This window comes from Cynocephalus volans, chromosome 10, assembly GCF_027409185.1.
Source record: "Cynocephalus volans isolate mCynVol1 chromosome 10, mCynVol1.pri, whole genome shotgun sequence".
Lineage (NCBI taxonomy): Eukaryota > Metazoa > Chordata > Mammalia > Dermoptera > Cynocephalidae > Cynocephalus > Cynocephalus volans.
This window is the reverse complement of record NC_084469.1, coordinates 95,923,501-95,984,448: the sequence shown is the minus strand read 5'-3', so window position 1 is coordinate 95,984,448 and position 60,948 is coordinate 95,923,501. Positions and strand designations below refer to the sequence as shown.

Below are 60,948 nucleotides of genomic sequence, written 5' to 3'. Positions count from 1 at the left end.
GCCTACTGTTTAAATTAAACAAGACAGTCCACTAAGCCCTGCACTGTGGTCAAAGGAGACAGTACATCACCATTTCACAGAGTGGGAAACTGAGGCTCACAGAGGCAAAGTCAGTCGTTCACGATTGCTCAGCATCTTGGCAGCAGCAAAGCCAGGACTCAAACCAAGGCAAGGCGGATACCATATGCCCTAAAGTGGGTGGTATGGGGTGGGTGGGTGTCAAGGACCCGGCTCTTCTACTGGGGCATGGGGAAGCCCCCACTACTTGCCCAGGATCAGGGGGGTAGTGGCAGGAAGACTCCAGTCACTTGATTCGCCGTAGTCCATGAGGTCCTGAGCAGCCACCTGGATGCAGTACCTTGCATGTGGCCGCACAGCCCTGAGGGTGAAGTACGTAGCTTCAATGGGCCCCACCTAAGAGCAGAGAGAGGGTCAGGTCCTTAGAATGAGGAGCCTGGGAGACACCACTGTGCACAGAACCACAAACCTGAACTGTTAGTCCTCCCTGCTCCAGACTCTGCTCCCAGACTCTGTTCCCAGCTGCGCATCCTACACAGCATGCCCTGTACACATCCCTTCACAGCGTTGTCCTTTCCCAATCCTAAACTATCTGTATTGCAGTGCTTGGCCCCTGCTATGGTTTGAATGGGCCCCCCAAATTTTATGTGTTGGAAACTTAATCCCCAATGCGACAGTGTCGGGGGGGACTTTTAAGAGGTGATTAGGTCATGAGGGCTCTGCCTTCATGAATGGATTCATGTTGTTATCTCGGGAGTGGGCTCCTGATAAAAGGATGAGTTCAGCCCCCTTCCCAATCTTGCATGAGCTGTCTCGCCCACCCTTCCACCTCCGGCCATGGGATAACTCAGCAAGGAAACCTTCACCAGATGCAACACTGATCTTGAACTTCCCAGCCTCCAGAACTGTTAGCCAAATAAACTACTGTTTGTTATAAATTATCCAGTGTTATAGCAGCACAAGATGGACTAAGACGATCCCAAAGCCACCTCTTTCAGGAATCCTTCCTGGACACATCAACCTCTAGGGGGGTCTTACTTGTCAGAGTCCTCCCTCACCAGGACCCCCACGCATCCCCCCAAATCCTCCTCCTCTTCTCAGGGCCCAAACGAGGGCCTCTAGGATGGTCTCAATGCTTCCGTTCCCCCTGGCCCCATGCGTTTTTTTTTTTTTTTTTTTGGTGGCTGGCTGGTACGGGGATCGAACCCTGGACCTTGGTATTATCATTAAGCCCCATTGTTTTAATCATGGTTTTTCTTTTCTGTACCTCATGATGTTTTGACATCTTAAAAATCTTGCTTGCCAGGGAGAGGCTGCCCCTCCCAGGGCTGGCCAATTCTTGGAGATACCAAAGGGTTTGGCCAGGAGCTCACTGTTTGTATGCAAACCAACCAATCCTGAGTCTACACCCCTAACCACTGTCTTTTTCCTGCTGTCACACAGAAAGGCAATAATTCCCCTGCCCTAAATCATCCCAGGGCCAGGCAACCAGAGACCACCCCTATAGCCTAAAACCCCCCAGAATTATTCAAACTGGCCGATCCTACCCTGTTTGCCCTGTCTCAATGCTCTTTCCCATGGAAGCCCCAGTAAAGGCTGCTTCTGCCTCCTGCCATAACCTGGTGCTTCCCCGTGTGGCCCTGCGTGGTGCGTTCTCAGAAAGCGTCAGCCATAAATTCTTCTCTCCATGGCATTGGCCACTCAGTGTTGTGCCCCAGTCACCTTCATAAATTAAAATCCTATGGGGACAAATGAGACACTCTGTCATCTGCATCTTTTCTGTTCTCTCTCCTGCCCGTCCCTCCCTCTGTGCCTGATGCTCCACACCCTCTCTCCTACAATGTCCCATTCCAGCCACCACAGCCAACTTTAAGACCTCCAGCCTTGTCCATCTCCCTCCCTCGCTCCACCTGAGTTGTCCCATACACATGCTAGATGTGCTCTTTTGGTTTTAAATGGAGATTAATGAATGGTTGAACAACTTGGTGAATATAATCAAAAAACCAGACTGGTATGCTCTAAAAGGATGAGTTTTGTGGCCTGAGAATTCTATCTCATTTTTTGTTTGTTTTGTTTTGGGAGGCTCGTTGGTACAGGGATCTGAACCCATGACCTTGGTGTTATCAGCACCACGCTGTGACCAAGTGAGCTAACCTGCCAGTCCTTATTTTAAAAAAATTTTAAAACAATAGATTTGTTTTTCATCTAGGTGAAATTCATATAACATCAACCATTTTAAAGAGAAACAATTCAGTGGCATTTAGTGCATTCACAATGTTGTGCAACCTTCACCTATATCCAATTTCAGAACATTCTCATCACCCCCAAAAGAAACCCTGTCCCCATCAGCAGTCACTCCCCATCCCCTCCCCCAGCCCCCAGCACCAGAAATCCACTTCCTGTCTCTGTGGATCAGCCTGTTCTGGACATTTCATGTAAATGGAATCACACACTATGTGGCCTTTTGTGTCTGGCATCTGTCACTGAGCGTGACGTGTTCAAGGTCCACCCACGTGGTAGCGTGTGTCAGAGCTTCATTCATTTTCATGGCTGCATAATACTTCAGTACATGGATGGACCACATTGTGTTTGTCCATTCTCCAGTTGATGGACACGGGTTGTCTGCACCTTTTGGCTATTCTGAATAAGGCTGCTAAAAACATGGATGTACAAATACTTGTTTGAATTTCTGTTTTCAGTTCTTTTGGGTGGATACGCACGAGTGAAATGCTGGGCTGCTTTTATTTTACACACTAGTCACCCCAAACTATGTGCGAGACCCCAGCGCACCTGCTGGCTTTTGCACGAGCCATTTTACCACCCTTCCTAGATCCCCTTGTCCTCCTCACCTGGCGGAAGCGGGCAGCTCCGTGACGCTTGTAGCGGATCCTGTACTTGAGGGAGAAGATCTCCGGGAAGGGCCAGGACCGGGGGGGCTCCCACTGCACCTGCAGCCGCTGCCCAGGGAGGGGGCTCAGGTGCACACCTTCTGGAGGGTCAGGTTTAACTGATAGACATGCAGGAAGCAAGATCGGGGGCAATAATTCAAAGGGCAAATATTTACTGAGAGTCTACAGAGTGCCAGGCACTGTCCCATGCACGAGGGATACAGCAGGGACCTAGACTGACCCACCCTGTCCTCTTGGAGCTCACAATCCATCAGGAGAAGACAAGAAACAAGAAACAAATCAATAGGTCACACAGAGTAGGAAAGAAAGCTTAGGAGTACAAGGACAAGAGTGAGTTGCAATGTTTTTTGGAGACATGATTCACAAAGTGTAAAACACCATTTTAAAGTGCACAATTCACTGGCACTTAGTACATTCACAGAGTTGTGCAGCCATCACCACTATTTCCAGAACATTCCATCACCCCCCCAAAAAAACCCCTCCCCATCAACAGTCACTCCCCACCCCCTCTCGCAGCCCTTGGCAACCACGAATCCACTTTCTGTCTCTGTGGATTGGCCTGTTCTGGGCATTTTGTATAAATGGAATCACACACTGTGTGGCCTTTTGTGTCTGGCGTCTGTCACTGACCGTAAGGTGTTCAAGGTCCATCCACGTGGTAGCATGTGTCAGAGGCTCGTCCCTTTTCACAGCTGAGTGATGTTCCAGTGTGTGGATGGACCACATTGTGTTTATCCATTGATCTGTTGATGGACACTTGGGTTGTCTCTACCTTTTGGCCACCATGAATATTGTGCCATGAATATTCGTGTACAAGTTTTTGTGTGAATGTATGTTTTCATTTCCCTTGAGTAGATTCCTAGGAATGGTATTACTGGGTTATATGGTAGTTCCATGTTTAACCCTTTGAGGGATTGCTAGACTGTTTGCACTAACCACCAGCAATATATGAAGGTTTGCAATTTTTCACACTGTGCACGGGGGAGGCCTACTGAGGGAGTAACATTGGAGTAGTGACCTGAAGGAGGTAAAGGAAGAAATTGTGGGGACATCTGGGAGGTGTTCCAGGTGGAGGGAACAGCATGTGCAAAGGCCCTAGGGCAGGACTGTGCCTGGACAGTTGGAGGAACAGCGAGGAGGCCTGTGTAGCTGGAGCAGAGTGAGTGAGAGGGAGAGTGGGAGGGGGGCAGGGCAGGAAGGGGACGGGGCAGGTTGTGCAGGGCCTGCTGGGTCACGCTGAGGACTTGGGCTTTTCCCCCAAAGGGAGGTGGGAGCCATGGAAGGCTGTGGGCAGAGGAGGGACATGTCCTGACTCAGGTGCTCACTGGTGCCCTTGGATGGTTATTGCAGGGAGGACAGACTGTGGGGACCAGGGCAGAGGGGACTGTGCTGGTCCAGGTGGGTAATGATGGGGCTGGACCAGATGGAGACAGAAGAGGGGAGAGAAAGGTCAGATTTTTGATTAACTGTGAAGATGGAGTCACAGGACTGCATGACAGGTGAGCGAGGAGGAGGAGCAGAAACAAGAGGACAGCTCCCCCCACACTGCCCCCACTCACTGATGTGCTCTGGGATGAAGGGCATGAAGCTGCTGCTGCTGCCCCGGGAGTGGATGGCCGTCACGTTGAGCACATAGGGCACCATGGAGAACAGCTGGATGTCTGGGATGGCACAGCCGGTGGCCTCTGGTGTCAGCTGGAGGCAGGGTTGGCTCTCGCCCTGGGCAGCCATGCCAAGCCTGGACACAGGGTGGACAGTCTGAGGACCTCAGCATTTCCTGCTGGTCGGGCCTGTCCCTGGACCCTAAGCATGAGGAGGGGGCAGGCGGATGCAGTGGGCGAGCAGCCCAGGGGTGGGGGTCCTGCTGATGGCTCTACCACTAGCTGGCCATGTGGGCCCAGGGGTACTGTGCCACTACGTCACAGAGCCTGTGACGACCTAGGGTCAGGGGGAACAAACCACAAGGGTCCAGATTCTAAAGCTGCCTTCTGGAATGTCAACATGCCAATTTTATTTTTTATTTATTTATTTGTTATTTGCAGCTGGCCAGTACAGGGACCCGTGACCTTGGTGTTATTAAGTCTGCGCTCTAACCAACTGAGCTAACCAGCCAGCCCACAACATGCCAATTTTAGGATGCTGACATTGTGGAGGTCTATGGATTCATAGACCCTGGAATCTAAAATGATGAGATTCTCTCAATTTATTTATTTTTTCGGCACCTGGCCAGTATGGGGATCTGAACCCTTGAGGTTAGTGTTACAAGGTTGCTCTCTTACCAAATCATCGATCTAACCAGCCAGCCCCTAATATAATATTCCTTTTTTTTTTTGGCAGTTGGCCTGTCTGGAGATCTGAACTCTTGAAGCTGGTGTTACCAGCCCCATGCTCTACTGGGTGAACTAACTGGCCAGCCCCAATTCTCTCAATTTCTGAGAGCCCAGGATGTCAGACTTTAGGATGTCAAGACTCGAGCCCAGCACCATCCGATAGAACTTTCACAGACTTCACAGTGTTCTATGCCGCATCATCTCAGATGGCAGCCACCAGCCACACATGGCCATTGAGCACTTGAAATGTGGCTAGTGCAACAGAGTGAGACCTTTAAATTTAATTTACTCTGACTTATTGAATCTAAATGTATGAATTTAATCTAAAGTTTTCAGGAATTCTAAAAGTTGTTTAGTTCAACTTGGTTGTGTGAATCTACCAACTCCAAGTGCAAATTTTATAAAATCTACATACAGATCAAACACTGCCGAAGAAAATTTAGCATATGAGTTTAAATGCTGATGTGTAAAATACACATGGAATTTTGAAGACAGCACAAAAAAAGGAATTTAGGGCTGGCCAGTTAGCTCAGTTGGTTAGAGTGTAGTTTGGATCCATGTACTGGCCAGCCGCCAAAAACAAACAAAAAATTTCAGTCTCATTAATTTTTTAAAAATGACAACATGTGTAGGGGCCAGCCTGTGGCTCACTCGGGAGAGTGCGGTGCTGATAACGCCAAGGCCACGGGTTTGGATCCCATATAGAGATGGACAGTTTGCTCACTGGGTGAGCGTGGTGCTGACAACACCAAGTCAAGGGTTAAGATCCTCTTACCGGTCATTTAAAAAAAAAAAAAAAAATTGACAACATGTGGAAACAATAATGTTTTGAATATTTATATTCCATGATTCTTAAATTAATTATAAATATAAATTATAAATATAAACTTAAATATATAAATTAAATATAGAGATATAATTATTCAATTACATTAAATCATAATGTAGGCATTGGTAAGTTTTATTTGTTTATTTATTTTGGCAGCTGATCAGTATCTGAACCCATGGCCTTGGTCTTATAACACTGCTCTAACCAACTGAGCTAACCGGCCAACCAACCTATACTGGAAAGTTTTAAACTACCCATGTGGCTTGCCATAGGAATATATCACTTTAAGAAGTATATTTCCATTGGACAGGACTTCTCTAGAACTCCAAAGGCTTGGAGTTTGGGATGTCTGAGTCTCCAGTTTTCCTGATCTGAGGGCTATTTGGGCCAGTGTTCTGGACTCTCCGGGAAGCCCAGTGTCCCCAGGGTCCCTTCCAGGCTCTCTGACCTGTACGTGGCAATGAAGGATGTGGATTTGGTGGAGTTTGGAGCTGGCGGCAGGGACCAGGAGCAATCCACAGCGATCGGGTACCTAGAGGCTCGGCACTGCACCCTGGGCTGGGTTGGAGCTGCTGGGTCCCCCGAGGAAGAGAGAGGAACATGAATTCTGATTCACCCCAAGACTTACACAACTCTACTGTATGCTCAGCCCCTGCCATGTGGCCAGCCAGCACCAGGCACACAGTAGGTGCCTAATCAAGGCTTGTGGAATGAATGAATACACGAGAGGCACCAACATCACTTCTCACTACTATTACAAATCACCGAGGCAGGAATTATTAGCTTATGTTCCAGATGGGGAAAAACTAAGGTTTAAGGAGCCTCAGAGGGGCAGTAAGGAGAGGTTTTACTGTATCCCCTTGTTGCAACAGTTTTGTTTCAAAGCTCAGGAGTGTGTTTTCTATTCCAAAATCAATGCAAGCAGTTCACATGTATACGTCTATGTGTGTAGATCTGTAGATATCTCCAGGCCACGGCTGCCGCTCGCTGGCTGTCACCTTGGAGTAGGGAGGGGGTGTCTCTCTGTGCCTCAGTTTTCCCATTCATATGATCAGATGGTAACTCCACCAGTGGGCATACAGTAGGCATGTGAGTTCCCACCCCACTCCACTCACAATCCAAGGCAGAAGATTAAGGCCCAATCTCCAGAAAATGTCCCTCTGTCTAGACCCCCCCCCCCAAACTCTGTCCCCCAGGGATCCCAGGTACCTTTCCATCCACCGCAGGGTGAGCACCCCGCCCAGAGGGCAAGGGCCAGGAGAAGTGTCAGGGTCATGGCTGTGGAGGCTCTGCCTTCAGGAGCTGGGATGGGGACCGTCCTTGGAGACTCAGGCACACAGGGGGAGGCAGGGGACTTGGACCCACCCACGGGGAAGCCCAGCCTCGGGTCATGGCCCCCTCACCTCCCCTTCCTCCCCGACTGTGACTCACTGGCCGGGTTCCTGTGGCTACTGGAGAGACGAGGAAGGGCAGCAGAGAAGCCCCCAGCTCCCTTCAGCGGCCACCCCCGGGCACGGGGTGTGGAAGGCCCCGAGGCTGGGGGCAGGGAGAGGAGGCCACAAAAGGGAGAAGTGGAGACCGTGGCCTTTCCCAGCACGGCAGGTCCCGCAGTCAGCCCTTCCTTCCGCCACCACAGTGATAGGGGGAGCCCCGGGGATGGGGACGAGGACGTGGCGAAAGACAAGAGACAGGGACAGGGAGAGGAGAGACAGAGGCAGAAGCGAGACAGGAGGGAGACAGGGGACGAGAAACAGAGAAAGACACACGGAGAGGAGAGAGACACAGAGAGATAGAGACGGAGATGCAGGAAGAGACAGGAGGAAAGAGAGACAGAGAGACAGAGGGAGACAGGGGATTCCCAGCCACACTCCTGCCTCCCTCCCTTACCAGGAAAGTGCCCAGAAGCCTCTGGGGATTTTGGGGGACTTGCCAAGGGGCAGAGAGAGGCTGGGGACAGGGGGCTCCCACCAGGGACAAGTTGTAGGGTGGAAAAGTGAGGTTAATTAAGCAGCACAGGGCTGGCCAGGTGCCTCAGTTGGTCAGAGCACAGTGTTATGAGGCCAAGAGCCACAAAAAAAAAAAAAAAAAAAAAAGGAACACATAATTAAGAAGTGCAGGGTCGGTTCCTGTCTTTCTTTAACATTTTGATATTTTGTTTACTGCGGACTTTTCTGCACCCCTCTGCCTTTTTAAAATATTGTATTAAGATAGTATTTATCCTGGGCTGGCCAGTTAGCTCACTAGGTTAGTGATAACACCAAGCACTGATAACACCAAGGTCACATGGGTTCGGATCCCCACACAGGCAGGCCACCAAAAAAAAAAGCATTTATCCTGATGACTGAGGTTCTTGGTGCAGAAGGCAAGTGCTCCCTGCTCTGGGCCACCCCGTCCCTCTTTGTGGTGGGAACCCAGCAACCAGGCCACACACATCTGTCCTGTGCACAGTAGGTTTTTATTCCTGGGCTGGCATCTGGTGAGGACACAGGGTCTCACAGATTCTCCGGCGGTGGGGAGGGAGCAGTCAGGACCCGGGCCCAGACTGACCAGGGCGTGCAGGGGTCAAGTGGGGCGATGGAGCCACCTAGGGACAGTCGGAAAGGGACCCAGGCTGCTGTCCAAGTGTAGGAGCCCAGTCACCCCATGGGGCTAGGGGAAGCTGGTCCAGGAGGGGCCTGGAGGGGGCTCAGGCTCCGTGTGGGGGTGGTCCGTGCAGCTGTCCCGCCCAGCCTCAGCGGCCTTGAGCCTGGAGTCTCTGCATCTGCAGGATCTGGCTGAGGATCCGCTGCACATCTTCATCCATCTGGCCCTGGGGTGCAGAGAGAGACCCTGGGTGCACCCCCCGTGGCTTCCTCTTCACCCCAAAGACTGAGCAAGCCAATGAGGGAGATGCACACAGACAGGCTCCAACATGCCAGGAACCTCTCCCGAGGACAAGCCTCCCACTGTATAGAAGGGGAAACTGAGGCCCGGAGAGTGGCAGTGCCATGCCCAAAGCCAGGTAGGCACCCAGAGCTGGAGCTGGGAACCAGGGTGATTCACCTGAATGGCGTACAGCAGGTGGCTCCTGTACAAAGCCACCACGGCACAGTGGTCCCTGGCAGCCTCCTGTGGGTATGGGGGAGGGGTGCTCAGAAAAGCAGGACCTCTGCCCCCAGAGCAAGAAACACCAAAATACCCCCTCAGCACCCCGAGCCGGTATTTTGATGGCATGCACCAGGGTGATGGCCAATGGCCAAAATGTGGAAACGTTTTCTGCCTAAGCTTGGCACATGGGTCCCATCACCTCTGCCTTGTGCTGCACTGGTGGTGAAATATTTGGACACCCCTCCCCCCATCACAGCCAGCTTCCTGCCCAGTGCAGCCCTCACCTCCAGCAGCTGCTGCAAGGCTTTCACCTGGCCACGGAGGGCATCCACCTCGGGGGTGGCTGGGCTGGCCGGCTGCTCCTTCAGGGCCTCCTTAAGACTGAAGACTTCTTTGGAAAGTTCTGTGATCTGGAGGTAGGGGTGCTGTCAATGGTCACCCTGAGCCCAGGGCTGGGGGCTGGGGACCTCTCCAGGGCAGCAGGAAGAAGCAACACATAAGGTCTTGCAAGGGAAAGTCATTTCCCAGGGGTTAACAAACTCTGGCCCTCAGGCCAAGTCCGGCCCACAGCCTGTTTTGGGACTGCCCACAAACTAAGAATGGTTTTCACATTTTTTTTTTTTTTTTTTTTTAAAGATGACCGGTAAGGGGATCTGAACCCTTGACTTGGTGTTGTCAGCACCACGCTCACCCAAGTGAGCGAACCGGCCATCCCTATATGGGATCCGAACCCGCACTCTCCTGAGTGAGCCACGGGCCGGCCCAGGTTTTCACATTTTTAAAGGGATGGGGGAAAACGTCCAAAGGAGAATAGTATTTTCTGACATGTAAAAATTATATTGAATGTGCATTTCAGTGTTCATAAATAAAGTTTTATTGGCTCATAGCCACGCCCATTCATTTATGTGTTGACTTACACCTGTTTTCAGGCTACAAGGCACAATGGAATATTTACAACAAAGACCATCTGCCCTGCAGAGCAAAAAATATTAAGTCTCTGGCCTATTACAGAAAAAGATCCTGACATCCCCTCTTGGGGTCTCCATTGACCCATCTGGAAAACAGAGGCTGATAGAACAGGGGGGCCCAAGGCAGTCTGACCTGGTTGGGCTGGGTTGGACAGCCCTGGGTTTGGGTCCCTGCTCTACCCATTTCTTGTGGGAGACCTTGGGAAGATCATTTAATCCCTCCAAGCCTCAGTTTGCTCCTCTGTAAAATGGGGAGAATCATACTTCCTACCTTAGTAGGTTGCTGTGCTCCTACACTGAGATTAAGTTTAAACTGTGCCTGGTAAACAGTAGGCACTCAAGAAATACTGGACCTTATTATTACTATAGATCAGAAGTTGTCAATCAGGGGCCATTCTAACCCCCCACCAAGGGACACTGGAAAATATCTGGGGACATTTGTGGTTGTCACAACTGGGGGGTGCTCCTGGCATGGAGTGGGTGGAGGTCAGGGACACTGCTCAGCACTGGCAGTGCCCAGGGCGCCCCAACACAAAGAATGACCCAGCCCAAATGTCAACACTACTAAGGGGGAGAAACCATGCTATACATAAACCATAATCCCAATTGCAATTTTATCCTCATTTTACAGAGGAGGAGACGGGGACTCAGAGAGGTAAGGTGACTTGTCCAAGGTCACACAGTGAGTTGGGGCTGGGTAGTTCTTTGTGCTAAAGCGCCTGAGTCTCCTGGGGTCTCATCTACTGTCCGGTGACATGCTATATGACTTTGAGCCACTTGTTTACCACTTGGAATCTCAGTTTGCTCATCTGAAAAATGGGGATAAAAACGTTTTCTAGCTTTTAAGGTTGTGGGAAGATTAAAAGCAATAATGTGTGAAAAATGCCTGACCCAACAACCTGAGGCTGCTGTTATCATCATTATTAAATAGAAAAAAAAATTGGCAACTTGGGTTGAAACCCTGGCTGAACCACTTCATGGCTGTGTGACCCTGTGCAAGTGGCTTTGCCTCTCTGTGCCTAAATTTCTCCATCTCAAATGGGGATAATAAAAGCACCTGTCTTAAGGGAACTTGAGAGGATTAAATGCATTAATTCATGTTAAATCCATAGCATGGGGCTTGACATGCAGTAAGCACTCAATAAATGTTACTATGGTTATAACTGGTAGTTGGAACAGCAGCCTATGTGTCTGACTTATCTGTGGCCATAGCTGAGTCCCTTCCCTTCTCTGTGGCTCAGTCTCCCATCTGGAAAATGGGCTCATTTTCCAAGATTCTTTAAGCAGAGACCTTCTTAGATTCCCCCCAATCTGTGTAGACTGGGGGTCCCCCCAAGTGAGCATAGGAGAGGAGGCACCCACCTTCTTGTCCTTTTCCTTGGCCTTGTCCAGGGCCTCCTGGGCGCGGCTCTGGGCCTGGCGTGCCCTTTCAGCCTCGATGCGTAGCCCCCGTAGTTGCTGCTGTGCTGTGGCCAGCTGGGCCTCTGCTGCATGCCGCTCACTTTTCATGAACAGAGCCTCCCTCTGTACCTGCAGCCCAAGTCCCCATGGGATGCTCAGGACATGTGGGCCCTAAAGATGCTTGAATCCCAGGGTTCTCTGGCCCTTCTCCTTTGGCCTAAGGACATTCGAGCCTAATCTGACCTTGAGGGGTTTGATTCATGGAAATTCTGGATTCTCCCTGACCCTATCAACATTCTGACCCTGCCATGCACCTCTGGCCTATAAGCTGTGTGGCCTTGGACAAGTGACTTCACCTCTCTGTGCTTTAGTTTTGTCATATGTAAAATGAGGAAAATAATAGCCCCCACTTTATAGGGTGGTTGTGGGAATAAAATGAGCAGATATACGGAATATGCTTAAAACAGTCCCTGGCATACAGTAAGGGCTATATTCAAGTGGGTAATATTATTTTATCATTACTATTATTTGGCAGCTATTTTACATTATTTTTATTTTGGTGGCTGGTTGATACAGGGATACAAATATTATCATTTTTACTATTTATTGTTATCACTAATGTTCTTTTCTCTGCCAGCGGTGTGAAGGTTTGTAGGTTTCTTACAAAACAAAAGAAAAAAAGTAGTACTACATGAAAAGCAAACAAATGTCAAAAAGTCTATGACTGTGTTTTCACAAAAATACCAAGATCAGAGCAATGCTAGATTTGCAAAATTTGATCCTTGGGGGAACAGGGAGAGATTGACCTTGAAATAAATGGATAATAACTAGATGTTCCAATTAGTACAGATTGGCTACGCATTAACAATAAAAATAACCAGACTTGTAAAATTTACCCTAAAAAGAAGTTATCATGAGGAAGGTAAAATTTAGAAAATAAACACGAAGATGGGCTTATTTAGGTTGTACTGTGAACTCTAGCAAGTTGAATGAAGATTTATGGGGTTTAAAGGCATGTGTCCCTGGAAACATAATGATTCTGCTATTATTTATCACTTGTGCTAGTCACTGTCTTAAGTAGTTTTTGGAAATAAGCCCATTCAATTATTACATGAGGATTAGGAACTACTATCATCTCCACTGTACAGATGAGTAAACAGAGACACAGAGAAGAAAATCCTAAAAAAAAAAAAAAAGAAGAAGAAAATCCTTTCCTGATAACAATGAGTGAATGTGGCTTCTTATTCATATATTTGTTAAAATAGGTACCTATTTTCCCTTCCTTTCTTTTAAGAAAAGAGATCAAATCAAAAGGTCCACTCTCAGGGACACATACACACAAAAAAAATTCCCTGTTTTAAAACAAGACAAAACAAAACACTCAGCATTAGAGTCCACTGGGTTAAAAATAATGAGGAGCTGGCGGGTTAGCTCAGTTGGTGAGAGAGTGGTGCTGATGACACCAAGGTCCTGGGTTTGATCTCTGTACCCAACAGCCACAAAAAAAAAAAAAAAAAAAGATAAAAATAATGAGATCAAAAATCCCTGTTCATAACATTCTCCTTCTAGAATGGCCAAATGGCAAAAAACGATTATTATTAGAGCATTTTTACAAGATCAAACAGCCACCTGGAAAAACAAAACAAACAAACAAAACACAAGGTCAAGATGACCACCAGAAAAAAAAAAAAAAAAAAAAACCGCTAGGTAAAAATATTAGTGCAAAAACCCCAACTCACTGCTTACAAAATAAACTGCTGATCATTGACCCTTACCTGACCCATCACACATAAATTAGAGACGATTCCTAGACATAATTGTGAAACTGAAACAGTAAAGATACTAGAAGAAAACATGCGAGAACACCTCATGTCCTTGAGACGGACAAAGGTTGTATAAACAGACCCCCCCAAAGCAGTAGCCATTAAAAAACAAAAACCATGGGGTCCAAATGGCCAAACGGTGTTAAAAAAAAGACAGCACACATTGGAACATCAAGGAGGTCAGGATGGCTGCAGGGTCCAAAGTCCACCTGGAAACTGGCTGGGTCACACGTCTGTCTGTCCGACTGAAACCAGTGGGGTGGAAACATTCCCTGGCTGCAGGGTCCAAAACAGGCCACCAAGCGGCGGGTTGGCTCAGTGGGTGAGGGCACGTCAAGGTCAGGGGTTCGGATCCCCGCACCAACCAGCCACCAAAAAGAAACAGAAGCAGCGGCGGGATGAGCCGGGTGGGGGCCCGACCTGCTCACCTGGAAGACCTCGGCGCTGGTCTTCTCGTGCCTTCGACCCAGCTCGTGCAGCTGCTCCTCCAGCCGCGCCACGTCCGCCTGCAGCGCCCCCACCACGCGCTCGTGCTCGGAGCGCGCCACGCTGCCCCCGCGCTCCCGCTCCAGCTCCAGCCGCAGCCGGGCGGCCTCTTTGCCCGCGGCCACCACCTCCTGCTCCAGGCTGGCCGCGCGGCCGCGCAGCTCCAGGGCCTCCTCCTGCAGCCGGCGGTGCTCGGCGGCCGGCACCGAGGACTGCCGCAGGGCCTCGGAGGCCTCGCGCAGCTGTGCCAGGCCCCGCCGGGCCTCCTCGCAGGCCGCGCCCAGCTCCGCAGCCCGGGCCTCGGCCGCGTCCCGTGCCCGGCCCAGCTCGGCCGCCGCCGCCCGCTGCTGCTCCCCGGAGGCCGTGGCCGCGGCCAGCTGCTCCCGCAGCACCTGCAGCTCCCGGCTCTGCTCCAGCCGCCCCTCTTCCCGCCGGGCCAGCTCGGCGCGCAGGCCCCGGGCATCCTCCTCGGCCAGCAGCCGGCCCGCCCGGGCCTCGTCCAGCTCGGCCGTGGCCGCCTCCAGCGCCCGCAGGCGGGAGTCCCGGTCTCGCAGGTCCTCTCGGGCCTGCTCCAGGGCCGCGCGCAGCTGCACCGCGTCGCCGCCGCCCCCGCCGGCCCCGCCGGCCCCGCCGGCCCCGCCGCCCTCGGCCTCGCGCACCCGCTCCCGCAGCCGGCCCGCCTCGGCCTCCGCGGCCTCGCGCTGGCCACGGGCCTCCTCCAGCTCAGCCGCCGCTTCTCGCTCCCGCTGCCGGAGCACCTCCTCCAAGCCGCGAATCCTGGTCTCCAGCTCGGCTTGCAGCTTCTCCGAGGCCTCAGCAGCACCGGGGTGGAGGACGGGACCAGCGGAGGCCGTGGCCTCCGATCCCGTGGCCTCCGATCCCGTGGCCTCCATGTTCGTGGTCTCTGTGCCCACGAGCTCAGCCTCCACAGAACCCACTCTGCTGGCCTTTGCTTCTGGCTCCTCTGCTTTTGTTTTTGCGGCCTCTGCCCCTGTGGCCTCGGCGCCCACCGTCTTCATTTCAGCGTTCTCTCTCTCTTCTGCAGACTTCACTTCCATGACTTCAGCCCCTGTGGCTTCTGTTTCCAAGGCCTCCGTTCCCACACCCTCTGTTTCCATCACCTCCATGTCTGTGGGCTCCGTTGCTGTGGCCTCAGCTCCCGTGGCCTCAGCGCCTGTGGGTGTAGCTTCTGTGGCCTCGATTACTGCAGCCTCCTCATCTGTGGTCTCACCTCTGATAACTTTGGTTTCCAGAGCCACGATGCCATTAAGCTCCGTGTCTATTGGCCCGTTTTTGGTGGCATTGGCCATGCCCTTGTCCCCCTCTCTGGGGGCCTCCTGTGTCTGCTCCAGTGCCCACAATGCCTCGGCATGCTGCCTCCGGAGCTGCTCAAACTCGGCCCGGAGAGAGTCGTATAGGGCCAGAGGGATGACCTCGGTGGAGCCATGCACCTCCATCTGCATCTCGTCCTTCTCGAAGTTCTCCAGGATCTGGGGGTGGGGGAAGGGTGGGAGTGGGATTTGAAGGAGCCATGACGGGCAGAGGGCAGCCTCACCACCTTCCCTGCCCACCCAGACCCCCAGGAATAAGCCTTCAGGTCCTCAGATCTGTCCCCGGTCTCAGTTTCCCCACCTGGACCTTTTCCATCAGCTCCTGGTTCTGTCTGGTGAGCACAGCCACCTGCTCCTGGAGGGAAGCCAACAGCTCCTGTGCTGATGGGCTCAGCCGCCTGGACAGCAGTGTCTCAGCCCCTGGCAGGGGGCACAGAGTCAGGCCTCAGGGTCCCAGGCCACAGGGGACAGGAGCAGAGGGGTCTGGAGTGGTGGGTCAGGACCCCCAGGGCAAGCTCAGGTAGTGGAATGAATAACAGGTGAGTGCAAGTCTCCGTCCCAGCCTCAAATTCTTGCACACTTGTGGGTCAAGGCTCTGTCTCCTGGGGCCTTGGGACAAGATGGGGGTTGCTTGGGGGGAGGACAGGGGTGGGGGCTCACCTGGAAAGTCGGGCAGCTCTCCCTCCTCATCCTGCAGGGTGGCCACGTCATAGCTGGTGTTCTCCCGCTCGTTCTGGGGGTTGGAGCAGAGTCTGGCTAGGTATCCTGCCTCCCCATGTCACCCCGCAGGACTCCAGAGTGGACTGGGGTGTTCTTATGTCCGTATGAATCTCCATGAGCATCGGACTGGCGGTGTTTGGCCCACAAGCATTTACTGAGTGCCTGCTATGTCTTTTTTTGGGGGGGCAGCCAGTCAGTTCAGGGATCCAGACCCTGGACATCGGTGTTACCAGCACCATGCTCTAACCAACAGCTAACCAGCCGGCCCTGCCCCTTTTTTAGCCAAGTGATTTATTTTTTTGGCTATTGAGTCGTATGAATTCCTTATATTTTTTGGATATTAACCCCTTATCAAATACATGGTGTGTGCCTGCAACCCCAATTTCATGGTATATGTGCAGGGGACATTTCCCTCCTGGGTCAGGGGACCTCAGCAAGGGGTGTGGTTATGTGGTTGTGGGTGTGCCTGCCTGTGTGAGGATGGGTACCCACACTACCCATTCTGCACACATCAGCTGGCCCTAGGTGTGTTTGTGATTATGTGTTTGGGTATCATTTTGTGGGTGTGTGTGCTGTGGGTCCCCCTCCTGTGTGTATTCTTGTGAGGTTGTTTTAGTCCGTGTGTGCGTCGTTGTGTTTTTGTGTGTGTGTGTGTGTGGTTGTATAGGTGTATATGAAGGTACTTCAAAAAGTTCATGGAAAGATTCATGTCACACACACACACACACACATACATATATATATATATTTTTTTTAAAGATGACCGGTAAGGTGATCTTAACTCTTGATTTGGTGTTGTCAGCACCACGCTCTCCCAAGTGAGCCAATCGGCCGTCCCTGTATAGGATCTGAACCCGTGGCCTTGGTGTCATCAGCACCACACTCTCCCAAGTGAGTCATGGGCCAGCCCTCCACACACTTTGTGAAGTACCCTCGTATATGTCTGCCTAATTATGTTTTGAGAAATATTTGTTGTATGTATGCATTTGTGGGTGTGTTGTCTGTGTGTGTAACTGAATGAGGTTTGTCTGATTTGTATGTACACGTATGTACAAATGTGTGTGTGTGTAATGATGTATTCGTGAATGTGCTGTGGATCTGTAAACTGTTTGTGGGTGTGTTTGCTGTTGTACGTGTAAGACCACATGCATGTGAATGTGTTTGTCCACCTCTGCATGTATGTGTGTGTGTGGAGAAGTGTCCATTATGTGCACGTGTGTTCGTGGGTGTGTTACTCGTGTATGACTGTGGATCTGTATGTGTGTCTGGTGTGAGTGTGTGCACGTGTGTGAGGCAGTGTGTGTACCCCTGTGGGCAGCCAGAGAGAAGCCCCGCCCCCGGCTCTGGCCCCGCCCCCGCCCCGCGCCCCACCTCCAGCAGGGACAGCCGGCTCTGCAGACTTTCCACCTCTCGTCCCAGGCTCTCCTTCGCCTCCTGCTTCTCTGCCAGCAGCTGCTGCAGCTCCTGCACCTGGGAGCAGATGGGTGGGGGGCTCAGCCGCCTCTGAGAGGAATCACCGGGCAGCTGGGGGGTTGACTCCTCTCCCACTTTCCCCGCCTACCTGTCTCTCCAGGCTCAGGAGGGAGCAGGCCTCTGCCTCCTGTGGCTGACGGGGACAAGCGGGGACAGAGGCTGGATCTGGGCTGGGGGCCTCCCTGCCCCATGTCCAGGTTAGCAGTCCTCCATTCCTTCCACAGACGTCTGCTGGGAACCCACTGCCCACCCACTCATTCCACACGAATTTATTGAACACCTACTGTGTGCCAGGCACCATTCTGATCACTCACTCATTACTATTTGTTGAGTGCCTACTGTGTGCCAGCCATTATTCTGACTGCTCTGTATTCATTAAGCACCCACTGTGTGCCAGCCCACACCATTCTGACTGGTCCTTTGTTACTAAGTATTTATTAAATGCCTACTATGTGCCAGGCACTGTTCTGTATGCTAATTCACTCAACAAGTTTCTATTGAGTGCCTACTTTGGGCCAGACCCTGTTTGGGGCTATTCATTCATTCACTCACTCACTCACTCAAATATTGGTCCATCCAATAAATATTAAGCATCTACTGTGAGCCAAGCACCCTCAACCACGCCTGCCTTCAAGGGCTTACAGCTGAATGGGCAAACATGAATAAAATACATGGCATGTCTGACAGCAGTTGTGCTATACATGGAAATACAGGGATCTAGGGAGTGGGGTTTTTTACAATTGTAATAAAATGGGCAGGGGAGGTGTCTTTGACAAGGGGCCTTTTGAACAAAGGAAGTGAGGGAGGGAGCTGGGGGAACATCTGAGGGAAAAGCATTTCAGGCCAAGGGAACAGCATGTGCCAAGGTCCTGAGGCAGGACTGAGCCTGGCGTGTTGGAGGAGCAGCAAGGAGGCCCTGTGGCTGCAGCAGAAGGGGAGAAGGAGAGGAGAGGAGGCAGGAAAGGTGGGGGAGTCTTCCCCACAGAATTGCACCCTCCTCAGGTCTGGACCCAGTCCTATGTCCCTGTCGCCTCCTGACCTCCTGCTGCTTCCGTTCCTTGTGCTGTTCCAGGCCCCGGATCTTTTGCAGGAGGCGGCCTCTCTCCTGCCGCAGCCACATGATCTCCTCGTAGGCATCTCGATCATCCTGTTTCACTCCCCCCGGGGACCCACCACCTTTAGATGAGGTCAAGGGCTGCCCCAACCTATGTCTGAGCCAGAGCTCCTGCCCCCCCGACTTGGGGGGCTCCTATTCCTCCCCCCACACCCGGGACACCTCTCACCGGCATGGGGGTGCTGGCGGGAGGCTGAGGTGCCTTCCGCTTCTTGGTAGCCCCTCGCTTTTCATGGCTGGACACAGAGTTCTGGGGCAGGGGAGAGGGTGAAAGGGGGACATGGAGGGGCATGCCAGTGTCCCACCCAAATAAACTAACCCAGCCAGCTCACTAGCTGTCAGCAGGTCCTCCCAGGTATACCCTGGATCAGGGGTCCGTGTGCATAAGGAGAGGGGCTCATTTGCTGCTTAGGGGTCCATACCTGTGATGATGCCTCGCCTGAGTCATCCTCTAGGAGGGCAGAGGAGAGACGGAAGCAGGGTCAGGCACTCTGATCCAGGGACTCCATTCCCAGCACTCAGGAGGGCATTAGTGCACCCATGGGACTCGTAGGGGCTTCCCAAATCCCCAAGAATCAGGAATTTTATGGTAGGAATCCACCACGTAAGTAGAATGCTGATAGGAAGCTTGAAACTCTCAAAGAGAGAAGACAGGGGCATCTCCAGGATGGGGTGGGTGAGGGTGTCAGTTCTTAGGAAGAGCAGGTTCTGAGGATAACGATGAGGTTAGAGGAAAGCAGAGCAGACCCCCAGACTACTCTAAATGCCCTGGGACTCACTGAAACTGCCCTGAGTAGATCAGGGTACCATGAAACCTCCTATAATGCAGCAAATAGGGGGTGTCTTGAAACTATCCACAATAGAGAAAGAAGGGGGTGAACAAGAAACTGCTAAGAAGATGCAGGGAGAAGGGGGTGCTTGAATTGCTTAGGGGAGGGGCTTGCGTACCGCTGGGTGGTGAGGGGCGCTGGGCCGCCTCCTGCAGGAGGTGCAGGATGAGTTTGTCCCCTGCCAGAGCACCGTAGTGAGCCGCATCCTGCCCCAGTGCATCGGTGATGCCAGGCTGGGCCCCGCCTTGCAGCAGCACCTCCACTGTTTCAGGGCTGGCCCCCTCACAGGCCAGCATCAGGGCCGTCCTACCGGGGAAGGGGGCTATTGAGAGGGTGAGGATATCCCCAACCCCCCACACCCTTCTCAACATCCTGGCTGGGTAGGAGGAGGCCGATTAGGTTCCCTGCCTGGAAAGGTTAAGAGACTTACCCAAGGTCACACAGCACACAGTAGACTGGCTGGGAGGGAGGATACTCACCTGCCCTGAAAGTCCTGGTCATTTGCGGCAGCCCCCTGCTGCAGGAGGAGGCGGCACAGATCCGTGTGACACATCCGAGCTGCTATGATGAGGGGCGTTGCACCAGACTTGTGGAAAGGGGGAGGGACGGCACGGCATGAGAAGACAGGGTAGGGAAGCCCATATGGCTGCCTCTGAAGTTCACCCCACATTTTCTCACACTTTACAAAGCCTGCCTGGGATGCTGCCACTTGGTGGCAGCGTACCTCAAGTTGTAGTATCTTTCCCCAAAAGATCCCCAGAAGCTCACCCGATCTCGGGGGTTCAGATGTGCCTTGAAGGAGCAAAGCATCTCTGAGCAGGAGAGACAGCCACCAGCCACTGGAAAAGAGGGGAGAGTAGCAGTAAGGTACAGCTTGGACGTTTTCTGGGGGCCTTCTGCCTGGGCATGATTCTTATCCTTTGTTTCATGAGAAATTCCCACCTCTCCTGGGAGATCCATTACAAAAGCATGAATCCCATCTTATGGATGAGGAAACTGAGGCCCAGCCAGGGCCATGGTCACCCAGTAGGGCCAGAGGCAGAACCACATCTAGGACCACTGTGGTTCCCTCTTAAGGTGGAAGTTTTCACTGATTTTCATGTATCTCCCCTCTTTGATTCAACTAGCATTTATTGTATACCTACTATGTGCTAAACCCTCATATGGTGATTATTAACGTATACCAGAGGGATCCAGCATTGGCTGGGTTGAGCAGGCTTCTTGGGGCCGGACCTGAGTTCTGAGTTTTGAAGGTGAACGGGGGAGGGAAGAGGTTAGAGGTTACTGCGTGGGCAAAGGCCCTGCTCTGGGAAAGAGCTTGGTGAAGTCAAGATAGTGGGAGAAAGTATCTATATCCAGACCTTCAAAGAGGGAAAGGAGGCTTCAGGCAAAGTATTACTAGAGAAGTCAGCAGGGGCCAGACCCTGGGTTCTTATAGGAAGGTGACAGAGCCAAGGAAGGATTTTAAGCAGAGGAGTGACATCATCTCTTTACATCTTAAGAGCTCTCTCTCTGTCACTGCTGTGTGGGCAGGGCCAGAGTGGAGGCTCAGCAGGAGGCCGTCGGCTGGGATAAGAGCAGTGTCTGGCATCCCTGGGTTTAAATCCCAGCACGGTCCAGTCTGATTAAACACAAGAATCCATTATTCAGTCAACAAACTTTACCTGAATACTAGCTGTGTGCCTGAGGGGTATGGGGTTTTGATTGCTGTAGTACCGACAACACTTAACAACAAGGCCTAACACATAGTAGGTACTCAGTAAATATTAACTGAATGAAAAAAACTGAGGCGCTTCCATCATGTGACCAGAGGCATCGCCACCAGTAGGTGGCAGCGTACTCCACCTGCACAGAGTTTTTACACAATTGACTAAAACCCCAAAGCAGATCCAATTTTATTCTGTTTCCGAAAAAACAGATGTTTCTTGAGTCATCAGAGAAAGCCGTGGCTGAATCTCATGGGCATGGTGGACAGATGCTGGCCCGAGTTCTGGCTCAGTGGCTGGGTCCTTTCCCGTCCCTTGGTGAAGGGGTTGGGATCTGATGATCATGAAGGCTCTGGCTCCCTAGAGCTTTGGCCTTCCTGAGAGTCCCTAGGAGTTCCTCAAGGGAAATTAAGCTCTGGACCCCTCCCTTCATCCTCACAAAGTCCTGCAATACAATAGGCTGTGCTTTGGGTCTCCTACTACTCACTCGCTGCGGGCAAATGACTGACCTCGTTACATCTCCTTTGTCCAATGGGGTAATAGTCTGTGGCTCAAAGGGATGCTGAGATTTGTGCTGAGCCTCAGTGCCTGGCACACAGTAGGCATTTGGCAATAAAAAGGAGAAGGCAGGAAGGCTCATGGCAGGTCTCCCGGGCCCCAGGTAGAATAACCCCCAAGCCTTGCACCCTCTGGGCCATGGTGGGCAGGACAGAGCTAGGCTTCACCCACCTGCATGATGCAGGGCCGTCCACCCACTGCTGTCCACGACATCCACCACGCAGGAGGCCTGGGGAAGGCGGTCGGGTCATTTGAGACTGAACCATCCCTCCTTGTTGCCTGATTTCTCTAGGACTCACCTCCTCGGCCCTTGGGCTTGGCTGTGTTTTAGGTTTCTTGCCTCCCCCTCCCACCCTGCAGAGCCCATCTCCTGTAACTGCAGAGTCACAGGTCCCCAAGTGACTCTCTGTTTTCATGAGAATTGGTGCAAAACAGAGAATAGCTGGGAGCTCAGAAGCAGCTGGGGCTTGGGGAATAGCTGGGAGCTCTGAGAGTGGCTGCAGCAAAGAAAGTATCTACTACCTAATGTTTGGGGAGAAACAGGGGCTCAGGAAATATGTGGTATCATGAGCATATCTCGAGTGGAAGAGGTTATCTGGACACTCAGGGAGTATCTGGTTGTCCAGGGAGTAGCTGGCGCTCAGGCGTTAAAGGGGCCAAGGCATATTCGGGACTTAGGGAATATCAGGAGGTTCAGGAAATCGCTGGAACTCAGGAGCAGTAGGGGCAAGGGGAGTATCTAGGGTTCCGGGAGTATCTGAAACAAGAAACTAAATGACCTGCAGCAGTTGCTTCAAGCACTGTGGGTGCCCATACTTGGCAGCCAGGTGGAGGGCGTTGTAACCTGAAAGGGAGAGAAGATTTCCTACAGCTCCAGATACTCAAGGAGCTCCTAGCTCCTCCCCAAGTCTGTGTCAACTATTTGTGATGAGTTTCCTGATGTCTAGCAAGTCCCCAAGCCCCAGGTACCATGCTACTCCCTGAGGCCAGAGACTCTGCAAGACCCAGCTAGTCTGTGTCCCAGACAATCCCATCTCAGCTACACTCCACATCGATCTACTCCTCAAGCCCTTTTGTTCCAGTTACTCCCCTTGTCCCCAGCTACTCTAAAGGCCCAGCTATTCCCAAACTCCAGCTCTGCTACTCACAATCCACAGTTGTTCTATATATTCCTGCTAACCCACACCCCTTGCTCTTCCGTGTGCCAGCTATATCCCTATTTGATACTCTACAAGTACCCAGCTACTCCACACATCCTGCCTACCAAACCTGCTGCCCTGAAGCTTCAGATACAGCTAGTTACCCTCTGGTTCATGCTCCTGAGCCCCAACTACCCTCTTTGGCCATGCATTCTATTTCAGTTATTCCACCAGGTCCCCAGTTAAGTCATATTCCCAGACTCTCCTTTTGTCCCAGCTACTCCCAGAGCTCCAGCTACTCCAAAACCCCAGCTTTCCCACATACCTCAGATACTCCCCAAATTCTACTGTTATTCTCATGCTCCAGATACTTCTCAAGTTCAGCTGTTCTGATGAGCCCAGCTTCTCCCTCAAACTGCAGGTACTCTCTTGCTTTCAGGCACTTCCTTGATCTTGGATACTTTCACATTCCGGATACACCTCAAGTCCCAGTTCCTCCCATTATCCCAGCTATCTCCCAAGCCCCAGGTTCTTCCCCTGCCTCAGTTGCTTTCTCAGAAACTTCCCTAAGCCACAGGTGCTCCCCTGTTCCAGCTACTCCCTCTGACTCAACCACTACCTGAGTCCCAGTTACTCCCCATCCACAAGTTGCTGGCTCACCTTGCTTGGTGCCAGCCACAGTCCCTGTCCTTGGGTGCTATAGCATGCCACGCCCCTGTGTCTCCCTGGGTGCAGTGAAGGGGTGGGCAGGGGGACCCCCCCCTCTCTCAGCAGAGGACACTGAGGCCTTGAAGTAGGGCCTGTCTTGACCCTCAGGCTGCACCTGGGCTGAGTGCCTCCCCCCTCCCCAGGGGCCCGGCTGGCGGTACCTGCCCCATCTGTGCTCATGACATTGGCACCGTGGGCCAGCATCACCTCCAGACAGCTGGCTGCCCCCTTCATGGCCGCCAGGTGGAACCTGGAGGTCGGAGGTCATGGGTCAGCCTCAGGGTGGTCTCCCCTTGGCCCTCCAACCCCCAGGGCACGGGCACTCACGCGGACTTGCCCTCGGGGTCCAGCTTGGTGGGCACCAGTCCCTTGCGGGTAATCAGGGAGGCCACCCGCACGGGGTCGCTGCTCTCCACTGCCTGCAGCAGCCGCTCATCACTTTTGCCCCAGTCTTGGCTCTGCGGGGAACACCCAGAGGTGCGCGGAGCCAGGTTGGCCACTACCCCCTCCGCACTCCCCCTGGCAGGGACTCTGGGCTCTGGCCACCCACCCCTGGGCACTTGCCTGGCTCCTGCCTCTGACTGCTGGCTTCGGGATGGGGCAGGGGCTGCAGGGTGGGCAGGACCTGAGGTCAGTGGGCCAGAGCCGCAGCTGTGGTGGGAGGTGGTCCTGGGCGGGGGTCCTGAGACAGGGTCCTCCAAGCCCACGTCCCCCAGCATCTGCCCCCAGGCCCATCGCCCTAGCTGGCCCCCAAAACTCACTGCCAGCATCACCCCATTAAACCATCCCCGGTTCAGTCCCCAGCATCTATTTCTAAAAAGGTGCCCCCATGCCAAGCCCCCAACTTGTCCCTTAGTAAAAAGTCACCTTTCCAACATCACCCACATCAAATTGATCCATCAGTCTCTTCCAAACTACCCTCCAAAGTGTCTCCATCTGAACCCCTAAAAGGTCCCTTTAAGGGTTCTTCAGGGCTGGCCCGTGGCTCACTTGGCAGAGTGTGGTGCTGATAACACCAAGGCCACGGGTTTGGATCCCTATATAGGGATGTCCGGTTGGCTCACTTGGGAGAGTGTGGTGCTGACAACACCAAGTCAAGGGTTGAGATCCCCTTACCGGTCATCTTAAAAAAAAAAAAAGGTTCTTCACAACTATCCTCGGCCGTCTGTCCTTCCACAACTGCACCTGAAATGCCACAATTGTACCCCAAATATGCCAAGACCGGTCCCCCAAAACTATAGCCTGAAATGCATTCCAAAATGTCTCCCCCAAGTTCCTGAAGTGTTCTCCAAAATCATCTCCCCATATGACCCTATGACCTGTCCCAAAAATGTACTCCAAAAAAATCCCTCAAATATTCTCTGAAACTGTTCTCCAGATGTCATTATCTCTTCCACAAAAAGGTACCCCCAAAATATCCTCCAAATTGTTCCCATCTGTCTCCAAAACGGTTTCCCCAAACCGTTTCCCCAAATGCCCTCTAAATTCTCCTAAATGTCCCCATCTGTCCTCAAAACTGTCTCCCAAACGTGCCCTTCTGTCTTCCCAAAGGTCCCATCCACCCTCCCAAAGCTGTCCCCAACCTCCGTCGCCTTCTCCCGCCCATCTTTCCCGGGTCTGGGGGTGGAGGGGTCCGGGCCCCTCGTGGTCAGCGGCGGGACGACGAGGGGACAGGAAGGACCCGCGCCCCGCCCGCCCCCGCGCCCCCTGCCCGGGCCCTACCGCGAAGGAGGCGGCCGCGCACAGACACAGCTGCTTCATGGCGTCAGGGCGCCTGGCGGCCGGGCTCCGGGAGGGCACGGGCGGGCCGGAGGGGCTGCAGGGGCCGGAGCTCGGCCGCCCCGCCCGCCGGGCCCTGCCCACCCCGGCGCCGTCCCCTCCCTGGCACTGCCCGCGCCCGTGGGGGAGGGGACCCAGCGCCCTGGCCTGAGCTGACCTTCTCGCCACGAGGAGGGTGCGGCGAAGGGGACCCGGACCGGCTCTCCAGGGGACCCTCGGCGTCCATGTCCGCCCCCTCCGAGCAGACCCGGGGCGCGCAGGTGCCCGCCGCTGGGGCTCTGCAGTCTGAGAAGCTGCGTGGGAAGCCGGCGCCCCAGCCCCGCACTTCCTACCTACGAGACGCGCCGCGATACTTACCCGCGCTGGACTCTCCCTTCCTCATCTGTAAAATGGGTCTCATAAGGAATTGTTCCTCCGCGGGGGCTGCTGGAAGCCTCAGTGGGATACTATATGCAAAGCACTCGCCATACGGTGCCTGGCATACAGCAACTGCGCAATCAAACGGGTTCATTCATCCAGGAGACACGGAGCTGGCCCGTGCGCAGCTCCCACGTGCTCTTCCTGCCCGTGCCCACCCCCCGGGAACGGCAGCCCCACGAGAGGGGTGGGGGCTGCTTTGTCTTGGTCACCGCAGTGAGCCCGGTGCCCGGAACAACGTCTGGCACCTAGGGGGCGCTGACAAATACAGTATGTGTCAGGTTAACATTTTGGAGAGATGCTCCGCCGTTTAGTAAACATTTATGGAGTGCCTGCTGGATGCCAGGCACCGAGGCACCTGTTCTCAGGCCTGGTGACTCAGCGGTGAGTACAGCTGAGATCCCCGCCCTGTGGCTTTTGCGCATGTGGTTGGCATTTTAGAAGGAGCACTGGGGTCAGGGGCGATGGAGGGGGGGTGGGGAGGAATCTGAGGAGGGGGCACCCAGGTAAGAAGAGATCTGTGCATGGGAGAGAGTGGGAGACTGGACAGAGACTGGGGAGTGAGATGTGGCAGAAGAGGCAGAAGTCAGGTGGATTGGGTCTTTGGAGGTTGTCTAGCACCAAGTTGGGATCCTGGAGGAGGAGCGTTTTGAAAGAGGGAGATACTCAGTTTAGTCCAAACCCCATCCAGTGTTGATGGGCCTGGTGGATGTCCGGGGGAGATGTCCAGTTGGTGGCTGGACCGTGGAGGGACAGCTCAGGCAAGACAAGGGCTTGTGGGGAGATGATCCAAGGTGCAAGACTGTGGGGGTCCCGGACCAAGTAGGAGATCCCCAATACTTAAGGCTGGGACAGAGGAGGAGCTGCTGGCAAGGAGGCCAGGGAAGGCCATCCCAGGAAGGAGGGAAACCAGTAGTGTACAGATCGGGGGAGCCACGACAGTTCCAGGAGGCAGGACAGTCCTCTGTGCTGATGTGGCTGCAAATTCTCAAAGGGAAGGAGCCGGCAGATGGGGAGAGGTTGGGATTATAGGAGAGAGAAGGGGGGATGGACAGACAAGGTCTTCCAGAACCTGAATTGAAGACCAGAGACCCTGCAGACAAGTGGCAGGGGTTTGAACGCAGCTTGGTCATGTTATACCTGCTGTGTGACCTTGGGCCAGTCACTTCCCCTCTCTGGGCCTCAATTCTCACCCGCTAAATGGGATAAATAATGGAATGGACATCGTAAAGCTGGCTACCTCCACGGGGGCACTGTGGACATTCAGAGTGGGATCCTTCTTTGTGGTGGGGCGTCCTGGGCACTGCAGGTGCTGAGCAGCGTCCCTGCCTCCACCCACTCCATGCCAGGAGCTCCCCCATTTATGACAACCACAAATGCCTATATACATTGCTAAGTGTCTTCCCATCAACACTGCTGGCTTGATGAGGGCTGGATGAGAATTCACACATAGGTGTGGTCTGTGATTATTCCTAGTCACCTTGGGACAGGAGGAGGGAGCGGAGGGGGCAGAGGCAGGTAAATGGAGAGTTTGGTGATGAGCGACTGGGAGGGGGTGTTGAGGGCTCTTCTCTCTTCTCGCACTTGGGGCTGTGGGGGATGACCCTCCGGGCTCCTTCAGAGAGGAGACTGAAATGGATCTCCTGGCCCAGGCCCCAGATTTCCAATCGTCCCCTTGACCTGTCCTCCTGGATCCTGTACAAGCTCAGATGCGATGCCCCTCAGAGCCCACCGCAGTGTACCCTGGGCACTGCTGTCCCCCCAGAGGCTCAGCTGAGTCCTGGCATCACCCCGGGTATTCTCTGTGACCCCACACCCAATGCACCAGCCAACCCCACTGGCTACAAACTGTGCCCAGGTCTGCCTCTTCTCACTCCTCCACAGCTGTCACTTTGGTCTGGCCCCATCCCTGCAGGCTCCACCGGCCGGACACATCCTCCCTGTTCTCCAGCTTCTGCCCTTGTATCCTTCAACCCTTCTCCACCAGCAGCCAGAGCCAGCTTCCTAACCCCTGCATTCGATCTTGTCTCCTGCTCAAAAGCCTCCAGAGACCTCACTCAGCATAAAACGCAAACTGCTCGCAGCCGCCCAAATCCTCCCAATGCCTATTTTTGTCCAGCCCAAGAGCTGAATGGTCTTTACACTTGTAAGTGACTGGGAAGAAAAAAATTTTTTTTAAAGAATAACACTTTGTGACACATGAAAATTATTTGAAATTAACATCCTAGTGTCCATAAATGAAGTTTTCCGCCTCATAACACCAAGGTCACGTGTTCAGATCCCCAAACTGGCCAAGCACCAAACAACAACAATAAAATAAAGTTTTATTGGGACAGAGCCACACCCACTCATTTACAGATGGCCGCTCTCAAGCTGCAATGGCAGAGTTGAGGCCATCTGGCCGCAAGCCGAAATATCTTACTGTCTCGCCCTTTACAGGAAAAGTTTGCCGGTCCCTGAGCTAAACAGTGCTCCTCAGCTGATGCCCTGAGCTCATCTCCCCCGTATTTCCCATGCTCCAGCCTATCCTGCCACGGTGGCCTCCTTTCTGTTCCTCAAACAGCTCAGTCGCACCTCTGGGCCTTTGCACATGCAGTTCCCATCGCCTGGAGCACCCTTCCCTGCAGTCTCCGTGGCTGATGTCTTTACTGTTGTCTGCGCTGGAAGACACCTCTTTCGAGAGCCCTTCTCTGATGCCTGGTTTCCCTCTCAAGCCCTTTACTAGGCTTTATTTTTCCTTCATTTCCTTCTTATCACCACCTAAGAGACTATGTATCTTTCAAGAAATATTCTGTTGACTCTTGGTCTCTCCCCCCAGAATATCATCTGCTCTAGGACAGGGATTTCATCCATCTTGGTCACTGCTGTATCCCCAGCAGGACTGGTCATATATTGTGTGTGTGTGTGTGGCTGGCCAGTACAGGGATTGAACCCTTGACCTTGGTGTACCAGCACTACGCTCTAAGCAACTGCGCTAACAGGCCAGCCCATGGCTATAGGACTGGCTATATAGATTGAAAATATGGGCCCCCTGTTAAAGTGATGAAGAAATTCAAGATTTCAACAGCAGAGCATTAAACCAAGTGCAGGGCCCTTCTGAGTGTGGTGGTTTCGTGAAACCAGCCCTGACCCCCACCAGCTACAACACAGCAGGTGCACACAGCAGGTGCTCAATAAATGTGTGTGGAATGAATTAAAGAAATAGTAGCTCTGGAGAGTAAAAAGGAGAGAGAGGGGAAGACTTTCCAGAAAGTGTTGAGGTGTTCAAGTCTCTACAACCCACGATCTTGCCACTTGTGGGATTTTCCTGAAACCTGAAATAAGGGCGGGAGGTGGGTGGGAACCCAGAGACTAGACGCACAGCTCCAGATAACGTTTATCTTTTCTGTTTGTTTGATGTGGAGATCCGAACCCGTGACCCAGGGGTCCTCAGCACCACGCTCTAGCCATGGAGCAACCGGCCCCCTACTCCTATCTTAAGGATGAAAAAACAGGTTCAGAGACCACCCGCGAGGGCGCAGAGCACGTAGCGCCACCTGCTGGGGCGTGGAAGGAAGTGCCGGGGCTAGCGATGCAGAAAGAAGCCGGGGTGGGCGCCCCAGGCGGGACGGAGGGACCACGGCAAAGGCGTGGTGGCTGGCTAGGGACACAAACAGAAGGTCTCAGGGAGACGACGAGGCTGGCCCCGCAGTCACAGGTATTTGCTTTCCTCCCTCGGGGTTGCTGAACAAAAGGTGAACTTGACTCCTGCGAAACTGGAGAAGGGCGGGTGGAGGGAGGGATGGACAGATGCCCGCGCGAGGCAAGGGAGGGGGGACGGAGGACAAGCTCCCCCTGCCCCCCAGGCCTCCCATCTGCTGCGACCTCTCCACTCCCGGCTGGCCCAGCCCCAGGCCTCGCCCTGCCAGACGCCCTCTGAGACGCTCACACCAGTTTTGAGGTTTGAACACCTGCCCCGTCCCTCCCACAACCTTGACTTTGTGCCGTCACCCCGCGCAGCACACTTATCGATACACACCCACGTCCCACATTCGGTGTCTCTGCTTTAGAAACGTTTTGAAAGATCTGATTTAAATATAATTCTGCTTTTGAAATGAAACAGTTATATGGTTGGGTTCACCACTGGCTACAACTTGTCAGAAATTCTTAGGGAGAAATGTGAACTTACTTTAGGAATTGCTTCCAAAAGGCATGAGAAATTTTAGGGTCACTGCACAATGAATGAAGATGATCCAGAGCCACACTTTGTAGGCAGCTAATGAGCTACTTATTCCTCTCTCTCTCTCCCCCCCTCCACTCCCACCCCTTCCATCAAGGCAACCCCTCACCCCTAGGTCCGGTCATGTATATGATAACACAGCCCTGGGGGGAGGCGGGTGTCTGATGTCCAGGCTGTGTGACCTTGAGCAAGTTCCTTAACCTCTCTGAGCCTCTTTTCCTCATCTATAAAATGAGGATAATAAATGCTCCTTGCTCATCACATTGTGAGGATTTCATGAACTGACATCTGCAGAGCACATCTTTAAGCTCCTCAGAGTGTTCGAAAACAAATAAATAAAAACAAACATGAAATGAAATAAAAACAAATTCAATGACGTTAAATTAACATTTTAAAAAATAAAATTCAAATAAATAATAAAATGAAAGGGAATATGAACATTAATAAATAATTTTAAAAATCAATGAAATAGTAAAATAAAATAAAATCATCCAGGATGTCAGGGACAGAGGAAGGATTCAAACCCAGAGCCACCTGACTTTAAATACAAAAATGCAACGAGGGGCTGGCCCGTGAGCTCAGTTGGTTAGAGCATGGTGTTATAACACCAAGGTCAAGGGTTTGGATACCTATACCAGCCAGCCTCCAAAAAAAAAATGCAGGCTGGTCCCATTGGCCCCTCTTTCTGGCTTTTGAGGGTCCTCTCCAACCTCAGGTTGACCTCACACTCTCTCCTCCAGCACTGCCTCCTCCAGGCAGACTCTCTGGTTGCTCCAGACCCCACCGGATGCCAAGGCCGTATGACATGGTGGAATAGACCAAAGGCTCTGAAGTAAGGCAGGTGTGGGTTTGAATGACACCTTTGCCACTCTGTGACCTGGAGAGGTGAGTTAACCTCTCAGGGCCTAGGTTTTGTTGTGCCGTCAGGCCAGGTGCAAAGAGGCGCTGGGGAAGGCTGGCTGCCCAACCCTGGGTGCAAAACCTCACTTTGGTTTTCTCCACCTGTGTCCTGGGCTGGCCCCACTCTGGGAGGGATGTGGGGGGCCAGGAGGGAGTGGGGATGGCTGAGGAAGGAGCATCCCTCTTTGGGGATCCACAGTCCAAGACAAGGGTACGAGGGAAGCCCGCTGGATCCCTCCTCAGGGCCTTTGCACAGGCCATTCCCTCCGCCTGGCATCCAGTTCCTGCAAATATGCACACAGCTCCCTCCCTCTCCCCCTTCTGATCTTGGCCCTAATGTTACCTTCTCGGGGAGGCCCTCCCTGGCCACACTCTGATTCCCTTTCCCTGCCATGGGACGAAATATACATTTTTACTTATTTATCTTGTTCAGTATCCAACTCCCTCACTCCGCCATCAGCTCCTCGAGGGCAGGGATTTCTGTCTGCCCTATTCACTGCTGCTTGCTCTGTGCCTAGAACAGCACCTGATATCAATATCTGCTGAATAAACACTCGAAAGTGAGAGATCAGGGTCCCTGAGAAAGTAGGTCTTCAGAAAAGCGAGTGGTAGCTGTGGCTGGGGGAGAGCAGAGGGGGACAGGGGAGGGGGTGCTGAAGCCAATTGTGAGGGACAAGTGTGTGACAGGCCTCTCTGCAGGGAGTGGACGTTCCAGGTGAAGGGAACCGCCTGGGCAAAGGTCCGGTGGCTGGAAACCTTGTACAGGAAGCAGTGGGGACGTCAGGGTGGCAGAAGGCAGCAGAGAAGAAAGGGAGGAGAGGTGGGTAGAGGCTGACAGGTATAAACTTGAACTTGGGGTTGGTGAGGAACCATGCAAGAGTTTTGAGCAGGGGGGGCCCTCGTCATATCAAAGCTGCTCCTGATGAGAGGCAGGGGACAATCGTCCAAAGGCCACTGGATCTTCAGCCAAGCCCTGGGAGACAGAAGCCTGAAGTTGGGGGGTACCGGGCATCTTGGTGGCCTCAGACTCACCTCTGTCTTCTTAAATCGCGCCCGGAGAGTCTTCATGGCCAACGTCGGATGTTTCTTCTCTCCTCAGGCCACCTGGGGAAAGGCAGGGGTGGAATAGGGTGAGGGACACTAGTCCTGGTGAGTGGGAGGATTGGCTGCCTCCCTCTCCTCAAAAGGACTTCTTCCTCCTCCCTGAGCAGGACATAGACCTGCTCCATCTCCTACCTGCTGTGTGTCCTTCCGCAGGTTACTTGCCCTCTCTGAGGTTCATTTCTCTCATCTACAGAACGAGGGAGATAATCCCTTCTTGACCAACTCGTGGTCAGTTTTCAGTGAGGTTCCCTAGCATACAGCGTGGCAAACAGTAGGCGCTCAATAAGTGCAGCTCACCAGTATTTTCCTGTTATCCAAGTTGATCAAGCTCTTTCTGGTCTCCAAGCTTTTACACGTGCAGTTATTTCTACCTAGAATGCTTTCCCCCCTCTTTTCTGGCTCATCCTTCACCGTCCAGTCCCAAAATCTCTCGCTCTGCTCAGCTTTGCCTCTTGCTCCCAGACAGAGCTCTAACTCCCCCAATTGGGTTCCCCCCACCCTGGCTGGATCTCTTCCTCTGCTCCAGCCCTTGCTCCACAGACTGGGAGGGTCTGGGCTGGTTCTGTCTTCCTCAACAGTCAGGGACCCCTGGGGTGCTGGCCGTGTGCATGTGTGTGCACATGTGAGCATGAGGTGTTTGTGTGCGTACGCATCTGTCCTCCTGGGCTGTTCCCTGCTCTGTGCATGTGCAGGTATGAAGGTCAAGCAGGAATATCTCAGGGGAGTGTCTTGCAAGATGTGTGACTGGGGGTCCCTATGTCTGAAAAGGGTCTCCTTGAAGGAAAACCCTTATTTGCCTCCTACCAGGGAGTGGGGGTGGGATGGCCTCTCACCTATCCACCTGCCCGTGAATTCTCCAAGCCATCTTACCACCCATCCACTCACCAGTGCCTCTATCCATTTACCCAACCACTGTAATTCATCCGCTAGCTGCCACCCACCAACCCACCCATCCAATTCATCCCTTGGTTCATCGCCCTCCAACCAGTTTCACCCACCCACGCATCTGTCTACCCATCCATTCATCTGTCTATGCCCCCATCTTTCCACCCACTCGCCCCATCCATCCACCCCCACTCCATCTATCCCTCATCCATCCACCCAGACTTCTACCCCCCCATCCCTCTACCCACCCATCCATTCATTCATTCCTATCCACTCACCACCTACCCGGCCCTTTTTCTTCCACCTCTGACTAAAGGACTCAATCACACCCAAAGCGGGGTGTAATGAGACACCCAAGAGAGGAGTCCACAGGTTGCCTGGGCAGGAGGGAATCTGTGGGCTTGGGGGAGGGGGAAATGCCCTTTACACTTAGGGAGATGCTTCCTGGAAGAGGTGAGGGTAAAGAAGCAGGGCTCCACGGCCCGGGCAGGATGTCCAGCAGCACAGCCTCTAGGCAGGGCAAAGGCTGGCAAGTGGGAAGTGCATGTGCCTGTCGGGTGCGTGGGTAGCTCCTCAGCATGGCTGGGACCCAGCACCGGCCTCTCCTTTCGCCCACATTCAAGGGCTCAGGGGCCCAAGGCCCTAAGGGGAGCCTCCGTCCCAGGCCTCCCTCGCCTCCGTCTTCTCCTACCTCCTGCAGCTCCAGTGCCCCAGCACCAGGCCGCTGTGCCCACTGCCGGCTCCGGTTACCCACTCCCAGCTGGGCCACGAGCTCGCACCAGCAACTCCTAGAGCTCGGCTCTGACACCCGATCAGCTCTGAGAGGGTGGCCGCCCCAGGGGGCCGGGGATGAGCTGAGGGAGGAGACAGGCTGGCAGTGGGGCTGCCTGTTGGTCAACGGGCTCTGGCGCGAAGACACCAAGGTCTTCCCTGTCATCTCTGGGCAGCTTTCAGTTTCTGGAATGAGCCATGGTCTTTCTCTCCTTCCAGCCTTTGCACTTGCTGTGCCCTCTACCAGGAACACTCTTTCTGTTCGGCTCATTCTGTCCTGCTCACTCGTTGCTGCAACATGCCCTCCTCCAGGAAGCCTTCCTGGATGTCCCCAGGCTGGGTCAGGTGCCTCTTCTGAGCTCCCTCATTGTGCCCTCTGTGTCTCCCACTGCACCCCAGTCACACTATATCACCCCTGCCTGGTCACATGTTTGTGTCCATCACCAGCCACAAGGGTAAGGATGGTGCTGCCTCGGTTTCCCAGTCTCCCCAGCACACAGTGGGTGCGCAACACGTGTTTCTTAGAGTCCTTAAGGCCACAGGCCCCAATGACCTTGAGCAGTTTCTCAACTTCTTGGTGTAGTCAGGACCTGTCCTGCTGAATGCAAACCATGCACCTGGAAAACGTTCAGATAACTTAGAGTGGCAATCAAGACCCTCCCTTGGACCGGAGTCCTGCGTCCTGCTCTCTGGCACTGTCCTCATGGAGTTTACTAATCTGTAAAAAGGGGAAAGGGCGCAACGGTCGCTTGTGCCCCTCACTTTAGAGGTGACTGCAGAACTCTCACGTGGGCTGCCGCCCCGATTTCCCGCCGGGAACACTGGCCAGCTCCGCACCAGGCTCCGCGAGTGTGCAGATGTAATCGGGATTTTCTCTGCCAGCAGTTAAGATGGCGCCTGCGGCGTCAGCATGAGGCGCATGCGCCTTGGAGGGAGCGGCCGGACGCGTAGGAAGGAAATGCGGCTCCCGTCCCGCCCCATTTCCGGCGGAAGCGGCCTCAACAAGGGAAACTTTATTGTTCCCGTTGGGACGGCGAGGATGTCGGTGAATTACGCGGCGGGGTTGTCGCCGTATGCGGACAAGGGGAAGTGCGGCCTCCCCGAGGTGAGTGAGGCTGGGGGTACCGAAGGCCGCCCCCAGGGCCGCGGGCTGGGAGGAGCCGGACGGCAGCGGGGCATTGTGGGAATATCAGCAGGTACCGAGGCTAGACAATGGGAGGGACTTCCCAGTGAGAAGGGGGCGGGAAGTGACGCCCCCTGTGCGCCGGGGACGCGAACACGCCCAATTCTGGGGTGACCGAGTAGGGGCAGAGAGAGACCCGGGCCGGGGAAGGCCTGAAGGGCTGATGGGAGGAGAAGGGTGGAGTCCCAGGCTGGGGGAACGTCAGGGGCAAAGGCCGGGAGGCGAGAATAGGCACAGTTGAGAACAGATTAGGCGAGAGAGGTCTCCAGGCCAGGACGGGACTCAAATGCCAGGCTGAGGAGTTGGCACTTTACCCTCATGGTGATGGGGAAGGGGTTTGAGCTGGGAGGGACCTGGACAGTGTGTGTCAGAATGATCCTTCCAGCCACTCGTAGGGGAAGTGGAGGCATAGGCTGCCCCCCTGCACGGTGGGACTTTGGGCGAGTCCCTTCCCTTCTGGGTCTCCATCAGCCTTTCTGCCAACTGGGGGTGAAGTTTGCCCCCATTCCATGAAGCCTGGTCCTTTCATTCTCAGTCCTGCATTTAATGAGCCCCGATGGTGTGAATCCCGCCCTTCACTGCTGCTGTTATTCACTGTGTTATTCCACAAACATTTATTGAGCACCTAGTGTGTGCCAGGCACTTTCTAGGTGCTGGGGCCACAGCAGCAAACAATACAGACAAAAACTCCTTGTTCTAGCGAGGGAGACAGACATGGGACTACATTGAAATCAGGTGGCTGGGGGAGGTGTCACTGCAGTGACATTTGAACCAAAACCTAAGGGAGGTGAGGGGGGAAGCCATATGGGTATCGGGGAAGAGCGTTCCAGGCAGAGGGCACAGCCTGTGCGAAGGCCCTGAGGCAGGACTGTGCCTGGCTCATTGGAAGAACAGTGAGGAGACTTGAGCAAAGTGAGTGAGAGGGGAATGGGAGGAGGGGAGAGTAGGGGGGTGACAGGGCAGGTTGTGCAGGGACTTTTGGGCCATGGGCAGGACTTGGACTTTTCCCAGAGGGAAGTGGGAACCATGGAGGGCTGTGGGCAGAGGAAGGACATGAGGACGAGCTGCCTTTTCTACTCTGGGAGAATGTGGTCCCCGGGCCAGGCGAGGACAGCTCTGTCTGTGGCTCATGGCTTTGCCACTTGGGGGATACACTTTGACCCCTCCCTTCTGCTCCCTCACCCCTAGATCTTTGACCCCCCGGAGGAGTTGGAGCGGAAGGTGTGGGAGCTGGCGAGGCTGGTCTGGCAGTCCTCCAATGTGGTGTTCCACACGGGTGCCGGCATCAGCACCGCCTCGGGCATCCCCGACTTCAGGTCTGTGAGTGTGGAGGGAAAGTCGAGGCAGGGCCTGCCATGCTGCCAGGCGCTTCCCAGCAAGTAACAGATGCCCAGGCATTGGAACCCATCTGCTCCCTTGCTCCTGGCTGAGTCCTGGGTACTGGGGAGGAGGAAGACTCCTCTCTCTCAGAAATGTCCCTTGAAGTCCCATGCAAAAATCCACTCACCCATTGGCCAGAACATGGTCACCTGATCGTACCTAGCTTCAAGGGATGCTGGAAAATGTACTCTTTCTTCTATACTGATGCATGGCTGCATATTGGGGTTCTGTTACCATAGGAAGAATCGATATTAGGGACCATTAACTCCACACTCACTTGCAAGTATTTTTCTGTAGGACTTGGTGTCTGGCAAATGGCTTAACTTTCAGGACCTCAGTTTCCTCTTCTGTAAACTAGGATGTGAGACCAGATAACATCTAAACTCCCCTTTACTCCCGACAGCCTGTGTTAGACAAGAGTTTTGTTGCTGAAAAGCAGGGGTCTCAAACTGGTGGCCCCTGGGTGGCCCCCATAGGTAGCTGAGTTTGCAACCCCTCCCCAAAGAACAGCCTGTTGCATTTATAATCTCTTTCTGAGGCCTCTTAGACCCCCAGCCCAGATTCTCGCAGTAGGAGGGCAGATTCTTCGTTCTTGGAGGAATGTTAGATAGGATTCTAATGCATGGCTCCCCCACAAACACCCCCCTTCCATAACCTGCTGTGGCTCCCTATTGCTGCACAGTAGAGTTCCAGACACCTCGGACTGGAAGTCAGAGCCCTTCCTGATGCAGCCCTGGGTCATCTCTCCACTTTCCACCCCTGCTGCTCCTGCCACAGCCCCTAAACCACTTGCATTTCCCCAAACTCATGGGCTATTGCCAGCACCCGGGCCTTGTTTACCCCTTCTGTCTGCACTGTCCTGCTTGTCCCCCTAGCCCTTCAAGAGACTGTCCAGCCTCCTCCAGGAAGCCTTTTCACACTCCCCCCAGGTCCCTCCCTGTGCCCCAGGCCTGACCCCACAGGGCCAGAGGGTCCGTGTCCATCTGTGTCCCCCACAAGGTTGAGGTGTAGGGCAGAGCTTGGGTCCATTAGGCCCCAGCATCACCCAGCCCAGGGCCAGGCTCAGGGCAGCAGCAGGAAGTGCTGGTTGAACAGAATAATTAATTTTTGCCCTTGTGCACATTCTCTCCCTCTCTCTGCCTCTCCCTCTGTCCTTCTGTTTGTCTCTCTGTCTCTCCAATTCTGTCTCTGTCTTGTTTTCTCTACCTTTTTCTCCATCTCTCTCTGTCTCTGTCTTTTTCTGTCCCCTCTTCCCCCAAATTTGTTCTCTCTCTATTTCTCTTTTTCTCTGTTTCTGATTCCCTTTTTCTCTCTATCTCTGTCTCTCCAATTTTCTCTCTGCATCTGTGTCTCTCTGATTCTTTTTCTCTCTGCATCTGTGTCTCTCTGATTCTTTTTCTCTCTGCATCTGTGTCTCTCTGATTCTTTTTCTCTCTGTCTCTCCATCTCTGATTCTTGCTCTGTCTCTTTTTCTGTCCCCCTCTCTCCCTGGTTCCCCCAAACTCTCTCTCCCTGCACCTCTCCCCACCTGCCGCTTTCAGGGGCCCCCATGGGGTCTGGACGATGGAGGAGCGGGGCCTGACCCCCAAGTTCGACACCACCTTTGAGAGCGCATGGCCCACACAGACGCACATGGCGCTGGTGCAGCTGGAGCGTGTGGGCCTCCTGCGCTTCCTGGTCAGCCAGAACGTGGACGGGCTGCACGTGCGCTCCGGCTTCCCCAGGTAATGCAAAGCCCACCCCATCCCCTCCAGACCTGCCATTGTCTCTTGTTCCCGCCTCATGGGCACAGCTCGAACTTTGGGGTCCCCTTTTCCTGGTTCTAAGAGATTCCAGCCCTGAGCTCTCTGGATCTTTCTCGGCTCAGTGTGTGTCCCCACCAGGACCCTCAAGTCAGCATTGCAGCTGGGGCCAGAGGTAGAGGAACTAGGGGGTGGGGGGAGAGTTGTCAGCATCTAGAATTTGTGGTTTGTTAGGTTTTTAATATTTATCTTTATTGATTTTATGCTGAATGTGAACATCGTGTTCTGGGCCAGGCTGATTTCTTAATACTAAGTGTGTCCCCTGTCCCCTGCCTCACTTTGCCAGGCTATACTCCTGCGGTGACCGATGAGAGCCAGGTCGGTTGTTTATACAATTAGCAGACACTTCATACATGAGAAAATGAGGAAAAAGGAATTTCTCTACCTCCCTGGCATGGTAGAGTTAAGGGAGGGCCCTGGTCCCAGCTGAACCCATTCAACTCTCTCAGGGAGATCACAGTAATTAACTAGACGGATGGCTACAGACATAAGGCTTTCTGGCTTGTGTAGACGTTTCTAGAAGTGAAAGCAAACAGTCTCTCACTTTATAGCACATACGTTTCCGTGGCACCAGAGATTAGAGCTTTTACAGGAATGTGGAGAAACCCAGGGAGATTTTACTTGCCACATGATTGTGTCACAGTCCTCTGTGTGTATATCAGGGAATAGGCACCATGTCCCCTTCATTGACCATGTGCAGACAGGAGCAAAATGGGCCACACTGAAGGACTCTTTATTTATTTACTACTGACTGCATGCCACACATGGTCCTAGATGTGGGACACAGAGTGAACTAGACAGACAGGAATTCCTGCCCTCCTGGGGTTGATACTCTAGGAGGGAGGAAACAAACAGAAAACAAAAGAAGTAAATGAATTCAATTCTGTGTCAGACATGGAGAAAAATATAGCAGAGGAGGGTTGGGGAGTGTATGTGGCTTTTAACAGGGACATCAGAGAGGGCTTGTCTGACAATTGAACAGAGACATGGGAGAGGTGACAGAGGGAGCCGTGGGGAAGAGCCTTCCAGGCCTGATATTTGATCCCTCAGAATATCTCAAGAGTTGGACGCTGTTGTCCCATTTCACAGATGGGTACTGAGGCACAGAGAGGTTAAGTGGCCTACTGTAGGTCACACAGCTGAGAAGCACTGGAGTCAGGATTGGATCTCACATTCCTCTACCTCCAAAGCCCTGCCCCAGGGCCACTTATCACCTCAGATTCTTCCCTTACAAACTGGGAGTTAGAATTCCTGTGCTTCCAACCTGGTGACATTGGGAGGGTCCCATGTGCTTACAGAGGGGCAGGCATTTTGTGAACGGAATGGGCTGCCCATTTATGGAGGTAGGGTCAGCCGCGGGGGTTAATGATTCCTCAGGCTCAGAGAGGTTGAGCCACCTGCCCAGGGATGCACAGCATGCGGATGGTGGATCCAGCAGCTGGAAGAGCTGGAAAGAGGGAGTTGGCCAATCTTGTGTATGAGGGTTAGGGAAGGCTTCCTGGAGAAGGAGAGCCAAAGCCTTGGGATCTGGGGAGCCCTCCCCACCCCCACCAAGCCTCTTCCTTCTTCTCCCACAGGGACAAGCTGGCAGAGCTTCACGGGAACATGTTTGTAGAAGAATGTGTCAAGTGTAAGACGTGAGTACCGCATGGGGGTAGGGGCTCGTCCAGGCTGTCCCCAGGCTGGTGCCCGATGCCGACCACCCAGCCGCCAGCCCCATTTTCTGTCACCTCTCTGCAAAAGGGCCTTGTGAGCCAACTCTGATGTTCCCAGAGACCCAGAGGGTGTGTGGCCCTCCTGGCAGTGGGACTGGGTGCATGCCTTCCTCCCAGGGAGGTGTGTTAGTTTCCTGGGGCTGCCCTAAAAAATGACCACCAACTGAGGGGTTTAAAACAATAGAAAATTATTTTCTCACGGTCTGCAGGCCAGAAGTCCAAAATCAAGGTGTGTCAGGGCCATGCTCCCACTGAACCCTGTAGGGGAGGCTCCTTCCTGCCTCTTCCTGGCTTCTGGTGGTGGCCGGCAGTCCCAGCAATCCTTGGCTTTTAGATATATCGCTCAATCTCTGTCTCCAATGTGGTCTTCTCTCTGTCTCTGTGCCTTTTTCTTATAATATACTAGTCATTGGATAAAGGCCCACCCTAACCCAGTAGGACCTCATCTTAACTAAGGTTGCATTCTGAATTACCAGGGGTTGAGACTTCAGCGTATCATTTTGAGGGACACCATTCAACCCACAACACATTGTGACCCCACTGTGGGAAAGCTGACCCGTCCCTGGAGGTGGTGGGCTCTGGGTGTGTCTCCCCTCTTCTGTGCACAGCCCCACAGCTGTGGACATCTGCCTGGGTGGGGACATGGCTGCTCCCCTGCAGGTGGAGTCCCCCAAGACCAGACCACTGGTGGGGCCCCCGATTTTTTTAAAAAATCATCCCCAAATTTATTTTAAAAGATCTCAAACCAATGTAGGAAAAGCTCACAAAAATCATATGATGAACTCTACTCCCCTAGACCAGGAGTTAGCAAACTTTTTCTGTAAAAGGTCAGGGAGTCAACATCTTCAGCTTTGAGGGCCAGATAGTCTCTGTCATCTGCTGGTCTCTGCCATTGTAGCACGGATGCCACCATGGACAACACATAAATAGACGTGGCTGTGTGTCAATAAAACTTTATACAAAAACAGAAGGCAGAGGGCCAGATTTGACCCATGGCAACACAGCTTGCTGACCTCTGACCTAGATTCACTGATTGTTAACATGTTCCCACAACTGGCTTTTTCTTCTCTGTGTGTGTTATTGGTATTTGCTGTACCATTTAAGAGTCAGTTGCCGGGCTGCTGGTTAGCCCAGTTGGTAGAGGGCAGTGTTGGTAACACCAAGGTCAATGGTTCAGATCCCCATACCCGCCAGCTGCCAAAAAATAAGTAAGTTGCAGACTTCATTATGCTTTGCCCCTAAACCCTTGAGATGCTTATCACCCACGGTCTACAACATTCTCTTCCATAACTACTATTTTTAAAGTCAGAAAAAGTAATATCAGTGTAGCACTATCCAGTCTCTAGTCCATATTCAGATTCAACCCGTTCCCCCAGTGCTCCCGTTGTTGCTATTTTTTCCTGGTCTGGGGTTCAGTCCAGGGTCGGGTCTCTTAGCTCCTTTATCCAGGGCAGTTTCCTTCCTTTGTTCTCTGTGCTGTTGTGTTTGTGCAGCACCCAGGCCGATGGCTTCACAGAAGCCCCTCGTTTGGGGTTTGTGGCATGTTTCATCACGGTTAGATTTGGATCAAGTGACCCCCCACTTCCCTGGGACAACATCTTCCCAGAGAAAGCACAAGAGCCACCCCATCTGACCGGGCCCCGGCCCTCCCTGTTGCTTCCCCAATGCAGGCAGTACGTCCGGGACGCCGTGGTGGGCAGCATGGGCCTCAAGCCCACGGGCCGCCTCTGCACCGTGGCCAAGGCAAGGGGGCTGCGGGCCTGCAGGTGAGTGATTCCTCGCTCACCCTGACCCCTGCAGGGCGGAGGCCCTTCTGCTCACCCCGCACCCTCCCATCACAGGGGGGAGCTGAGAGACACCATCCTTGACTGGGAAGATGCTCTGCCCGACCGGGACCTGGCTCTTGCTGATCAGGCCAGCAGGTCTGACCACCCGATGAGCCCAGGGTGGGGGGCAGGTGGGGGTGACGGGCAGAGACCCAGCCAGCTGCAGCATGGGGCAGGGCCTCTGGCTTGGAGATGGAGTCCGGGAAGGCTTCCTGGAAGAGGTGGCCTGGGCCAGGGACTTCACACACTCCATCTTCCCCTCATGGCGCTCTGTGGGTGCTGCACGAGGCCCATTTTGCAGGTGAGGACAGTGAGGCTTTATCCAGGTGACTCCTTCATCCAGTGTTACCCAGCCAGGAGGTGACCAAGCCAAGATTCCAACCCAGGAGTCCCAGCTCTTTACCACATTATGACGCTCCGGTGAAGCGGACAGTAGATAAAGTCCCACCCAGATCAGCGACTCTGTTTCTGCCAATAGAGTATAGAGGTGGCTCAGGCAGAGGGGAAGGGACAGGGGCAGGACCCAGGGCAGCCCAGAAGCCTAGTGGGGGAGCGGAGGTGGCTGTAGTGTGTGTTGGACACCCAGGTCTGCCATGTTGGCAGGAGAAGGGTTAGGGTGGGGGATCAGACCAAGCACATGGTCCCTGAACCCAGGAGTGCTGACCTGTCCATCACCCTGGGCACCTCGCTGCAAATCCGGCCCAGCGGGAACCTGCCACTCGCCACCAAGCGCCGGGGAGGCCGACTGGTCATCATCAACCTTCAGCCCACCAAACACGTATGTGCCTGAGTCCACCCTGCCTGACCCCCATGTTTCCTCTGCTGCCACCTGACCTGTCCCCTTCCCCACAGGACCGCCATGCCGACCTGCGCATCCACGGCTATGTAGACGAGGTCATGACCCAGCTCATGAAGCACCTGGGGTTGGAGATCCCCACCTGGGATGGCCCCCGCCTGCTGGAGAGGGCCCTGCCGCCCCTGCCCCGCCCACCCGCCCCCAAGCTCCAGCCCAGGGAGGAGTCCCCTGCCTGGCTCAATGGCTCAGCACCTGCCGACCCCAAACAGGAGCCTACAGCTAAGCCCTGTGCCCAGTACAACGGCTCAGAACCTGCCAGCCCCAAACGGGAGCGGCCGGACAGTCCTGCCCCCCACAGGCCCCCAAAAAGGATGAAGGTTGAGGCTGCTGCCAGCTGACCAGGGTGCTCGGGGAGGGTGGGGCTTTTTGTAGAAACCGTGGATTCTCCTTTTCTTATGGCATCACTTTGGTACTTGTATCTGTCCTCCGGAGACCTCAGGGTACTGAGGCTGTGCTCCGGGCCCCGTGTCAAACTTGCCCTCCATGTCGTCTCGCTTGGCTCTGGGAAGCTCTGGTGGGGCCTGGGAAGGAGCTGCACCCTGGAGCTGACAGTCCAGACACCTGCTTCCCCTCACCCCACCATGCCCCAGCCTCTGACTCAGGACATTCTGGGGAGGTGGTGGCTGGGCCCTCCCTGGTTTCCAGCCTCAACAAGAATGAAATCCCTCTGTCCCCTGGGCCTCGTCTCTGGACCCATCACACCTCCAACCCCTCCCAGGCTCTTGATCTGCCTCCCCAAAGCCGCCTTCACAGGTCCTCCAGAAGGGGAGCCGCACCTCCCAGCAGGACAGACAGTAAAGGCTGCCACTGCCTCTGGGGCTGGAGGGAGAGAGCTGGGGCCACCCGGCTTCCTCCAGGATTCCAGGAAAGTTTTCAATGCAATAAAAGCAGAACATTCTTGTTGCATCAGAGTGTTTAAATCCCTGACGTGTGCCAGGTCCTAGACCAAGGGGGCAGGAATGTGTGGTCCCCTCGCCCCCCCGGGACATCTGTCTGTGCTTCAGTTGCAATCTCCCTCCCCAGCCTGCGAGCGAAGAGCAAGGGCCCACCCCCCAGGCAGCTCCAGGGACCGGGCCGGATGTCTGATGGTGATGACATACAAGCTGGCGTTTGCTGAGTCTCCAGTTTGCAGTTATGTACTGAACTTATTTGCAAGGTTTTTTGCTGTTCAATATCTGCCCTCCGCTACTAGGCTGTGAGCCCCTTGAAGAGAGAGCGCATCGCCCGCGGGGGGCCGGGCGGGGGTCGTGTCGACGCCTTCGGGGGAGCGCAGGTGCGGCCGGTTCCGTCCCTCCCCAGCTGTGACCTGGGGCCGTGACTCCACTTCCAAGGCCTCAGTTTCCTCATCCGTAAACCGAGCAGGATGGGTGTCCCGGCCCCCACGGAAGACAGCTGCCTCAGTTCCTCCGCAGGCACCTTTGAGGGGCCTCCCGGGTCCCCCAAATCCGCCGGGACCTCGCGCTCCGGGCGCGCCCGGCGCTCCGCCCCGACCCGCCGCCGCTCTCCGAGGTGCTGAAGCGGCGTCTCGGCGGCCGCGGCTCCCGCCGGGGATGGGGGGCCCCAGACTCCCCTTCGGCCCCCACCGCACCCCCTGCACTCCGCTTCCGAGCCCGAACGGCGTTCTGTCAAAATACTTTATTGAGAATCAGGCAGTCTTAGAAAAGGGCGCGGCTGTGGGCCGAGGCCGCCCCGAAGTCTGCAGCGCACCCCGCGCTCCGCGGCCAGGGTCCCCGCAGTCTGGGCCGCTCCCTTCCCCCCGTGGGCGAGGGAGGCGGGGAGGTGCGCCGCGGCCGAGCTGCTGAGGCTCCCGTTGGGTCTGTCTGTCTGTCTGTCTGTCTGGGTCCGTGTCAGGCTGTGTGTTTGTCCGTTTCCTTCTGCGCCCCGGTCGGTCAGTGTGTGCGCTTCTCAGGCTTTGTCACCACACCTTTGTGCTGTGTCTGAGTGTCCATTTCCGCGTGGGCCTCGGGCAGTCCCTGGGTGTGTCGCTGTGAGTCTGTGTTTCTTCCTCCTGGCACCTCTGCAGGGGTCTCCGCCTCACCTCCAATCCCCGGGTTTGACGCCGTCCACTGCAGACCCCCGAAGTGCCCCTGGGCAGACGGGCCTGGGCGCACGACCCGGCGTTGCTCACAGCTCGTCCCCCGCCGCCTCCGTCCCAGCACGTTTCGGGCTGAGCACTGGCTTGGGTGCCACCCAGTCCAGCAGGGTGGCTCGGCCCAGCTTCTCCGTCATGTTGCCCAGGATGAGGGTCGAGTTGTCCAGCTCCCCAGTCGAATTGCCCAGGTCCGGTGTGTCCCGAAAGCCCCAGTCCAACCCGGGGCTGCCTGGAGACTTTTCGTGGGGTGTGCCAGCCTCGGGCCAGGGTCCCGGGGCCTCAGAGCCTGGCATGACGTCAGGGGCCACGCGGGATGCAGCATCGTTGTGCAGAGTCCTGGAGAAGACTAAGCAGACATGGGGGAGGCATGAGGGACAGGGTGGGGATTGGAGTCCTGTCCATCCTCTAGCCCCCAGCCTCAGGGAACAGTGGCACAGGGATCTCCTCCCCCGACCCCAGGAGCACAGGATGGTGATTTGGGGAGCCGAGGGGATTGTGCCCATGGTGCAGTCACAAGAGGAGGTTTGAGGGCAGGGCCCACCTACCTCGCACGGGTGTGAAGTCCCCGGAGCTCTCGGCTTTGTTGGCGGCGAAAGGGCTGATGGAGGGCAGGATGATGAGGGCAAAGGACAGCAGCAGGACCTGGCAGAGATGGGTACAGGGTCACCCCCTCCCCGTCCCCCGTGAGCACGCTCTTCCCATAGGCAGGAAAACTGAGGCCCAGAAGACCAGATTGTGCTTGAGCTGGGGCACGAGGCTCTGCTACTACTCGGACTCCCCTATCCCCGGGCCCCTCTGCCAAGGCCTAGGACCCTGTGTACCCTATGGGCCAGGGGGGCTGGGGGCCAGGACTCACTGCTATGCAGGTGCCTGTCTGGGCAGACTTGCTGGTGGACTGGACCACGATGGCCTGGAGTTTCTTCAGCTGCTCTAAGAGCGACCTTAGAGGGACAAGCAGGCCTTGGTTGAGCTCTGCAAGGCCAGAGTTGGGCTTCCCGTCCATTCCCAAGGTCTGCAGCCTCGCTGAAGTCTGAATTCCATCCACCCTTCAAGGCCCTGCTCCTCCTGGAAGTCCCAGACTCTCCGTCTTTGCATCAACAAATCTCCACTGAACACTCCACCCACTTGTCTGTCACCACCACCTCCCCCACCCAGACCTCCCTTATCATTCACTGGACAACTGGAAGCCAGCCCCAGCCTCTTCTCTGGTACCCCCAGGCCTCTCCTGTCCCCCCTTGGGTTCATGCTGCACACAACAGCCAGAGGGCACTTTTCAAATATGAATCAGCCCCTCCCAACCTTCCCAGGACTCCCACCTCACTTGAGATAAAAGCCCAAGTCCTCCCTGTGGCCCACAAGACCCTGCACAACCTGCCCTGTCCCCTCCCTCCCTCCCCCTCGCTCTCTCTGCTCCAGCCACAAGAGCCTCCTTGCTGTTTCTCCAACATGCCAGGCACAGTCCTGCCTCAGGACCTTTGCACATGCTGTGCCCTCTGTGCCAAAGACACTGTTCCCCCAGGTATTTTTGTAGGTGGTTCTTTCATTCATCAGGTCTCACCTAAAATGTCACCTCCTCGGAGAAGCCTTCTCTGACCTCTCTGTCTAAAAGAGACCCCTCACCACTCTCTAGCACTTCATCCTGATTTATTTTGATTCCCAGTATCTATGGCTATTTGAATGAAATTTCTATATTTTGTCTCCCACTAGACCATGAGTTCTAAGTGGAGAAACTGTGTCTGTTTTCTTGTGTTTTCTCCCTGTTGTGGTTCTGGTGCCCAGAACTACACCTGGTGCAGAGTAGATACTAAATAAATATTGACTGAATGAATGCTCTCCATAGAAGCAGGAGCAGTTCTCCAAAGCATCACGCTCTTAGCCTCCTCAGGGAGCACCTTCTCCCTAGCGAACTCCTACACATCCTTTGAGGCCCCAAGTCCAAATCTCCTCATCTATGCAACCAGCCCCCTTTATAGGTGGAGCCCTTATTCCCTGCTCTCTCCTGCCACCACACAGGCTTTCTGCCCTTCTGCCCCTGCAAGGAACTCTGGGGCTGTCCCCCATCCTCTGCCCCAGCTGGATCCAGACTCACAGATTTTGCTTCTCGAGATGCAAGACTTTTCTCTGCAACTCCTGATTCTGGGCAGTGCAGGCTGACATTCTGCAGGGACAATTACATAGTCATGTTCAGAATATGCCTGTCACCAATGGGCTCAACTGACATCTCCCTAGGATGCCCCACTTTACAGGCTGGGAACTCAAGGCCAGAGAGGGGAGGTCACTCATCCAAGGTCACCTGGCAAGTCTATGACGGGGCCAGGATTTGAACCCACCCACGTCTTCCTGGTTTCCAGATCCCATCTCTGCATTGGTGTGGGGGGCTTCATTCAAGGCTGGACCCCCAGGATTGGGAATGGAAATGCCAAACTCAGGCAGTGATGCTTACAGAACACAGGACAGGCAGGAACCTGGGAACCTGAGGATCCCCAAATTACAACCCTCTTCCTCCCTGTAACTTTGAGCCACTCCACTCTCAAATCTCAGTTCCCTCATTGTAAAATGGGGATACAATTACCCAGCTCATAGGGTGGTTGGAAGCACGACGTGAGTCACATGACTAAGGGATCACCAGATTGCACTTCAGAAACAGAATAGTGATCGTTTCATTTATGGTTCTGGAAGCCAGGCTGGAGAGCCCACCTTTCCCACCAATCTCAATCTGTAAATGTGGTCTTGACTCAGAGCACTCAGATGGAGACTGGAATATTCAAATCAGGGAATGAGGGTGGGCATGAGGCAGGTGTCTGTCCACATCTCCATTCCCAAGGCAGAGGTGAGTGGAAGATAGGAAGTAAGGATGTGGGACCAGAGGATTTTATGGGGAACTTTTTGACAAATCCCCATCAAAAGGCCTGAGACTCTTGGACCTGCCATAGATTCATTTTTCTTATGGAAAGCAGTGGGATTATGTGCTTTGTTCTCCAGAAAGATGTCTAAGGATCTAGGGCCCCTTTCCAGAAGGTAAGCCACACGTATAGCAACCAGAGAAGAGAATAAATTTCCCTACCGAAAAGCCCGCCTCTAAATAACTCATTGTATAAAGAAGAATTTATAATATAAATTAGGTAAGACCTAAGGACCAAATGATAATGATGATAATATGCATCAAAATGCATGGGGTGCAGCTAAAGCAGTGCTAAGAAGAAAATGCATAGCTGTAAATGAGCATACACATTTAAAAGTTGGTGAAAGAACAAAAGAATAACCCTCACTTAAAATAATAAAGAAAGGAGGGCTGACCAATTACCTCACTTGGTTAGAAAGCGGTGTTATAACACCAAAGTCAAGGGTTTGGATCCCCATACCGGCCAGCTGCCCCCCCCAAAAGGAAAAAGGAATAAAGGATATTATAAAGATAAGAATAGAAATGAGTAAACTAGAAAACAAAAATACAAGTGGGTGAAAGGAAAAGAGGGGAATTCATTCTTTGATAAAGATAGTAAAATAGACAAACCTCTAGCAAGATTCATCAAGAAAATAATAGAGAAGTTACAAATAAACAACATGAAGAATTAAAAAGGGTACAACTGCAGATATTGTAGAGATTAAAAAATAATAGGGGGGAATTATGAACAATTTTATGTCAATAGATTTGAAATGGACAACTTCCAAGGAAAAGATGACATCCCATACTGACTCCAGAAGAAATAGAGAACACACATAGACGTGTAACATTCAATAAATTCATCCTTGGTTGAAAAGTGTGTTTCATTTGTTTGTTTGTTTATGGGCTTTTTTGTTGTTGTTGTTGTTGTTTAAGAATAGAGAGCCTGTCCCCTCAGTATCCTAAGTGAGATAAGACAGAGGTGATTAGATGAGATTTGGGTTTTTAGCTTGAGAAAGTTCTGCCAAGAATGAGCTTCCCTCCATCTTTCCATCACCCAAGGAAGCCACGACAGCTGGGGACCAGTATTGCTCAGGCAAGAAAGTCAGTGCCCTATTCTCAGACGAGAGTCAGGACAGGATGGGTCGCACCTTATCCTTTCTTGCCACCACATCTTCCAGGGGGTAAAGCAATCCCAAAACCCTTGCCTTGTGCTATCTCTACGCTTCCTTCCATCTCTGTAATCACTACAAAAAAATAGTCTCTCCCAGAGAGGGAAATCAATCCTAATTTTGTCAAGCCCTAAAACATGTGACCTTAGCCACTTCGCACCCCCATCTCTGGGCCTCAGTTTCCCCTGTGAGTGTAGAATCCACGGCCCAGCACTACCGAGTCTCCAGACCATCGATATATTCCTTCTTCTTTTTCCTGCTTTCTTGGGCTGACTGTTTGTTCCGGATTTTCCGACGGATTTTTTTCAGCACTCGCTCCTCGTACTGCCGAGTGAAACAGGGAAAGGGCTCAGTCAATCTGGACAGTCCTTTCTGTTGTCCTGACCCGGGGACCTGGTGCAGACTCCTAATGACTTGAAGACCAGCTTTCCTCACCCCAAATTCTTTCAGTTTCTAGGAGGCTCCTGGGTTCTGATGGTTTTCCCAGCTCCTAATCCTATAAAATTAGCTTTTCTCGGTAGCTGGCTGGCACAGGGATCAAACCCTGCACCTTGGTTTTAGCAGCACCACACTCTAACCAATTGAGCTAGGCGGCCAGCCCCCCCAGCCTACCAAATTAACTGACAGACTTTCTGCATTGGTGCCATCCTGCCCCCTTGTGACCATCTCTGGGAACAGCCCCTTTCTCTGCCCTGTTAAGACCCATTGATGTTTTCAGATGTAAATGGCAAACGCAGGTATTGATGTTGAATGAAACAGACGGGATGGGGCACTGCGGCGAGCTAGAGAGCCCCAGCCTCTACTCAGCTGCTGGTGGCTGCATGTGGAGGTGTGAAAATAGGAAAGAGGAACCTCAGTTACTCACTTATGTGAAATCTCCTGGTCCGAAAAATGTTAGCAACCAACTCAAACATTTATAAAGTGCAGTATAGTCCAACCAAAACACGTCTGCAGGATATGCCTGGCATGCATACACAGTTTGTAAGCTCTGGTTTAGGAGGGGCAATGATTATGCATGACGGTCACAAAGAAGTCCACTGCACCCACACTGCCACTACCTGAAGTCCACCTTTCATTCTTGAGTGTCAAGAGTTGCTCTCTCTGAGTTGAATTTAGAACGGGGCTTCTGGCTAATTTTTCTAGCTCTGGGGACAGATATGTCCTAGTATTTTAGTGCAGGCAGACTAAAGGAGGCAGCTATGGGAAAGAAGGAGAGAACCGGAGCCAAGGGCCCCCCAACTCACCTTGGTGAGGGGTAGCTGGGTGGGCAGGGTGATACCTTCTTTGGCCAGCAGCCTCTTCTCGTCTTCTGTCAGCACCAGCTCCTGACATTGGTCAGGCCCAGGTCGCAACAGGTGTGGGGCTGCTGAGTGAGGCTGATGCTGTGGGGAAAAAGCAGAGGAATTGCATTGGGGCCAAGGAAACCAACAGCCTCTCAGAAATGAAAGAGACATCAAATGCGAGACATTTTCAATCCATTTCACGGTAGGATCTCCACCGGCAACAGGGCTGCAAATAACACACACGCGGTCTTTTGACTCAGCCATTCTGCTTCCAGGAATGATCCTACAGATGTCTGCACATGTGTGCGAAAGGACCCAGGCACCAGGTTTTTCACTTCTTCGATTAATAGTCATTCAACAACCATGTCTTGGGTACCTACTATATGCCAGGCAGTGTTCCAGGCTCTGAACCTTCATTGCAGAGATGTCTGCAATAGCAAATGATTGGAAGCGATAGAAATAGCCAACAAATAGGGAAGAGGTTAGATCAAGTGTGTCCCAGTCCATACGATGGAGTACTACACAGCTGTGAAAAAGGATGGGACCTTCCATATCACGACATGAAGTAAATGCCATGACAAAGTGTCAAGTTAAAAAAAATAAGGGGGCAGAACGGTGTCACGTGTTGCGTGCTACTTTCTACGCTGACCTAAAAACAAGGAGGAGGAGGAAGAATCTCTTTGGAAGGAGACATTAGAACTTAGGTGGGATCTGAGTGACCAGTAACTGGGGCTGGGGGAGGGAAGTTGTCCCCACACAGCCAGTTGTGCCTTTGGGACTTGGACCATGTGAACACATTTGCCTATTCTATTCCCCCAATTTTTTTTTTTTTTAGATGACCGGTAAGGGGATCTCAACTCTCAGCACGGTGTTGTCAGCACCACACTCAGCCAGTGAGCTAACCGGCCATCCCTATATAGGATCCGAACCCGTGGCCTTGGTGTCATCAGCACCGCACTCTCCCGAGTGAGCCATGGGCAGGCCTATTCCCCAAAGTTTTAATTGAATTTAAGTTATAAAAAATAAACATTTAGAATGAAAGAAACTTGTTATCAGAGTGTCAAAGTCTTAAAAACGTCACACCCTGGACTCGGAGACTCAGAAATGAAGGGGGGGAAATATCTGTCCTGAAGGGTGATCTTGTCTCCCCCCTGCCAGTCCCTGTCCACAGCACCTTTGCCGAGAGCCACGTGGCATCTGGTGAGACCTCATGGCAAGCGCGTTTTCCCTCCTGCTGAGCTGGACTGTGGCTCCCCTTAGCGTGCCCACTGGTGGCTGTTCTGCCCTCTCCAAGGGCAGAAGAGCTGTCCCTCCTGGCAGGACTGGACTTTATCACTTCTGCCTGGAACGACTAACCGGGACCACTGTCTGCCTGTCCGTCTCTTCCTCTTCCCGCCTCATCTTCTCTATTAATCACCCTTCACGGGCCACCCTGTCACTCCTTGGTTCAAACTCCACTATCTAGACTTGGAGGTCATTGATCAGCCCAACCAGGATGCAAGCCTTTGTGTCTGTCCGCATCTGAGAAACGGGAATAAAGTCCCCCATATCCCAAGGTTGCTGACATGTAGAACAATTATATGAAAAAAAATGATGCATTTATAAAAGGCAGTTATTTCCAAAGCAGCCATGCTCTTTTCCCATCCTTCGAGGCCTGTTGAAGTGCCACCTCCTCCAAGAAGCCTTCCTGGATCTACCTGATGCTCCGGGCTCTCTCCCTCGTCTTTACAGCTCCGTGAGCAGTGAGCCTCCCCATCTTGACTGTGAGATCCTAGAGGCTGAGCATACAGCTGGTACTCACTGTATGTCTCAGAAGTTGCCAGGGACACCCCGGCCTTCCCTTGAGATTGTCAGGATGACTTTGGTGTCAGAGAAGTAGGAGTTCAAACCCTGGCTCTGCTGCTTGCACGCTGTGTGACTTTGGGTTTGTGGCTTAACCTCTCTGGGCTCCGACTTTCTCATCTGCGAGATGCGGACACCAATGGGGTTATCAGATGCGTCTATGGGTGTGTGAAGCCCTTGGCAGGGTAGATGGCCCTCAGCCATTGTGCAATAGACCCCATAGGCCGGCCCAGGGAACAAGCCTGCAGCAGCTGTGTGGCTTAGGGCAAACGACTGAACCTCTCTGTGCCCGTTTCCTCATATGAAAAATTAAGATAATAAAAGCCCCAATCTTTAGGGTTGCTGTGAATTTAAAGATGATAAGTTTAAAGCATTTAGAACAGTGCCTGCTATATAGCAGGTACTTGGTAAGATTTAGTTATTTATTTTTAGTGTTTACTACTACTGCAGTGGGAAGTGCCCCAGCCCGGGAGATAGTGAACCCAGGACTGGAATCCAATGACTTGCTCGCATGTGACCTTGGGCCAATCCCAGCCCCTTTCTGTAACTCCGTTTTCCAGTCTCCAAAATGGGGATATTAGGACTCCATGAACTGCAGTGGCCCCTGTAGCTCCGATGCCCCTGGGAATGGGGTGGGGAATTCTCACCAGGTCCCCAGTGCTGCCGGAGAGGAGCAGGTCTTTCACCGTGAGATTGCAGCGCAGGGGCGAGTCAGCCAGCCTGGCCTGCTCCTCAGCGTAGAGGCCTCCTCCTGGGCTCCACATTTCTGACAGGGCAGATGGGGACAGAGACAGGGTGGGTGTCAGGCAGGGGCACCTGAGCTCTCGGCCTCCATCTGCCTCCTCCAGGCAGTCTGCCTGGATTGATTCTATGGTGCTTAGAACTTCAGACAGAACTTGGGATCCCCAAGGCCTGGGCTGAAGGGGACAGCCCTCACTGGTACCTCAGTCTCCCCTCTCCTGCAAGATGGAAACCAAATTCATCAGGGCATGTCTCTGTCTGTCCCACAAGGTTAAAGAAGGCAGAGGACATTGTCAGGGGACCTATTGCCAGTCCAGGAGGGAGTGGCTGTTATCACGCAGGATTATAGGCCAGATCTGCAGCCAGCCTGGCCTTATCTCCCCTGTGGGGCAGGGAAAAGAACTGATTCACCTCTGGCTCCCTCCCTCCTGGCACCTAGCACACAACAGGCCTGCTGCCCGAGTTCACAAACTTTGGGTCAGGTAGCCCTTATCTTAAACCTTGACAGGGCAGAGCTGTGTGACCTTGGGTAAGTGACTTCACCTCTCTGAGCCTCAGTTTCACCAACTCTCCAATAGGATGAATAAGAGCTTGTTGCAAGGCTCAAGGGACAAAGGATGCCTCAGCGGCAGCAGACCTCCAGCCAGAGCTCTGCCTGGTACACCAGGGGTGCCCAGTCAAAGTGTGGTCATGTGTGTACAACGTCTGGAACAGGTGAGGGCACTGGGCAGAGACACAGCAGAACTCACCTAGATCTATGGCCACTGAGGACTCCAGCACTTGGGTCACTGGCCCCGGGGTCCTGGTGGGGCATGGGGGCCCAGGACAGTAGGAGAGGCGGGGCCCCTTGCCAGGCTCGGCAAGATGGCAGCCAGCTGGGATGGCGGCTGGTCCGCTGCGTGGAGGGGTGTCCTGGGGGTCGGAGGGCAAGTCTTCAGAAATGCCACTGTCACTGGCTGCAGGAGACCAGAGTGGTGAGCTGGGCACTGAGTCTCCAGAGCCCAGGATGGAGCTGAGAAAGTCATCAGAGTCCTGACCTGGCAGGCCCTGCTGGGGTGGAGAGGAAGGGGTAGGAATTAGCAGATCCACACGCTGCTCTAGATTGCTGTGTGACTCTGGACAAACCACTGACCCTCTCTGGGCATAGATGTCTTTTCCCCAGTTGGAGCTAATGCTCCTTCCTCCTGGGGTTTTTGGGGCTCAAATGCAACATATGGCATGGAAACACCCAGACAGAGAGGCACGAGCCCCAAATCTGAGTTTGGACCCAACTCCAAATTGCTGTGTGACCTTGGACAAGTTACCGCCCCTCTCAGGGCCTCCATTTCCCCACCTGTAAGAAGGAGCTGAAGCTATCTGCCCCTTGGGGTTGTTGAGAGGTAAAAACGGAATAACGTGCTCTGCTAAAATCAAGCACCGTGAGCTATAATTGCCGCATCGAGCCGAGGCAAGTGCTGGCTCGGTTCCGGCAAGTCAAAGACCTCCCTGGGGCCTCAGTCTGTCCACTCAGAGCTCTACAGCTGGGGTGTCAGGAGTGAGCTTGTCACCTGGTCCTCGAGGTGGCCCCAATCCTCGCCCATCTCTACGTGTCTCAGGATGCCATCCTGCCGGTCAAACAGGAGATCCAGAAGCTCCAGACTGTCGATGGGGCCCATGGGGCCAGAAGAGGATGCCATCTGGGGCAGAGAGGGACAGACATGGGGGGGTATGGAGCCCCCTCTCCTCCCCACCTCCCATCTGCACACCACCCCTAGCTCCTCCCAGCTCAAGTGCAATCCCCACTCAGCCCCCAGGTTGGGCCAACCGCTGCCCCTGCTTCCATATCCAAATCTGTACTGCAGGGCTGATACAGAAAGTCCTAGGGCACCAGAGCCGGGTTTCTTTAGAAAGTTCTAGAGAGAGATGCACCGTGGAGCTAGCCTCTCCTGCATTCTCAGCCTGCCCAAGATCCCCCTCCTGGGAGGCAGGGAGACCTGGGAGAGAGACCAGAGCCTCACCTGAACAGAGGCATGATTTTGTTCTTTGCGTTTTTCTCCCTGGGCCTCAGTCTTCCCATCTGTGCAATGGGGGTGGGGTTTCCTTCCAGCTCTGGCAGCTCGGGGAGGGTTTCTCGGCATAGTTCCCCCATGGACGCAGCGGGACTCACCTTTCCAGCTGCTAAATCCCCATTCATGGGCCCAGCCAGCTCTGCCTCCAGATGCTTCCTGGGTCTCTGCTCCGAGCTAGAGGTCCACCCACCAGCAGGCTCCCCAGGCTCGCTCGCTCCTCTCCTGGGCTCTGTCGCTGCCACCCCCAAAAGATGCTGAAATAGCCCCAGGGAGCTCCCAGCCCACCCCCCGGCAGGCTGGTTGGTGGACAGGGTGGATGGACGGGGCTAAGGACCAGTGACACCCGCGCAGGCTGGGGCAGGGGAGGGGAGACCGTTATCTCCGTGTTTTGTGATGTTCCAGCCCTCAGTGAGCAAAGACCAAAGTCTGGGTGCCTCGCTTTGCCATGACCTCTCCCCTACTTACGGGGACTGTTTCTCTTCAGAGTCCCCGGATGTCAGATTGCAGGAGAGTCTGGGGCCCCTAGACAGGTCCTGTCCACTCCCAGGACAGAATAAAACCAGGAGGACCAGCCCCGGCCTTTTGCTAAAGCCGGTCCCTCTGCCAGGAACTCCATTCTCTCATCTGAGCTGGAAACCTCCTGCCCACCCTCCAAGACCGGTTCTGATGCCAAGTCCTCCACAGCCAAATCCGAGTAATCAATTCTTTCTAGAAGCTTCTGTCGTTCATTGAGCTGATCAATATTTGTTGAGCCCAACTTGTTTCTACCTCAGGGCCTTTGCACCTGCTATTCCTTGTGCCTGGAACTCTCTCCTGTCCCCTCGTTCCTCCCAACCCCGCTGTGTCATTATGTTGACATATTCATGAAGTTTTGATATTTGTAAATCAGCCCACATAGTGGAGAGGCCGTCTCTGATGCCCCCACCCCCCAACAGAGAGGAACCCCTGCCCATACTATTTATCACATCGTTGTTTTCATGGAACCCCAAACTATTTACAATTTCTTTATTTGTTTGCTTACTTGTCACTGTCTTCTCATTAACCTCCCCCCACTCCCCAGGCTGTGAGGATCTCAGGGGCCAGGATAGAGTCTCTCTTGTTCACTCCTGGGAAAGGGCCTGGCATACAGTCGGTGCTCAAGCAGCTCTTACTCACTGAGCACCTCCTCTATGCCAAGCACGGTTTTAGGCACTAGGGATAGAGTGAGGAATAAGCGAGCCCATAAATGCACAAACAATCCAGGAATCCAAGACATGAGTAAGTGCTACTGAGAAACTGCGTGTGACCCTGGGAAGAAACAACAGAGCTGGAAAAGCCCCCTTTTAGACGATGACATTTAAGCACAGTCCTGAATGATGACATAGAGCCAGCCATGGGGAGGTTGAGGAGCAAGATGTCTCAGACTGAAGAAACAGCACGTGCAAAGGCCCTGGGGCAGGACTGAGCTTCGACAGTTGGAGGAACAGCCAGGAGGCCCGTGTGGCTGCAGCAGAATGAGGAGGGGAGGGCAGAGAGGGGACCGAGCAGGTCATGCAGGACCTCATGGGCTGTGAGGAGGAGTTTGGTTTATACTAAGTACAGCAGGAAGCTGCTGGAAGTTCAGTGAATGATAATTAAATCAAGCCGTCTGTGTGCTGGGCATGATGCTGGGTGCCAGGCTGAGAGTGGTAACTCAAACACTCGCCTTGCTTTCAAGAAATTCACACCCTGGTTGACATTTTTCAATGGAACAGTTCTCGTTTACTCATGCAGCAAAGTTTAATGCAGGGCTACCATGTGCCATGCTTGATGTGGGCCTTTTTTTGTTTGGCGCTGGCCACTACGGGGATCCGTACCCTCAACTGTGGTGTTGTAACACCTGATGTGGCTTTTATCTGACGATAAGTCACATGACAGCAGTTGCCCATCATCCATTGCTGTCACAACTGGGGGGTGCTCCTGGCATGGAGTGGGTGGACGCAGGGATGCTGCTCAGCACCTGCAGTGCCCAGGACACCCCACCACTGAGAGTGACACAGCTCTGATGTTCACAGTGCTGAGGGGGAGAGATCCTGATTATGGTAACTGTGCCCCTCTGGATGCTGGTAAAATTATCTTCTTCTCAGCCTCCTGACTTTTCTCACTTCCTTTTAAACCACTCTGTGCTGGATGTTTAGGGAATTTGCTTGGTTTGCTTTCATGATCCCAGTCTTAATATTTATCCAGCATTTGCTGTGGAGGCTCTTTTCCAAAGCAGTCACAACAGGCAAGTGAATTAAGTGAAGTTTGGCTCCTGGACATCTGTCTGCCTCTCCTCAACCCATTTGTGACTCTCAGGAACCCTAGTGCCCTTAAAACACATCTCTTCCTCCTCCTCTTATCAAAATCTGCTGGAAGAAATTCATCATTTACACCTTAGTGTGAATTTAGACCACCCAGTCCCCCTCCAAAGGACATTTGTATTTTAAATCTTTTTGTAAATAATTATGAACTTTAGAAGGCTTCAGTACACTCTAATAAAGAGATTTCAGGTATCTGTGAACAGGCAGATGAGAATAAGTGTTTGAACAGGAGGACTTTTCAGTGCCCTTGACATCATACTGATTCATCTGCTGAATGTGATTATGTATTTCAAAGCCATGCTAAGTTGGAATCTAAAGTAAAATTCCAACAGTAGTTTTCACCAACATGTTTAAGTGTGAAACACAACCCCAAAAGATGCTGCAGTCAAACAAGGCTGAAGAACACTGAGTTTAAAAAAATAGCTTTGCAGGATTGATCAGAGCCTTTACAATGCTCCATAAGGCTCTTAAAGGGAACAGAGTTTGTAGCATTTCTCAAACATAGTTGCATATGTGTGAATTTTGCTTTTAATTTTTACTTGGCTTATTCTGAACTATTTCTGACATTAGAAAATGTAAAATAACTAAAATAAAAAGGACTGACAATATCAGATGTTGGTGGATGATGTGGAGCAACTGGAACTCTCAAGCAATGTCAGTGGAAATCAAAATGGCCCAACCATTTTGGGAAACTTCGGAATATTGGTCAATCTTTTATAAAGTTAAACATTTTCTATGTGAATTAACAATTTCATTCCTAGGTATTTACCTAAGAGAAATGGAGATGTATGTTCAGAGAAAGACTTGTATGTAAAGGTTCGTAGCAGCTTTATTCATAGTCGTCCCAAACCTGAAACAACTTAAACATCCAACAATAGGTGGATAAACAAATTGGTATATCCAGACAACACAACTCTGCTCAGCAGTAAAAAGAAGCAAAATATTAATCCATGCAACAGCATGATGAATCTCAAATGCATCATGCTGAGTAAAAGAAGCCAGACATAAGAGTATACAGCATGTGATTTCATTGACATGAAACCCAGAAAATAGTCAAAGTGATCTTTGGTGAGTGGTTGCCTGGGGCAGAGTGGAAAATTAAATGCACAGGGACATGGATGAACATTCCAGAGGAGTGATTTTTTTTTCTTGCACCTGGCCCACTACAGGGATCCGAACACTTGACCTGGATGATAATATTCTCTATCTTATTTTTAGTGGTGGTTATATGGGTATATAACATTATCAAAACTCACCAAATCAAACCCCTGTGTTTTTTTTATTATAAATTAATTATACTACAATAAAAAGTATAAAGAGATAGATAATCAACAGCCATGTCCATAAGACATTTAACAAAATAGCCAAAATATCCATCAATGGGGGATTGCTTGAATACAGCCTGATGCATTCACATAGTAGAACATTATGTGGCTGTGAAAATGAATGAGGGGTGGTAAAGGGACATGAAAATCATCTACATTGTATGTTGATAAATTAAATTTTTAAAAACAAATAAAATTTTTTTTTAAAGAAAATAAATGAGGGGTACTGTGTTCACTCACATGGGACAATATTCAAAATACATAGTTTAACTCAGTGTTCCTCAACTTTTTTATTTCCCTCCCAACACACAGGGAGCCTTTTGAGATATTTTTTCCCAACTGTCCCCCCCACATTATGAAATTTTAATACCATAGACATACTGTGCATCTGTTTGTGTAGAGTATGCATACGGGGGTACTTCAAAAACTTTGTGGAAAGATTTGTGTTATCTTTTAACCTCATTTTCCCACGAACTTTTTAAAGTACCCTCATATTTGTTCTTTATACATAAAAAGAGTAAGATTCCCTTTTGCCCCTTAAGAACCTTTTTTTCACCCCCTTTCAGGGCAATAACACCCCACTGAGAATATTAAGTGAAAACTGAAGGTGCAGAATGGACGGTATGTATGTGTGTGTGAAAAGGGAAAATGAATGTCTGTATGTATTTTTTTGTATACTTATAAAATATCTCTACAATGAGACACAAGAATTTGGAAAACGTGGTAGCCTTCAGGGCTGGGGGTCGGTAGAGGAGAGGGGGAAGGGATCACTTAAACTTTTGGAATATTGCACCTGTTATATGTATTCCAACAAAGAAGTACAATTTCACTTAAAAAAAAATTACAAGTGAAATGTGGGCCATACGTTCTCTATAGTTTTCTAATACAAGCTTACCTTGCCTTGGAGTTGGTTTTTAGGAACTGCCTGTCTGATTCACCTGTGTCTTCAAAACCCTGCCTCCCCGCTGGGACCAGCGGCCTCCCCGCTGGGACCAGCGGCCTCCCTGGAAGCATCCCTTAAATAGGGACGACGTCTCTCTTTCATTATTATCGCTTTGTACTTCAGAACACTAAAGTATCAGTGGTTGCCAGCCAAGCCGTGCCAGGAGGCAGTTTCCTTATATCCATGCTTTTCTCACTGACCCCTCTTCCTTTCCATTCCTAAAGATACTGTAAAGAAAAATGTAACTTTAATATCCGTAGTTTTGTAACAAATGCTTGCTAAAAACATTTCAAGTAAAGCAGCTTCTAAGGGGCCATATAAAGGTCAGGCCTGAGCACACTAAACATTCCAAGGAAGGGAATGACCCCCACCCAGTTCCAGGAACTGACTAGTTCCTTATCTAAAGGCCACCTGGCCAGACCCCGGGGAAGATAAACGATTGAGAAATGTGCTGTTCCTTATCGGGGTGCCAGCCAGCCTGCTAAAACCTACCTGTAAATCTAAAGGCGACACAGATAACCAACAACTCATCCTGTCACTAAAAAACTGTATAAAAAGTGCTTGTATTGTAAACTCAGGGCCGTTTCTGTCCTGAAGACGGAGCGACCCCAGCATGCTGGAAATAAAAAAACCTCTTGCTTGATTGTAGCGATCTCTGTCTCATGGTCTTTGTGAAGGGAGCCATCCTGGTGTGTGGGATTTGTGCATGGTGCACAGGTCTTACAATACCTTAAGTGGAATCTGACAGTGCAGAGGGGAAAAGTGCTCAAAGTACTGGACTAATTCCAGCTAACATGTAAATGACTGAAATCAGGCTCATATATTGCTTTTTCTTGGGATCATTTACACCTTTTTTTCCATTTACTTATTTTTATTTTTATTTCAATTACACATTCTAATGGGGTTTGGAGAAATCATAGTCGAAATCCAGATTAGTTATTAGGTTTTTGTCCAGGGCAAAAATCACCCCCCTCAGATATTACTCAGGCAAACTGGTTCTAGCTAAAGTGTAAATGACTGATGTCAAGCTCATATATTTCCTTTCTTGGGAGCATTTACATGTTCTAAAGGGGTTTGAAGGAACTGTAGCTCAAAAATTTGTTCCTAGCTTTTTTTCCCCCAGGGCAAGAAAGATCACTTATCTCAGATGTTACTTAGATATAACTAGATCTAGTCAAAATGTGAATGACTGGTATCAGGTGAATGTATTACTTTCCTTAAGACCATTTGTATTTTCTCACAGAGGCTGAAGGAACTGCAGCCCAGGTCTATGTCTGCTTTCAACTTTTTGCTCAGGGCAAATCCTTCCCTCTGTGGGTCTCAGATGCACTCGGGTGGCAGCAGGCCCCAAAGCCACTGGATTTATTGTGAAAAGCCATAAGATTATAATATTCAAGCTCAAATACATAAACATACAAGTTTTGTATCTGCAAAACCCCAGCATCTAGTTTAGGGTATGCAAGAATGTCTTCCTGAATCTTTCCTAAGCAGAGATTGCATACGGTACCAGCTTCTATTTTTTTTTTTTTTTTTTAAAGATGACCGGTAAGGGGATCTTAACCCTTGACTTGGTGTTGTCAGCACCAAGCTCACCCAGTGAGCAAACCGGACATCCCTATATGGGATCCGAACTCATGGCCTTGGTGTTATCAGCACCACACTCTCCCGAGTGAGCCACAGGCCGGCCCTGGTACCAGCTTCTAGCTCAGAGAAGCATTAGTTACAAATTAGAAAAGACGTCAAATGAGAAAACTCTTAGAACCGAGAAAACCTGTTTCTTAACTTCCCTGCAGCCTGGGGACAGCTTGGTTAGAGGCAGTGTCAGTGGTTAGGAGAACCTGAGAGTGTGGCACCAGCGGGCCCCGTGTGTGAGCTCCACCTGCGCTCCTCACATGCAAAACGCTGGGGAAGTCACTCCACATCTCCAAAGTTTCTCTTTCCACATCTATATAATGGAGGTGATTATCCCCATCTCAACCAGGTTGTTGGGAAAATTAAACACTTAGAAACATCGCTATGTGTAAAGTGCCCGG

The 60,948-nt window shown here is 52.5% G+C and overlaps 4 protein-coding genes across 7 annotated transcripts; 1 reads left to right on the top strand and 3 right to left on the bottom strand.

The window, feature by feature from the left end:
• Positions 1-261: 261 nt before the first annotated feature.
• Positions 262-7,362, bottom strand: EBI3 (Epstein-Barr virus induced 3). Its single transcript, XM_063109037.1, has 5 exons — positions 7,298-7,362; positions 6,535-6,669; positions 4,487-4,665; positions 2,868-3,025; positions 262-414 (listed from the first exon to the last, which is right to left on the bottom strand). Exons 1-5 carry the CDS (start codon positions 7,360-7,362, stop codon positions 262-264), a joined length of 690 nt encoding a protein of 229 aa, XP_062965107.1.
• A 1,236-nt stretch (positions 7,363-8,598) lies between these two features.
• Positions 8,599-25,191, bottom strand: ANKRD24 (ankyrin repeat domain 24). Its single transcript, XM_063109964.1, has 21 exons — positions 25,153-25,191; positions 23,981-24,037; positions 23,758-23,888; positions 23,592-23,680; positions 22,363-22,427; positions 21,755-21,812; positions 20,088-20,158; positions 19,799-19,905; positions 19,438-19,625; positions 18,912-18,940; positions 18,659-18,739; positions 18,415-18,522; positions 17,464-17,502; positions 17,274-17,372; positions 15,843-15,915; positions 15,484-15,602; positions 13,794-15,341; positions 11,504-11,671; positions 9,458-9,583; positions 9,129-9,194; positions 8,599-8,895 (listed from the first exon to the last, which is right to left on the bottom strand). Exons 1-21 carry the CDS (start codon positions 25,189-25,191, stop codon positions 8,818-8,820), a joined length of 3,339 nt encoding a protein of 1,112 aa, XP_062966034.1. The 3' UTR covers positions 8,599-8,817.
• A 9,341-nt stretch (positions 25,192-34,532) lies between these two features.
• On the top strand, positions 34,533-43,173 carry SIRT6 (sirtuin 6). 2 transcript variants are annotated; one of them, XM_063111474.1, is made up of 8 exons: positions 34,539-34,610; positions 35,877-36,004; positions 37,610-37,792; positions 39,448-39,507; positions 41,256-41,351; positions 41,427-41,507; positions 42,066-42,189; positions 42,264-43,173. In XM_063111474.1, the coding sequence occupies exons 1-8, from the start codon at positions 34,545-34,547 to the stop codon at positions 42,603-42,605; spliced, it is 1,080 nt and encodes a 359-aa protein (XP_062967544.1). In that variant the 5' UTR covers positions 34,539-34,544; the 3' UTR covers positions 42,606-43,173. The 2 variants fall into 2 exon arrangements, with proteins under 2 accessions (XP_062967545.1, XP_062967544.1); XM_063111475.1 differs by lacking the exon at positions 35,877-36,004 and having other exon boundaries at positions 34,533-34,610.
• A 1,218-nt stretch (positions 43,174-44,391) lies between these two features.
• Positions 44,392-54,451, bottom strand: CREB3L3 (cAMP responsive element binding protein 3 like 3). Of its 3 annotated transcripts, none has more exons than XM_063112926.1 (10): positions 54,425-54,451; positions 53,826-53,954; positions 53,028-53,328; positions 52,185-52,303; positions 49,657-49,794; positions 48,630-48,736; positions 46,449-46,517; positions 45,216-45,300; positions 44,905-45,001; positions 44,392-44,705 (listed from the first exon to the last, which is right to left on the bottom strand). In XM_063112926.1, the coding sequence occupies exons 1-10, from the start codon at positions 54,449-54,451 to the stop codon at positions 44,392-44,394; spliced, it is 1,386 nt and encodes a 461-aa protein (XP_062968996.1). The 3 variants fall into 3 exon arrangements, with proteins under 3 accessions (XP_062968996.1, XP_062968998.1, XP_062968997.1); XM_063112928.1 differs by having other exon boundaries at positions 49,657-49,788; XM_063112927.1 differs by having other exon boundaries at positions 53,028-53,325.
• Positions 54,452-60,948: the final 6,497 nt, after the last annotated feature.

Bases quoted from the DNA above. Each gene is read 5' to 3' on its own strand.
- EBI3 (XM_063109037.1), bottom strand. From the start codon at position 7,362: ATGACCCTGACACTTCTCCTGGCCCTTGCCCTCTGGGCGGGGTGCTCA. The intron at 4,666-6,534 runs GTCAGAGAGCCT...CCCTGTGTCCAG, and splicing joins TCCTTCATTGCCACGTACAG to GCTTGGCATGGCTGCCCAGG. The intron at 415-2,867 runs GTGAGGAGGACA...CTCTGCTCTTAG, and splicing joins GAGCTGCCCGCTTCCGCCAG to GTGGGGCCCATTGAAGCTAC.
- ANKRD24 (XM_063109964.1), bottom strand. From the start codon at position 25,191: ATGAAGCAGCTGTGTCTGTGCGCGGCCGCCTCCTTCGCG. The intron at 9,584-11,503 runs GTGGGTGCCTCC...CCCTACCTCCAG, and splicing joins CCAAGGAAAAGGACAAGAAG to ATCACAGAACTTTCCAAAGA. The intron at 9,195-9,457 runs GTGAGGGCTGCA...CCATACCCACAG, and splicing joins CCTTGCAGCAGCTGCTGGAG to GAGGCTGCCAGGGACCACTG.
- SIRT6 (XM_063111474.1), top strand. From the start codon at position 34,545: ATGTCGGTGAATTACGCGGCGGGGTTGTCGCCGTATGCGGACAAGGGG. The intron at 37,793-39,447 runs GTAATGCAAAGC...CTTCTCCCACAG, and splicing joins GTGCGCTCCGGCTTCCCCAG to GGACAAGCTGGCAGAGCTTC. The intron at 41,352-41,426 runs GTGAGTGATTCC...CTCCCATCACAG, and splicing joins AGGGGGCTGCGGGCCTGCAG to GGGGGAGCTGAGAGACACCA.
- CREB3L3 (XM_063112926.1), bottom strand. From the start codon at position 54,451: ATGAATGGGGATTTAGCAGCTGGAAAG. The intron at 48,737-49,656 runs GTGAGTTGGGGG...TTCACTCGGCAG, and splicing joins CCCAGCTACCCCTCACCAAG to TACGAGGAGCGAGTGCTGAA. The intron at 45,002-45,215 runs GTGAGTCCTGGC...CATCTCTGCCAG, and splicing joins AGACAGGCACCTGCATAGCA to GTCCTGCTGCTGTCCTTTGC.